General features: G+C 39.5%; 5 protein-coding genes and 1 long non-coding RNA gene across 12 annotated transcripts; 2 read left to right on the plus strand and 4 right to left on the minus strand.

Annotated features, from left to right (window-relative positions):
* The first annotated feature begins 364 nt into the window (after positions 1-364).
* Positions 365-8,227, plus strand: hdac1 (histone deacetylase 1). Its single transcript, XM_032580603.1, has 12 exons — positions 365-477; positions 2,326-2,438; positions 3,629-3,746; positions 3,835-3,909; positions 4,057-4,195; positions 5,452-5,593; positions 5,680-5,772; positions 5,854-5,962; positions 6,041-6,421; positions 6,500-6,655; positions 7,068-7,113; positions 7,444-8,227. Exons 1-12 carry the CDS (start codon positions 429-431, stop codon positions 7,469-7,471), a joined length of 1,449 nt encoding a protein of 482 aa, XP_032436494.1. The 5' UTR covers positions 365-428; the 3' UTR covers positions 7,472-8,227.
* A 664-nt stretch (positions 8,228-8,891) lies between these two features.
* eif3i (eukaryotic translation initiation factor 3, subunit I) lies at positions 8,892-11,958 on the minus strand. Its single transcript, XM_032580604.1, has 11 exons — positions 11,818-11,958; positions 11,449-11,541; positions 11,276-11,363; positions 11,098-11,163; positions 10,777-10,926; positions 10,068-10,195; positions 9,744-9,854; positions 9,577-9,666; positions 9,426-9,499; positions 9,237-9,329; positions 8,892-9,147 (listed from the first exon to the last, which is right to left on the minus strand). Exons 1-11 carry the CDS (start codon positions 11,818-11,820, stop codon positions 9,066-9,068), a joined length of 978 nt encoding a protein of 325 aa, XP_032436495.1. The 5' UTR covers positions 11,821-11,958; the 3' UTR covers positions 8,892-9,065.
* A 359-nt stretch (positions 11,959-12,317) lies between these two features.
* txlna (taxilin alpha) lies at positions 12,318-19,669 on the minus strand. 2 transcript variants are annotated; one of them, XM_032580602.1, is made up of 11 exons: positions 19,540-19,669; positions 18,912-19,124; positions 18,565-18,807; positions 18,381-18,472; positions 17,509-17,679; positions 16,393-16,587; positions 16,177-16,296; positions 16,016-16,090; positions 15,233-15,325; positions 15,056-15,151; positions 12,318-14,611 (listed from the first exon to the last, which is right to left on the minus strand). In XM_032580602.1, the coding sequence occupies exons 2-11, from the start codon at positions 19,120-19,122 to the stop codon at positions 14,318-14,320; spliced, it is 1,590 nt and encodes a 529-aa protein (XP_032436493.1). In that variant the 5' UTR covers positions 19,123-19,124; positions 19,540-19,669; the 3' UTR covers positions 12,318-14,317. The 2 variants fall into 2 exon arrangements, with proteins under 2 accessions (XP_032436493.1, XP_032436492.1); XM_032580601.1 differs by having other exon boundaries at positions 18,912-19,143; positions 19,540-19,664.
* A 1,216-nt stretch (positions 19,670-20,885) lies between these two features.
* Positions 20,886-37,847, minus strand: kpna6 (karyopherin alpha 6 (importin alpha 7)). The gene is made up of 14 exons (XM_032580374.1): positions 37,729-37,847; positions 34,809-34,942; positions 34,624-34,716; positions 34,376-34,475; positions 32,625-32,719; positions 32,391-32,522; positions 32,210-32,298; positions 31,972-32,071; positions 31,333-31,496; positions 31,153-31,231; positions 30,721-30,846; positions 27,890-28,017; positions 27,607-27,791; positions 20,886-26,062 (listed from the first exon to the last, which is right to left on the minus strand). The coding sequence occupies exons 1-14, from the start codon at positions 37,730-37,732 to the stop codon at positions 25,875-25,877; spliced, it is 1,617 nt and encodes a 538-aa protein (XP_032436265.1). The 5' UTR covers positions 37,733-37,847; the 3' UTR covers positions 20,886-25,874.
* An 11,139-nt stretch (positions 37,848-48,986) lies between these two features.
* On the plus strand, positions 48,987-53,965 carry LOC116730529 (uncharacterized). 4 transcript variants are annotated; one of them, XM_032579830.1, is made up of 14 exons: positions 49,000-49,240; positions 49,402-49,615; positions 49,712-49,787; positions 49,886-50,145; positions 50,353-50,451; positions 50,583-50,653; positions 50,892-50,986; positions 51,160-51,363; positions 51,434-51,520; positions 51,642-51,901; positions 52,013-52,141; positions 52,301-52,441; positions 52,549-52,672; positions 53,292-53,965. In XM_032579830.1, exons 1-14 carry the CDS (start codon positions 49,095-49,097, stop codon positions 53,519-53,521), a joined length of 2,136 nt encoding a protein of 711 aa, XP_032435721.1. In that variant the 5' UTR covers positions 49,000-49,094; the 3' UTR covers positions 53,522-53,965. The 4 variants fall into 4 exon arrangements, with proteins under 4 accessions (XP_032435724.1, XP_032435721.1, XP_032435722.1 ...); XM_032579831.1 differs by having other exon boundaries at positions 50,895-50,986; XM_032579832.1 differs by lacking the exons at positions 49,000-49,240; positions 49,402-49,615 and having other exon boundaries at positions 49,696-49,787.
* Positions 53,617-59,962, minus strand: LOC116730530 (uncharacterized). Of its 3 annotated transcripts, XR_004341337.1 has the most exons (4): positions 55,792-55,981; positions 55,532-55,642; positions 54,223-54,490; positions 53,617-54,141 (listed from the first exon to the last, which is right to left on the minus strand). It is a non-coding gene; the product is annotated as an uncharacterized LOC116730530 (long non-coding RNA). The 3 variants fall into 3 exon arrangements; XR_004341338.1 differs by lacking the exons at positions 55,532-55,642; positions 55,792-55,981 and adding an exon at positions 58,440-59,962; XR_004341336.1 differs by having other exon boundaries at positions 54,223-55,642.
* Positions 59,963-70,227: the final 10,265 nt, after the last annotated feature.

Here is a 70,227-nt window from a genome sequence, read left to right on the forward strand (position 1 = left end):
GATTGATTGAAGGAAATTTGTTGCAGAAACAACAATACACACCAAAGGTTTCAGATTTTTCTTCATTTTTTTTGCAAACCATTGCATTGCTCAGTGTTGGTCTGTAAAATAAAACCCTGATGAATTATATCAAAGTTTGAAAAGGCTTAATAGGCATAAATACTTTTTGAAAATGACTGAGAACTGTAAAATTATATAAGTAAAAGATGGTTTACTGAAGGCGTTTTGGAGAAATATTCAAGATCATTAAAGGTGGAGACCCATTATTTAGTCTGGAGCTGATTCCTCGGTGGTCCTCGGTTTGTATTCCGGCTCCGCCCAGTGAGGCGGGTAAGCTACTGTGATTGGCTGAGAGGAGCTCCGCGCGACCTCCCCCCTAGAACTGAGAACCCGGTAAGCGGGCGAACCAGTGGGGTAACTGGTGTAAAATGGCGCTGTCTCAAGGAACAAAGAAAAAAGTTTGCTATTATTATGACGGTAAATACTTCACTTGGTCTTATTACTCGCTCTCATTTTCAAATGTCCTTTACCGCGTGTGAAACTTCGGGGTTTTATTTTTCCTGTGTCAGGGTTTTAAGTGTTGCAGCGCGGTCCAGCTCCGAAGCCGGTGTTGGGGAGCTAACGTTAGCTTGCTAACTAGCTTGTTTTAGCCGTGCTAGCTATTAGCCCGAATTCCGGACCCAGTACATTGTTGTCTCTTGGGCTTCATTTTTGGTTACTCAATATTCAAACAACTTTTCATAAACTATTAAAGCCTCCTACGGGGGTTGTATTTGTGCATTAGAACTATAATAATAAATGGGGACATGAAGCTATGCGGTGATAATCGCACAGTGTTCCTCCAACTCGCTAACAACTTCCGAGAAGTGAGGAAGGATGCACTCTGCTGCTTTAATTCGCTTCATCTTCCGAAAGGATTTGGGGGAGGATTAAACCATATATTATATACTTTTACGGGGAATAAGTATCGTTTAAACACTGCCTGTCATTGTACTATTGCGTTTGCGCTATTTCAAACTGCAAATGAACCCCGCCAGCGTTACATTTGCGCTGACGACTGCATTTTTGTCCTGTTTATGATTGATCGTTTGAAGCCGGTTTATTTTTATTTTTTATTTAAAATAAGTGGAAAAGCCCTGTTCGTACCGAAACATCTGATCGTTACTTCCGTCTTCCCATTGTGTCGCGTGAACTCATAATTCGGGACGCTCATGAATAATTAAATGGATCTCATTTGGATGCGCATTTTAATGCTGCCGTGCACGTAAGATACCCATTTCCTGTGTTGTTCGAGATCTGCACGATAAATCGAATCAGGATTGCGATATCGGTGTGCGCAGTATCACAGTAGCCAGAATCCTAGTGGATTTGTTTCAAGAGGCGGCATGCATTCACTATGCTTAGCTGGAAAGTATTTTGGACATTACAGAACTTTCACTAATGCAGGCACCTTTGGTTTCCATACCTTTTTTTTTGTGGTTGGAAATACTTGTAAAGAGTTATCTTTTTTTCAGCGAGCTGACAGAAGAAAGGTCAGCTGGCTGCTGACTGGCTTTTGGATTACTTTTATTCACAGCCTCAAAAGAGCAAAAAACAAACAAACCCGTTCTTCTGTATATTTTGGTATGTAATAAGGATTGTAATCACCCAAAGTATGATGTAAAACCTTTTATCTGATTTGAAACCCAAAATGTTTTTTAAAACTTGGTATACGTTGATTTGGATACTTCATGATGTTCAGTATCTAAAAATGTTAATTATGTTTCTTTACAGTACAGTGAGTAAAATATAAAATAAAACACCAACTCATTAAAGGTTCTATTAGGCAGATATGAATTGATTGATGGGTTTGTCTCTAACACATTTTGCTAGACGATAAATTGTCCCAGAAATCATTGTGATAAACGATAATATTGTTGTTTTTGAGGCCATTTTCAAGTAATATAATGGTATTTACCATTATGATGCAAAGATCAATAAACTTTAAATACTAATGAACATTTAACACTGTAACTGGAAGGCATTTAAAATATCCAAAATAAATTAACACAACCTCAGAAACAACACATAAAATGACTGAGGTCTCTGTAAGCAAAATTGTCCTTAAAAACGGAGCTATTTGGGAACAAAGAACTAGACTGAAGACTTTGTCATCCAGTTTTTGGTAGAAACAGAGAGAGAAAGGAGAAAAATGATAGTTCATTTTAATTTATCATTATTAGATTTATTGCAACAGGCGTAGTTGCCAAAAAAAAATGTGTGAAGCTTCTCTCTTAGCTTCAGAACGTTGGATGCTGACCGACCTACCCGGTTTATCTCCTGCAGGTGACGTGGGGAACTATTACTACGGTCAAGGCCATCCCATGAAGCCCCACAGGATCCGCATGACGCACAACCTCCTCCTCAACTACGGACTCTACAGGAAAATGGAGATCTATGTGAGTCAAGCAGAACAGAATCACCCCCAGTTTCATCGCTCGTCTGTACTGTACAACTAAAACTTTAAAGTTTTGATCAGAAAAATCTTTCTAACATATCTCTTCAGCAGCCATATTAGATTTGAGGAATTTCTTCCAATTTCTTTTTTTTTTAATTTTAGAGTACAAATGTAACGCTCCAATAAGGCATACTTTCTTTTTCCTGCCAACTAGACATTTAACATAATTAACTTATGCAATTAATTTGGTTTCTTAAAGCTGTTTACGAAGAGAAGCGGCTGCTTGCATCGTCCCATTTTATTTTTGGATCCATTACATTTGTCTTTAATACAAAATCCTTTCTTTTACTAATTTGTTTTAGATTTGTTTTTACACTTGATTAGCTGTCAATGTCCAATAGAACGAGAGCAAAGGAATGCTTGGATGGAATATTTGGTTAAATAAAACATTAATATCTTTTTTTTATTGTATATATTTACACTATTTTTAACTGGTTTTCTGTTTTTTATTATTTTGTTTCTTTTTGGAGTCTTGCAACAAAATTGGGTCAATACATATACACTTTAAGTGTGCAGTTGAAAGACAATAGTCTATTTTCTCTATATTATGATTAAACAAAGTCAATAATTTATTTGCCTTTTCTGTTAGTTTTTAATTTCTTTTGTGCCCATTTCTGATACAGATTTAAGCTACTAAATTAAGCTAATTTATGCTAAAGCTAAAGGAGGTAGTTGAGGTCTTTGATTTGATGGAACAGTAAGGAGGATTGAAGTTAATTGGATTCTGTATCGTCAGTGTAATGTTAAATAAATACTGCAACCAGTAGTTTTTAACTGCTGATGGAAAAAGCAAGTCTGGATTCACAAAGAACAGAAAACAATATTTGTTGTCATTGTAACTATGAAATTTGGGCACAATTCTTTAGATACTTAAAAACAGACTATAAAATAATCACTTGTATTGCATTTGTCCCTTGATAAAAGTTAACCTAAAGCTGTGCTAAATTATAGACATAAAACTAAGTCACTGCTTCAGACAGCTCAAACATTTTCTGATACTGACTTGAATCACAAACCAAAACGTTCTGTGGTTTCTATCCGTCATGGTACTACTGTTTTTTAACAGATACCTTCCATACATTTTCAGGACTGTATGAATCTTTATTAAATTTGTTTTTATTTATCTTTCAGAGGCCGCACAAAGCCAGCGCTGAAGAGATGACCAAGTACCACAGCGACGACTACATCAAGTTTCTGAGGTCCATCCGTCCAGACAACATGTCTGAGTACAGCAAACAGATGCAGAGATGTGCGTCCGGTTTTCTTCTCCACCGTCTCCTGCTGCTCGCCTCACATTCACTCACAGTCAGATTCTCCATTTTCTTCTTCTCTTACAGTTAATGTCGGAGAGGACTGTCCAGTTTTTGACGGTCTGTTTGAGTTTTGCCAGCTCTCGACAGGTGGCTCAGTCGGTAAGTTATCCATCTTAGATGATCCGTCTTCTTCTCTAAAGCACAGAATAGTCTTAAGTATCATCTCTAGCTTGATTTGCAGATCGCTATGCTGAGCGGACGGAGGTTTTTACCTCAGATCTGGATCCAACTCTGTTTTTGTTTCAGCTGGAGCAGTGAAGCTGAACAAGCAGCAGACGGACATCGCCATCAACTGGGCTGGCGGACTCCACCACGCCAAGAAGTCTGAGGCGTCCGGCTTCTGCTACGTCAACGACATCGTCCTCGCCATCCTGGAGCTGCTGAAGTAAGTCCAACACCTCACCGCAGCTTCTAGCTGCTTCTGTTTGTCATATCGTGTCAAGTAGGATACCAATCCAGAAACACAGCTGAATTGACTTACATTTCTTTTTTTAAATAAATGTACTGAATTACAAATTGATTTGATTACTCTGCACCAGTACAGCACTTAAATACACCAATAGCTTCACAACTTTGGTTAAACATGTAAAAACAACTTTTAATTGGTTCAGTCAGTTCAGTTAGGAGTAGAGCAGCCAGTGTAAACAAGTGTTCAGGTTTCAGTTTGTGGTAGAAACCTGAACATTTAAACACATCATGGTAGTGGCAGCATCATGTCCATCATGATTGAAAGCAGTCAGGTTTGACAAGAAGAAGCATGGAGCTAAAAACAATCCTGGGGAAAAAACTGCTAGTTGCTGCAAAAAATAATTGAGACTTTAGGTTTGGGTCAAAGCATGTTCATGTGTTAATGGTCCAGTCAAAGTCCAGACTTAAATCCAACTGAGACTCTTTGGCAAGAGTTGAAGACTGAGGTTAAAAGTTGATCTTGAGCTGCTTTGCAAACTAAAATGACAGTTTTGTGGCACTAATGGTTTGTCAAACGCATCGAATCCCAATAAAATAAAGTTGTTAGAGTTTCTGTCAGATTTGTGTTGTAATCTGACACTGTGAAACTTTAGGTTACTTGTTTTGGTGGAAGATGGAGGCCTGCAAGGACAATTTTACCTGGTGCTTGAAATTTCTTGAATTTAATTGAGGCGTTTTCAAGGTTTGGAAAGTCCTTGATTTCTGTATAAAGTCAGAGAAAGTGCTTGATATCCAAACTGCACAGTTTTGTAATAAAGTGCAATCTAATGTTTAATTAAAAGAAGAGATTTGGAAAATGTTATTTACAGTTGAAACTCATAAAAAGACAAAAAATGTTCTCACTATCAAATCAGGCTAAACGTTTATTGCTTTAAATCAGTTAGAATCACCAAAATTATTTCTTATTGCTAAATGCCACTTTCTTTCTATATTGTGTTGAGTATAAAGATAAGTTACCTAAAAAGATTGATTTGGATTATTTAAATGTATTGAATAGTATTCATAATGGCTCAATGCCTCACTGATCATCTTAGATTAAGACTTAAAAACTGTTTACACTCACCTCAAACCTACAAGCAGCAGGAGGGGTTTGAACTTTTACAAAGCTCCAGATTAGTCACTTCTTTGTGTGAAGTTGGAGCAGCATTTACCTGAACCCTGTACTCCCTCCAGATACCACCAGAGGGTGCTCTACATAGACATCGACATCCACCATGGCGACGGCGTTGAGGAGGCCTTCTACACCACAGACAGGGTCATGACCGTTTCCTTCCACAAATACGGGGAATACTTCCCCGGCACTGGAGATCTGAGGGTGAGTTTCAGAGCGTTTCTCCTGGAAAACATTTCAACACGTTAAAGAAGTCATGAATATTAATCCAATCATTTCAACGTGTGCAGGACATCGGAGCAGGAAAAGGCAAGTACTATGCCGTAAACTACCCTCTAAGAGACGGCATCGACGATGAGTCTTATGAGGCCATCTTCAAACCTGTGAGTTGTTTTGTGTGTTTAATGCCTCTTAATTCCTCAAATCAAGTTCACATGTTTGATTAAACGTTGTTTTTGTGTTAGATTATGGCTAAAGTCATGGAGATGTACCAGCCCAGTGCTGTGGTTCTGCAGTGTGGAGCAGATTCTCTTTCTGGAGACCGACTGGGCTGCTTCAACCTCACCATCAAAGGTAAGACAACGACTCAAAATCACGCTGACTTCCTTTGACACGTTAGAAATTCAACTGTGTGCGCGTCTCCTCTTAAAGGCCATGCCAAGTGCGTGGAGTACATCAAAAGCTTCAACCTACCTCTGCTGATGCTGGGCGGAGGCGGCTACACCATCCGCAACGTCGCCCGCTGCTGGACCTTCGAGACGGCCGTGGCCCTGGACTCGTCCATCCCCAACGAGTTGCCCTACAACGATTACTTTGAATACTTCGGGCCCGACTTCAAGCTGCACATCAGCCCCTCCAACATGACCAACCAGAACACCAACGAGTATCTGGAGAAGATCAAGCAGCGGCTCTTTGAGAACCTGCGCATGCTGCCTCATGCACCCGGAGTCCAGATGCAGGCCATCCCCGAGGACGCCCCACACGCCGACAGCGGAGACGAGGACGAGGAGGACCCCGACAAACGCGTCTCCAGTAAGAGATTGAACACACACACATACACACGCGTTGGATTAGTTCGTTAGGGGGCGCTGATGAGGATCTGTGTTGCAGTCCGGGCCCACGACAAGAGGATAGCCTGTGAGGAAGAGTTCTCAGATTCTGAGGACGAGGCCGAGGGGCAAGGTGGCGGCCGCAGGAACGCAGCCAATCACAAAAAGGCAAAGAGAGTGAAGAAGGAGGAAGAGAAGGAAGGAGAGGAAAAGAAAGGTAAGAGCATTACTTTCTAGTAATGCATGATATAAACAGTAGAACCAATAGAAATTTGGCCTGGGATAAAGACCTGTAGTTTAGCGGCTAACCGCAGCAATGCTTGATGATGATGTAACCATGTGGAGAGTCAGACTGATGTGCTTTAAAGAACAGCGATGAATGTTTGGATAAAAACAAGCTAGTATGTAGGCAACTTATTGCAGTGATGAATGTATGTCAATATAGTGACTGGACAATGTTTGTCTTCACCACTTCATAGTACTTCACCGTCTTCACCACATTTCCGTTACCAATCCATCCGATTCGACCTTTTAAACTCCTTCTGAACTAAATTTGAGTTGGTGAAACCTGCAGAAACTCTCAGTGGTTTTGGTCTGGACTCTGAGATAACATTCTGTTTGTTTTCTAGAAGTGAAAGAGGAAGAGAAAGAGGAGGAGAAGATGGACACATCTGGGTAAGAACCAGAGTTAAAGCTTCTCCGTCTGAGCGGCTTTACATGTTCCTGACAGACTTCATAATCCATTTCATTTATGATTTCGGTTGTGTGTGCCTTTTGTTTCCTTCTTGTCATTTTTGGTTGAGTTTTATTTTAGATATTATCTGATCATGTGGTGACATCTTTCAGTAGGTCACATTTCTGCACTAAAAATCACGTTTTATTGCTCTCTTGACTTTCTGATTTTGTTTTGAACTAGCTGTAGGCCAAAATTATGAAACTGAACCAAAAATAAACACATAACTATATCCCAATACGTGATGTCTAATCAATATGTTTGTGTTTCAGACCAAAAGAGGAGATAAAGACAACTTGAAGTGATCCTGAGGGAGACGTGTCCGTCCTGTTGTCCTCAGCCCAGATTCCTGTTTTTCTCCTGCAACCAGAGGATTTTTGTATTCCTGTTTTCCTTCGTTCCTGCAGACAAACCTGCTTTCCATTGTTTACATGAGTTGAGCAGCAGGTGGATGGGATGGAGGTCAACCCCACCCACCTGCCAACCACTGTATGAGATGTAAAATTCCCTCCAACCCCTGTGAGCTCTTTGTGGACATCAGGTTTGCTGTGATAAGAAAACTGTTTCCATGCTGGGATTTCTGATTAAAGCCTGTCTGTGGGGCCTTCCTGTTTGGGTTTTTATTCGTAAGTATTTATGAAGCATCAAAAACCCGCCCTAGGTAAGCAGCTCCACCTTACCGTATACTCATCAGTGAATGCATGCGTCATCTCACCTTCAGCATGTACATATTTCTTAGTCTCTGCCCTCCACCAGTCCTGACTCTCTGCTCATTAAGTTATTTTCAATCATGAATCCGGTCGGCTCATCCTCCCAGGATTATCTGCTCTGTGAACCCGTTTACCTTCCTGTGCTGTTTTTATGTTTGCGAGTGAGTGGGGCCCTCTCCAGAGGATGATGTTGCTGAGCAAATGACTTTAGAGATTTTGTATCATTTTACAGAAATGTAGAGAAAGCCAGTGAAGGGCTTTCAAAGTGTGGCTGGTTGGAGTTGTATCCTTGTGAAATGTGCATTATCATATCTTTGTCATACAAAAATAAAGAAAACTGATTCAATTGTTTTGTGTATATGCTCACAATTACAAATATAGTAATAATAGTTGCATAAGAATGTAAGAGTACATTGCTATGTGGTGACATGAAAGGCAGAAAATGGTTTTTTTTAGGAGTAACTACACCTGAAACTCATGGAATGGGCGTAAATATTGAATATATGTTACAAAAATAATTTCTGTATCTATTAGTTTTGCAACAAATTCAAACATCTTTTCTGATTTTTTTCTTTTCTCTCTTCAGCCCTTCAAACATTTACGATTTTCATTTGCTACTGGTAGTGTGCTGTGATCGTTATATTGGTCCCTGTAACGGCAATTTCCTGTTTCGGCAAAAATGACAAATTTAAGAGTTGGGTCTTCAATTACAGTCAAGATAACTTGTTCCATGTTTACTGTTTTCCCCTGACATGCTTCCCTAACTACCGGTTGTTAGGTTATATTTTAATGCTGCCACAACCTAATGTTGCTCACTGTGGCTCCTAGTCCAGCTAATGGCTAAATAATCTATGTATGTTACAGGACTGGGGGGAAAAAAAAACTATTTACTAAACTGATTTACATTCTTATTTAATCTTCAGTTTTAAAGAAACCAAAATTAATGTTTATACATGTACCACTGGTGACAACAAAACACCGAACCAAAACATTAAAAATCAGCCAAACCATCCTTTCCTTGACCTTATTTTATTAAGATTTGGAGTTTACAAGTTAAATGTGATTACCGCTGGCAAATGTTAAAAAGTTTATAATTATAGTTCAGTACAAAGCACTGGAGACGAGTGATATTTTCCTTTGATGGATCTGGATTGAGTCTGATGTTAGCTGAATGGGTTGCTTGGTTACGCCTCCAGCTCAAAGTCAAAGTAGTGTGGGTCAAAGTAATGAATTCGTACGTATCCGTCTTCTCCTCCACTGCTGTAACTGTAGCAACAGGAACATCAAGCAGTTTGTTACTGGGTTGGCTCTTGTTCTTCTGTATTTTTAGAAAAAGAATTAAAATCAGTTTGTACCTCTTGCCGTCGGGATGGAACGCCACACAGTTGATGGGGCCAAAATGACCTTTGACCCTCCCAAACTCCTCCTCGTATGCAGCATGGAAAAACCTAAGTGCAGGAAATTACACATATAAAAAAATAACTCCTTCAAAATAAAAAATGTCTTCCTTCTAAACATGAAAATAACTCCAGACTTCCTCTCACCTCGCCTCAAACTTGCCGATCCTGGTGGAGGTTGTGGTGACGTCCATGGCTTCCTGCCCTCCTCCCATCACCACCTTCACAAAACGCTTAGTCAGACACATCGCCATGACAACAAGGAGATTGACCGTAGTCCATAAAAGTCATGTCTTACGTGGTCCATTATAGGAGAGATGGCAGCAGAGTTTACAGGCCTGTCTGTCCTGAATGTCTTGATGTGATCCAGAGAATTGGAGTCAAACAGCTAACAGGACAACAGAGACTTAGTGTTTAAATGTAAACACTTAAAAACGTGTTTAAACGTATTAATGTGAGTCTCACTTTAGAGGTGTTGTCCTTGGAGGCAGTGATCACCATGGTGAGATCGACGGATGACTGGATGTCATTGATCTGCCTGGTGTGCTCCTTCGCCTTCTTCAGAATTTCACCAGACTGGAAAAGATCACAGCCCAGTTAGGACAAACCACATCTACACTAGTCTTGTTTTCCCCTTCTTTTTTCTCTCTATTGTAAGTTTTATACAAAAAAAAAAAAAAACATATTGTGATATACGTCATTACTGCCACAAATCACAGTCATGATATGACTTTTATGGCGTATCTACAGTGGTGGGCAGAGCCTGATGAAGTTGTGTCAGCGTCGAACCTTCGCACTGAACTGGTTGATCTCTCCGTTCTCGTGGCCTGCGATGACGAACTCCCCCAGAGGCCCCCACACCGCGCTGGTTATCTTGCACTCACTGCAGGGAACGGACAGGTACGGATTGTTGTCCTCTGCAGACACACAAGTAGAAACGGTAGAAATTGTAAATGATTTAAAAGTTTATTAAAAACCTGGATTCTTTCTCAGCGGTAAATATGGGACAATAACCTTTTTTTTTATTTTAAGCAACATCAGTCTGGGAGCTTGGAATAAAGAAATGATGCTCCGATTGTTTTTTTTTGCTGCTGATAACGATCACATGGATATTAGTAGCATTTATCCTACTAAATGGAAAAACTGGCAAGCACAATGCAGCAAGAGGACGACTGAAAAACCTATCAGTTACAATATTAAACAAATTGAAAACAGCAAGGTGAAATTACACAGAAAATCAAATAAATCTCACAACACTGTCTGTATCAAATAATGTCAGGAAAATAAGAAACAAAGTCAAACGCAGGTAGCATTTAAATGAACAAACCCAAATTACGTAGTGAAAACTGCCTGAGAACATGGTTCACTTTAATAGTCTCCGGCTTCCTGCATTCCTTCAGAATGCAAATAATGTATAAATATCCTTAGCTCTGACATGTGTATGTCAGATTCTCCCTGAGGGTTGAGTTTGAAAACATAACCGTGTGTTTATCTGTACCCATCTGCTGTGGATCTCTCAGGTCAAAGAAGTTCAGGAAGCACTGGTAGCCCATCTGCTTGTCTGTGGAGAACATGATGATGTTGCCGCTGAAGTCGAAGCCGCACGTCCTGACGGCGGAGTTGGTGTTGAGCAGAGCCAACTGTTTACCTGCGGGGAAACAGGCAGGGTGTTACAAAAGTAAAAGTTACCATACCTTTACTTTTCTCTCATTTTTGGGGAGGGGGGTAGAGAAATAACCAGAGAAGACGTCACACTCCTCTAGGCTTTCCTTATGTTAGCTTTTAGCAACCAGGAGGAAACCTAGCCTCGCTAGCTTACCGGTCTCACAATCCCACAGGCGACAGCTGTTGTCCGCTGATCCCGTCAACACATTCTTGGTGTCCCCTGATGAGAGGTTAAGAAAGCAACACTGAACGTCACATCCTGCTTACAGCCATAACATGATCCATCAGAGCCCATAGAGGCGTAGGAGTAGGTCCTGATGATGGAAGGATACAGTCGCAGTCAACACACCACACCGCTCCAGTGTGTCCATTATAGGTGCCGAGCCGTTCTCCGTTCACAGAGTACCAAACGTTGGCTACCTGGAGTGGAACGTCACGTGAGATGAAGCAGCTGCAGCCCAAAAGTTACGGATGTTGCACGAACTCAACACAGGTCTGGACTCACCGTGTCTTTGGCTACGGAGAACAGCAGGTCTCCTTCTCTGTTGTACTTTATCTGAGTGATGGACCTCTCATGGCCCTGCAGTAGAATGGGTTTCTGGGAACACACAACTCTCGGGTTAGCATAAGAGCTAGCCTTTTACCACAGGGTGTGTATTGAAGCTAGATAAGGTTAATTTAGCTCAACAAAACCGCTAAGCTACAGCGCGATCTCCTATTGCTCAACTATAATTACTCCTACTAGCAGCTAATATCCTACGTAGCTAGCGTCAAAGCTAAGCTAATGCTAGCCGAACTAACGCTGGCAGATACAGAACGAGAAAATAAACAAGACACTAAGTGTCGGAATATGTTTCCTAGTAAATATACTCACCATTTTTGCCAGCTAAACGCTGTCAGTCTGCTCGGTTTATTCACTACGCGTCACGTCAACAGAGAAAAGATGAACACTCGTGTGAGAGGCGCCGGAGCCGCGGCGGAAAAGGAAATAGACGTCACTCTCGTGTCAAAAAGCAACGTGGCGCGCCCCCTATCGTTAACACGTGTTAGCGCAACATCAGGTGTATCACAGGGGGAGCAAGTGAACCAAACCCAGGCTTTAGTCCTCGACGTAGCTGTCGATGGTTCAATTCCCATTTGCTCCATGTCCCTCTACGGCTACGTCCTTCTTCCTGTCAAGTTGGACGAATACAGGCCACTAAAGTGGCAAAAAAAAAAATCTTTTTATATGTTGTACTGTTGTTTGCGTACATATTAATTATTGTGTGGAGATCTGGAGAATTTTTTTACAAACCTGTCTACATGCTTCAGAGGAAAGACGCAGGATTGGGAATTCCAATTCAGTCAGTTTTAAAAACAGCAACCAGGCATCGATTAACTCAAACATACACTGCTCTTTTATTGAACAAGAAAAATATACAGGGCCAGATAAAAGTACTGCAAAAAAGACAAAAGGAAACATCTTTGGTTCCTTCTTATGCCCAAATGAAGTGGATAACGATGAATGCGTCCTTGTGGGATGACGGAAGAAAGGAAGCGTAGACATTTCTGGTTTTAGTTGTCACCACTTTACCATAGCTACATATTCATAATCATTAGTCATACAGGTGAGAAACTGGCATGTTAGTGAGTGAAACATTTCAGTAAAAAAGAAAAAAAAAACATCACTCCATTTCCCCCCGTTTGGCTCAGTCAGTGGAGCTTTCAAAAGAAATTAGAAAGATGCGATGAATAACTGGAACCCAGGCGACGAGAGCTGCTCTACGTTAAGGGAGTAAATTGACCCCATCCCACAAGAAGGCCTTCTGCTATGAAGCATCTAGTCGAGTTTTAAAGTAAATACATACACAAATGAATATACATTCAAGCTAAGTGCTGATCAGTTGAGACTGCCTTAGAATAAAACCAAGATGCAAGCGTTGCATAGAGGTACTTGAACATTCCCTTGATTGAAACCTGATTACAAGCTACTGCCATCATCAGAGTGTGGAACAGACAAACAGAACATACATCCAAGACGCAGTACTGGCAAATTTAGTTAAATGGAGTCTGAAGTGATTTTCACATATTCTAAACGAACCTAAATAAAACTGACTGAGAGCAGATTAAATTAGGAGAGAAGAGGGGGAGAGGGCATTATAAGCATCAGAGGGGATCACTTGAAAAGATTAAGGAGTGGAAAATCTGATTTTTAATTTTAAGGGGGCTAGAGGGGGAGAAAAAAGAAATTATGTATAGTGTCACACACAAAAAGATAACATAAATACAAATCTATGGAGCCAGAAACAAAAGTAAAGATGTAGCAGCCAGGACAAAAGAAATAGGGGCATGAGAAAAGAGTAAACAACAACAAAAAGGGAAAATGAAATCAAAACAAAAATGAAAAGTTTCATGAAGCCAAGAAAAAAGTGAAAATTAGCAAAACCTTCAATAATGGAAAACAGGAATGTGACAAAATTGGAAAAAAGGGCACAAGAAAAAAAACAAAAGGAACAAAAAGCAAAAGTAGTATTTAGATATTAAGAAATATGAAAATTAAATGGAAAAAATATGTAGTCAAACAAAACAAAAGGAACGTGATCAGGAAATTACAATGGAGTATTAGGGCCATACTAATGACAGAATAAAGTCATAATATTCTAAATAAAGTCATAATAATATGACAATAAAGTTGAAATAATATGACAGTCATATTATGATTTTATTGTCATAATTTTATTTATTATTATTTTTACATTTTCTTAAAGTGGCCCTAATACGCCGTCGTACAAAAGAAACGGGCCAGGGTAAAAAAAGAAAAAAAAAAAAAGGCAGAAAACAAAATAAAAATAAAGGAACAAAAAGTAAATGCAGCGTCCAGAACTTTCCAGAAAGAAAAGTCAAAACAAAAAATAAAAAATGTAAGTGGCCAGAAAGAAAAAGAACCCCCAAAATTTCCCTTATTAATTCTATAGAACCTCTTAGAGATGTTGTGACGCACAAAAAAAAAGTAAGTCAATGTGGTAAATGTCTTTTAGAACGAAACCCTTTCCATCACTAAGACAAAACCCCGAACACACACACAGGCTAACAATCTCTTCTCTCCAACAGCCAGTTTGACTTGTGTCGACCCAAACAGCTCAATAAGCCCTGCTCTAGTCGACATGCTAACACCAGCTGCACACGTTCACACCCTAAAGTTTGAAGTGAATCACGAGGTTCTACTGTCAGAGGAACTGCTGAGTCTAGAGAGTCGACACGTCAGAGTGGAAAGACACAAGTCTAACTGCGCTGTTAGAAGCTAACTGTTGTCGTTCCAGCAGAGGAGCAGCGGCTTGCAGGCTGGTGGTTTGAACATGGAGGGGGGAAGGAGGAAGCGGCGGGTGGCCCCTGCTTCATTCCAGCGCAGGAAGAGGCGGGGCGTCTGTGTCCGGCCGCGGGCCGCAGTGACAGGAAGCGGAGTCTGCGACGGGACAGCTGCTGGGTTCCGGCAGAGAGTCTGTGGGTGGGGGGGAGGGGGAGTCGGTCCCGGGGTCGGAGGCGGGGGCCCCTCTGGCGCCGCAGTCCCCATTCAGGTTCTGGACCTTCTTCCTCAGCTCGTTTCGTTCCACTTTGAGCGCCCGCCGCAGCTTGTCGAGCCGCTGGACTTTACCTTGAAGCGCCTCAAAGTCCCAGTCCCGCACGGCTTTCTGGAGACATTGACAGAAAAATATCCGTCAACCAGCCAACATCTAATGCTGTACTTTCAACTTCTGGGTCTTCATTTTCACACAGATATTTTTGGAATCTGTCAAAATCCGGATTTTCATGCATGAATTTTCTTGATGTAATTAATGTCTCTGCAGCGCTGACCGTGTATTTTGGGCCACTATTGTGCTGAAAAATGATAATCAATTCAAGTCTAAGTGTCATGATGTCATACTCTGTCACAAAAAAATTCAATAAAATACAATAAAGTTTGTGTTTTTAACATGAGAGGATACATTTTATGTAGATAATTTAAACTAAAAACTGAGAAATTTCTGACAGGCAGCTTCCAGGGCATCCAGTAGAATGTCAAAACCTTCCACAAACATTATCTGAACTATTTACTGCTTTCTTTTCAATAGAATTGCAGTCATAAAGAGTTGTACCTCCTCAGCCATCTCCAGCAGAGCCTTGTTGCTGCTCTCCCACCTGGAGCGGTACATCGCCGTCTCCTTCTCCAGCTTTTTGATCTTTTTAGTCATCTGTGTGTGAGACGAAAACAAAGAGTGATGTTAGAGAGTAGTGGAGATAACTCCAGTCACATCCCTGCTGAGGTTCCACACCTTTTCCATCTCTTGCTTAAAGGTGGTGAAGACTTCGTTGCTCTTAGACAAGGTGGTCTGGAACTCCTCGAACTTCTCCGTGTACAGCGACAGCTAAGAAGACACGGCAGCCATAGTTATAGAGCTGAAATCAGGGTTTGTACAGTTTTTCCACAGCAAAATTTAAGCCATTTTCAAAGTAAGTTCTAAAATACGACAAAATACTTTATACACCTGACTGTTTAACGAAACACTAATTTTACACAAAAAAACCTCCCAATTTTAATACCATCACCACAACATCTCTCCTCTATTAACCCTTTAACAACGTTTTTATCAGAGTTTCACTGAGAAGTAGCTGGTATGATGAGCTCAGCTGATCCACCAGGCGTTTGCTAATTACTGCTGGCTAGTCTGAAGGAGCTGAGAAGGGGGATCACAGAAGCTCAGAGTATTGGAAATGGCCGCTCTGAGGAGGAGCTGCGTCTCGAAGGCGGAGCTAGGTTCACTCATACATTATGCACATATGAATGGTTGCCATGAGAGAGTAAAGGATTTCTCAACCATGCATGAAATAATCAAATCAACACTACATGTATGTTTTTGACGAGGGAATAACATTACAATATGTGAAGCTCAAAGTTGGTTTTACATGATAGTGCCTCTCGAAGAAAAACAACAAAAAAAGTATTGGTATCCGTACGGGTATCAGCAACACAGGCCCTGTATTTACTTGGTATCTGATTGATATCTTTACTGTTTACAGCAACCAGACAAGTTGGAGGTAGAAAGTTGAGGCCAAACCTGCTGTTTGAGGTGAACCTCTTGCTGCTTCATCAACTCGCATATCCTCTGAGACTCCACGGCTTCCTTCAGCAGCTGCACGTGTAAAACAAATCGTAAACGCCGAGTTCTTTCAACACCATGAACAGACGCATATTTAGTTTCTCCAAAGCGGCGCTCACAAAGTCTTTCTCCCGGTCGTGGTGTTCCTCCGACTCCTTCAGCATCTCCTGCGCCTGGTGCAGCTTGGCGTCCACCAGCTGCTGCTGCAGGTCTTTGTGCTTCACCACTTTGTCTATGTGCTGTTTGTCGGGTCACACACATACACACACAGTTCTCCGTGAATAAAGGGCGGTTTAAAAAAGCGGAACGCAGACGTGAAGAGGCGAGGTCCTCACCTCTTCCCGCAGCTTGTACTGCTCGTAGAGCTTCTTGAGTTTCTCGGCCAGCTCGGCGTTCTCCTGCCGCAGGCTGGCGTTCCTCTCGTTGTGCTGCTCCATCTGAGTCTGGATGTCGTTCAGCGTCGCCTGGAAGTGGGACGTCACCTCCTTCCTCTTCTCCTCCTCCAGTCGGGTCCTCTGGATCCCTTCCTCCTGCGGCGGCGGGGGGGGGGGGGGGGGGGGGGGGGGGGGGGGGGGGGGAAGAGAGTCGAAATTCGTCAAATAATGAATTAAAATGAGCTTGATAAGTTCTGTCCTCGTGATTCTTTTCTTCATAATCCATTTTTGGTTTTGGTTTTGTGTGGGGTTTTTGTATTTCTGTTTTATCTATCATTTTGTTTTATTTTTGGATATTTAAAATCTCTTCCAGGTCCAGTGTTAAATGTTTTTCACAAAATTAGAGTATTGATTTTATTAGTCTATAAAAAGGCAAACTTACCAAAACCTCCAGCTGTCTGCGCCTACAAGGCGGAGCTAGGTCCACTCGGGCCTAGCTCCGCCTGAGTTAATGGCAACCATTAATCAGCTGAATGGTTGCCATGGAGATTAAAGGATTTCTCAAACATGCATGAAGGAATCAAAGCAGCACTCCACATATGTTTTTGATGAGGGAATAACATTAGAACATGATGTAAAGCTCAAAACAGTCGATTTTACATAACAATGCCTTTAATGTTATGTTTAAAATATCATTTTTAGGACAGATGTAGTTTTGTAAACATTTTAAAAGACACCATCACCTTAACATAGGCCTCTTAAAATTAGTTTTTCTACATTTTTATTTTTAACTGTATTTCTTATTTACAAAATTGTGTTTATTATTTTATTATTATTATCTTGTTTTGTGGGACTACAGATGAAAATGAGCATTTTGCTGACATTGGAGTATTCATGACACTGTTGTGCGTTCATTAATAAGCACGCTACCATTTAAATACAATACTGCCATTACCAATATATTACTTGAAAATGGTCTCAAAACACCAATACCATCATTTATCGCAATCATTTCAGGGACAAGTTATTGTCACAGGTCTGGAATTATTCCTGCTGAGCTGATTTAAAGTTTGGCACCTTGAGCGTGCGGTTGTGTCTCTGCAGTTCCCTGCAGAGGCTCTCCAGCTTGCTGCGGGCCAGGATGGCCTTGCTGTGCTCGTTCCTCAGGTTGTCCTTCTCCTGCACCAGCTGGCTCTGCTTCTTCTGCAGCGCCCTCATCTGTTTCTGGGTGGTACGATGCTCTTCCACCTGAAAAGAGGGATTAAAAAATTTATATATTTATATATATATATATATTGGGTTAATTCATGTGGCAAATGTTTAAAAATATAGATAGTATTTAATCAATTCCTCCAGGATTTTACGATTGTTTTCTTTATTTTATTTTACTTATAGTCAAAATGACTGATTTTGTGGAGCTACTTTAGAAATACTTGCTTGTCCAAGGAGGCCAGTGCCTACAAACAAGAGCGTTACTTGCCGTATGCAAACTGGTGTGATGCGATAAAGTGTTTCACTAACATCGAAACCTCATCCTAGTGGAAAAAAAAGTTTTATTGAAACACGTGAGGTTTTTCGAAATTGAGCGAGTTTGTTTTTGTAATTCCAATCTGCGTAACATCACGCTCAATGGGAACGCAGCTAGTACTGCCAAAGTACTGAGCAAAGGCTGTCAATGCTCTGTATACATGTAATTTCTAATACAAATATTTTTGTTCGTTTTAAATATATTTGCAACAACCAAAAATAAACATTGTTGAGGAAGTTTGTATATATTTTCAGGGAAAAGTTGATTTAACGTATTGTAGAACAAGGCAGACAGTGAAGTCCTGTCAGTTCTCTCTGGATAATACACTATTAACTGCAGATTACATGTCTGCAAACAGAACCTGTTTATGTATATTTTTAATGTCAGGAGAGCACAGTTAAACAGTAGAGTAGTCACTCACCAGGTCGGCATACTTTTTGCAGAGGCCTGCCAGTTTTTCCTCGGGCGTGCTCAGAGTGTTCAGAGTCTGCATGAGGAGTGTGATCTCTTTGCCTGCATCACACAAACATCAGTTCAATTGAAACAAAAAATATTGACAAATCAGATCAGCTGTAAGAACTTTGTTTAAGCAGTCTGTTTCCTACCGAGACCCTTCACTTTCTTCTTCTCCTGGGTCTTCTTCTGCTCCTTCTCTGCTCCGTTGACCTTGCCCTCCACTGATTTGTCGTCTTCCTTCTCTCCAGTCAACCCGTTGAGCACCGGGCTGTGTGACTGGCCGTTGAGCAAGGCACCAGCGTCGTCCCGAAGGCTCTCCCGGCAGTAGGTGCTGAGGATGTCCTCCAGCTGCCGGCTCAGCTCATCTGCCATGTCGCACTGAGACTCGGCAACTGGACACAGCAAGGGGGGATAAAAAAAAAAGAAGAAGCAGCGTTTTTTTAGTCAACCGGTAACTATGGCAACCTTTAACAATTTCTACATTGAAATTACTGACCTTCATTCCCACCCTCGTTGGTTTGTGGAGGGGTTTTTGCGCGTGGGCTCTGTGATTCGGCCCGGTTGGGGCTGTTGCTGTCCGAGCCGTCTGTAGTCGGGTGAGCCGCAGGTGGAGCAGGAGGTGGAGGTGCCTCGGAGACTTCAGCTGTAGGTGGAGAATCCTCACTACCAGGAATGCTGGGAGACTCTTCCGTGTCTTGTTTTTTCATGTCTAAACCAAGAAAACGAAGCTGTAACCAAAAAAACAAAACCCCGCAAACTTTTGAACTACAGTCAGACTTATCGGTTAGAACATTTTGCCTCAAAGCTCAACTGCTTCGAAGCGAATAAATACAGTAAACCGTTAAACATCTAACATTTAACTTTGTATAAACTGTTAAGCATACATATATTTTTTTTAACCAAGCTAAGAAAAATGCCCAACTAGGATTATTCCTGAGTAATTCCAAGCAAGAGCTTTCAGTTTCCATTTCAGCACAGGCTAACCGTGGTTAGCAGCTACATGAAGCTCAAACTGCAACCAGAGCAGCGTTAGCTTGAGACAGGAGCCAGAAACGTTTAAAAAACGACCACCATAAACACGGAGGGCTTTATATACGTCAACACTGTCATACACCGTTGCTTACTTGAAGACTCCAGAGGAAAAACTGCTAATGTTATCTGTGTAGAACCAGGCTTCGTTAATAGCGTGAGTTTTGTTGAAAAATCGAACTTCCGGTCATAACTTTGGATTTCTGTTCTTCGTCGTACAGTAACAACGCCGTTCAAGGTTCAACGGGCTGCTTGGCGCCCTCTGCAGGGTTCATTGAGTTATGCTCTAAATAATTAATGCCGTTAAAGAGAGTAAAAAAAAATCCTCACTTACTCACTTGTTTATTTGAAAACAAGTTTCAGTAGTTTATGAAAATTAAATTGATAAAATCACCCCTCAATGAACGAAAACGTGTATTTAATGAAAGCAAAACTCTATAGTGAAGTACAGTGGTGTTAGTATCAAGCTGAGAGGATAGTTGTCATTAACAACGGCTAGGACAAGGTTCTTCTTTTCACAGTACCTGTTCACAACTTTGGTTGGAAACGTTAAAGACCTGAAAACTGTTTTTAAATATAAAAGGTGAAGTTGTTACATGTTTTCAATGTTATATTTGCAGAAATAGCATACCATAAAATTTGCCCCTTTTATTGAAGAAAATGGCTTCTTGTTCTAAAGCCTTAAAATTACATATAATTAAATTGAAGTTACCTTATCAAGACCAAATGGAAGCAAAATGTTTTTGTAACTCAGTGTAATATCCAAGGTTCTTCAAAATGCCTGTGGGCAGGAAAGATCTCCTGTAGCGGTCTGTACTTCAGCAAAAGATCTACTTGATGAATGAAAACAATACTAACATCTGTGCCATAGTGTATCCTGTGAAGAAATCCGGTAAATCTTTAACATGTGCAATGATGGGATTCCGATTACATTGCAAGACTATTCATCAACGCACAATGGTCAATGTGCATCGACCATTGTGCGTCGTTTTGTGGATTTTGACATATCCACAAAACTTCAGTGTATTTTTTCATGACTTGATCATAAAAGCAGGGTTTATTATTTTTACAAATATATATATATTTTCTTTTTTTTTTAAAGTGAATGCTTCCAATTTTTTAGTCATTTTTGCAGTCATCACAGCTTTAGGTATTTGGGTCAACTGACCTTCCACACGTAGAAACTGAAATTTTGCAAAGTAGCTCAACAGTGAGACTAGATGGAGAGCATCTGTCGACAGGCATTTTTAGGTCTCATAACTATCAATTTGAATCAGATCTGGACTTTCACTGGGCCATTCTGATACATACATGTACTTAAATCTAACATCCTTTCACAACCACAAAGGTTCTACTTGCCCAAAATGTAGTAGTATGTCTCTCCATGGATCCAGGTTCCCTTTCTGTCACAACTCGCACGCAAGAACACATTACATCCATGAAAGGGTTGAAACATAACTTTATTTGTTTTGTACAGTATTTCCTCTGAACAATGTTAAATTCATTACAGTTTCTTTACATTTCTAATATTGTTGCAGATTCCTGTATGCGCTGTTTTTTTTTTATTTATTATTTATTTTTTCTCTTCCATGTTTATGTTTGTGTATCATGTTCAGCTGAAGTGTGGTTAGGTTCTCGTCACTCATTCATACCGTCGGTAAAGTCCAGTCGAGTCACAGTATACAACATGGTTAATTTGGAGCAAAAAAAGAAAAGTACTGACCGGGGAAAAAAAAAAAAGAGGAAAATAAATAGAGACAGAAATGAGAAGACCAGAGCAGAGGATGCATCAGGACTGTTTAGTGATGGCATACAAATAGGATTTTAGAAACGAGGAGTATTGTAAACATTTGTAGCATAGACGTCGAGCCGAGGCGTTAGATTTTTATAAAGACACCAAAAGCGTCCAGGACGGAAGACAAGTTAAGATGTGAATCTTTTTTTTTTTTTGAAGAGTTTTTTTTTTTTTATTATTATTATTATTTTAAACTCACTCCCATATTAAGTAACAAGTTTTCTGATCGTGCAGCCCGACTGAAACAATCAAATATTCCAAAAATGATACAAATCACAGAAAAGAAGAGAAGCAGGAAGGCTTTTGGATACTCACCTCCTCTTCTTCGTCTTCTTTTTTTTTTTTTTTACTACGCTTACTTCATCCTGTTACAAGTTCTACTGAGGCTTTTTTTCTCCACTTCTCAGAAGTGATCAGAATTGTATTTGAATCCCTGTCAATGTATCAGAACATACATAGTTTAAATTATAACACTTTAATGTAAATTGCTGCACTTTATTTTTTTTCCTTAATCTCCACATTTTAATACTCAAGGAAAAAAAAACCCTAAACATCAAGAGTTTCCCTCTGACCTCAAGTCACATGAGATCAGGTTTGTATCTCGTCTCTGAGATTTAAATGCAGTCTTCGGAATTGGATTCAACTGAGCTTAAATTTGGGGAGAAAAAAAGAAGAAGAGAGCCTTTTCTCTCAGGGAGGGACTGAAAATGCTGCGATGAGGATGACAAAACTTTGGTAAACTAACTGGCAGTGAGATTGGTGCCTGCATCAGTCTGCTATGATGGTCAGTTCTCGGTATGTATTTGCATCTAGTGCAGCTATTTTCTACTTTTCGTACAAGGACCGGGGGCCTCGGCTTGAGCTAAATGCTAAAGGCTAAACACCGGTCTCAACAGAAACTGGTGGTACAATTCCAAACAGCCGTGCAGCAGCTGAGCTACGCGCAGCGAAAACCACAACAAGAGTCGTAGAGAACATCCCGTCAATGAAAAACATCCGTTTTATAGAGTCAAGTCAGTCCCCCACCCAACCACCCGCTCCCAAAACCCAACCCAGATAATTAGACATCATTGTTAAAGAATGCCACCTTAAGAAACAATGGCAAATAATGTAACTTGAAAGATAAGGAAAATAGAGCAGCAATGGTTTGCACAAAAAACATGTGCACATTCAAGTAAATAAAGATATAAAGAAATAATCTACAAGTCAAAGACAGAAACGCAGGATCCTCCAGTCTTTGTTGGTCGGATTGGCACTTTAGTGAGCAGGAGTGCATTTTGATTTTTAAGAAATATAAACTTTTTTTTCCTCTCTCTCTTTCTCTCCTTGATGCAATGATTTTTTTCTTTAATATATATATATTTATTTATATATATTGCAATTCTGGCATTATATTTGTAGGCCAAGCACAGAATTGGCCAGGAAACCAAAGACTCCAGGGTCTAAATGCTGCTCTACACTTCTGTCGGGTAGAGGTAAGATGTTGTTGATTAATTCATGATTCGACTTCTCGCGTCGACCGGGAGCACTCGTATTCTGCGGATAAAACTCGGCACAGAGTCATCTGTCAGATCATGTTTAACACATCTTGCAGAATGGTGCTTAACGTGGTAAGAGGCAGCTGAGAAACGTCAGTCAGAGGTTTACTTTTAATAATTATGCGCACAAACGTCACAGTAATTTTGGGGTTTTAATGCCTTTGAAGGATTGCTTGTCCAGGCTGGGATGATAATACAAGCAACTTGGATTCATTTTAAGTTGGAATTTATTGTGGATTTTCTGTCCAGGCAGGTTCATAATTATACATACCCCCTCCCACCGGTATACTTCTTTGAAAAGATCTCTGAACAAGATGAAAGTCAGATGACTCGTCTGGGCAGAGATAGTCATTTTCAATGACAGATGCGAATGTTTACACTGGCTAACCAAGAAAGATGCCAGTTTTTCTTAGCTAACCAAGAATGTTCCATCTAGCTTGGATTTCCTCTTCAATCTAGATGGAATTAGTTCACCTGGATGAGCAAATTCACTGCCAGGAAAACAGAAAAATTGGATAAAAAAGTGACCTTCAAATTTTCTGTCAGTTATGCCAGAAGGTTGTTAATGGCGACAAAAGGCATGTAGTTTTTCTGCAGCTTGCTAAAGCTAAGTTAGCCAAGTCTAAAGGGAAGCAAAGGCAGGGAGGTGTATGTATACATGTGAGCTTCCAGGTAGAATTCAGACTGCCTTGATTACACAAGTCATTTCACAACTCAAAAGCATTAAAAAGCCCCAAATTAATACAACACATCCACAGTGAATGGATGAGAACCTCCAATTGCAACTACAGATGATACAAAAATTGTTTACCACTTTGGGGTTCCAAGAAAAGTCAGAATAATCCTCAGAAGATTGTTTTATTTGGTTACTTTAAAGAAACCTGATTGTGTTCATCTTCCATACATTTGAGTGCTTCAGCAATCCGCAGAACAGCAGCAGTTTCCCTTCCCCCCTCCCGACTCTGATTAGGACATATTCTTGATAGAGTCAATAGACCTACTCCCTCACACAGCGCCTGTCAGTCAAAACTCACACGAGCACACTTCTACTTCATCTACAGCGCCTCAACACTGACCAGAGACTGGCCTGAACAGAAACACAGCCAATCCCTGGTCAGCGTCAACTCAGCTAATCTCAACCATCAGAAGTCCTGTGGCTAGAAACAACGACAAGTTTCCATAGCAATAAGCAACTCTGCATTTGACCAATTCATTCAACAAAATATTTACTACAGTAGAAATGGGAGCTAAAGAAAGTTTGTGCTCAAACATGAACATTTTACTACTCCTTTTTTTCCCCCCTTTCTTTGTAATGGAAGCTAGTTTTTGTTTCTAGTCACTCATCTGTGTTTCAGCTGGTGTTGTATGCAAGTGTGCATGAAGTGTACGCAGAGATATATTAATGCAAATACATCAAAATCCAAATATACTTCTATTTAGATACTTGAACTTTTGTTGCAGTTAGGCTTGTCACTTATCTTCAGAGCTATCTTCCAACCCTCCAGCTGTTATTAGACCCACACTGAAGCAGCAGAATTGTCCTGGCTGGGCAGAGGAAGAGGCTATTTACATGAACAAAACACCCACACATAAGCACAACTGTCCCATGCAAAAAGTCGTTAGCGGTTGTCATCTCCATTCCTCAAAGATATAGTGATATCGAACGCCAGAGGCTATTAATCAACTCTACCACTAAAGAAAACACCACCGTGGTCACTAAACTATCACTATTCACACCACCTAAAGTTATCGTGTTAGAGTCCAGCTTCTTCTTTGAGCCCTGCGTGTTGTTTTACAAGGTACGTTTCGCCTCTCCGTACCAACAGGTTGCACTTGGCGAGGAATCCTCCGTGGCTGCAGGCAGGGTGGTAGAATACCATGCAGAGACCCCCCACCATAGGGCCCGACTGCCAAGCAGGAACCCATTTACACTGCAGGGGGCCGGGAGGTGGGGTTCAGTTGAACCACTGAACTATGAAATTGTCTCTACTGCAGAAGGTTTTTTCCACCTTCTTTTTAAATACAGCCAGACAGAAAAAGAAGTTCAGTTTGCTGCCAGCGCAGCAGGCTCTGCTCCACCTTGACCCCCCCCTGAACTATGCCTTGTTTAATAGATCACTTCATAATTCAAATGTTATTAACACAGCAAACAATGAATATAAGGATATTTAAATATCCCGCCCTCGAAAACAAAAGAAAAAAAAGTGGATTTTTTTTTCATGGTTAAAATAAAAAACTCTTAACCTTCACCAAAATCCCAATCACAGTCCTTCCTAGTTTCAATTTATTCTGTTACATCTCACCTATTCCCTCCCCACTACAACGTAAAAGTCGTCCCGTCGCTTGGGCGGCAGGTTTAGGCCAGCCCTAAGCCTAACAATTAGGGTATTTCTTTATAGAAAAGAAAACAAAAAAAGACTTTCCATTTACAGAAAAAGAAAAACACCTTTAAAGGAGAAGATAAATAAGGGTTAGAGGTAAATAATAAAAGCTAAAAAGGGAGGAGGAACAAAAAAAAAAAGAAGGTACGCCTATGTTGCATTGCACAAAATCAAACTGATGTCACAAACTGGACGCCCCCTGTTTGTGGACTGCGAGGGGATGCCTGGGTAATCCAGAAAACAGGAATGTCCCACTGGTGAAGAAATTTCGATAAAGATCCTAACTGGTTGCTGCTGGCGACCGGAGCTAAGAGCTACCAAACGGCAGGAAGAAGTCCATGTGCACGTTTCGAACCGCTTCGGGTTTTCAGGTGATCAGTTCCCCCCAACTTGGTTATTAGTTTATAAGAAATGCTCCCAATGGCCGGGAAAAGAAAAGAAAACAACAACAACAAAAAAAAACAACAAGTCTGCCCTGTGAGCCATTTGTCCAACTGGTGGAAAAGCATGGTTGGAGAGGGCAGTTTTAGGGCTTAAGAGGGCGACAGTTTAAGCTTTCCTCCAAAGGGCGGGTTTGTGTGTGTGTATGTGTGCTTGGAGAGATCAGGCGAGAGAGCACAGTGGCATGACTCAGGCATCATGGGGCCTTCCACAAAATGGGGGTGGAGGGTGAGTATACAGATGGGACAGTGGGTGAGTGGTGTACTTAAGAAATCTTAGAGCTGGAAGCCCTCCATTGGAGCTTCTTGCTGAGGGAATAGGAACTGCTGGTTGGCCTGGTCCACCTGAGGAGCTAGACTGCTGTCTTCATCCTCCACGCCGAAGTAGCGCTCGATCAGGTCAAACGCCTTCTGGTAGATCTCCTGGTTGTCGTGGCTCTGGAGGAACTCAATCTTGTCTAGTCCTGTAAATAAATAAAATAAATACAAGGTGATTTTATTTAGTACATTTTCAGCAACTAGGCAATTCAAAGTGCCTAGTTGCTGACAAAAAGTCTCAGCAACTAGTGTAGTCCTCCGGATCTTTTTGTTCTAACTAATAGGTTTGATTCCTGTTCTGGGTTGACTGTCTAAAGTAATAAGTAAATGTAAATATAGACAAATAATAATAGTGAAAAGCAGAAACTTTGCATATAGTAAGAATTTAGGTAATTCTTAATTGGCTGAGATTTTAACTTAAAAATACATTTTAAAAAAATCATGAAATCTTACAGATAAATTGAGAAATTGTCTGCTTTTAAATATTGGGCAATTTTACAAAAGATCAACTCTGAGCAGGCAGAAAGATCTGACCATTCACAGATCTGATCTGTGAATGGATCATTCAGGACTTCTAACAACATTTTTAAGAGTTCACACGGCAACATTTTTATGTCGATTTCTGTCCTAATTTTCCCCTTCCGACAATCTAAACTGCATTTCCTCAGGTCAATTTGATGTGTTTCTGGAGGAAATCACATCCTAATTTCCAGATCACAAGACACCAGCTAGTGCTCTATAAACAAGACTCTGAAATCCTCTCAAAATAGTATAGAGATTAGAAAAATCACCTTATTTTCCGCACTATAAGGCGCACCACATTATAAGGCGCACCTTCAATGAATGGCTTATTTTAAAACTTTTTTTCATACATAAGGAGCACCGCATTATTGGCGCATAGAATAGACGCTACAGTAGAGGCTGGGGTTACGTTATGCATCCATTAGATGGAGCTGCGCTAAAGGGAAAGTCAACAAACTAGTCAGGTCAGTCAAACGCAGGTCATCTTGTTGCTTCCTCCACTTCCGCACCATTGATTCGTTCATGTTAAATTCTCTCGCTGCTGCTCTATTCCCGTGTTCTACTGCGTGACTGATCGCCTTGAGCTTAAACTCTGCGTCGTAAGCGTGTCTCTTAATAGGAGCCATTTTGGGGTCTTTACACAAAAACACAAATGGAAATGAAACGGCACGCTTCGCGCAGTCATATATCCCAGCGTGCACCGCGCGCTTCTTCTTCTACGGGGGAAAATGAAGTAGGCGGCTGCTTACCGTAGTTGCGAGACCTGTTGTGGCTCAATATTGGTCCATATATAAGGCGCACCGGATTATAAGGCGCACTGTCGGCTTTTGAGAAAATTGAAGGTTTTTAGGTGCGCCTTATAGTGCTGAAAATACGGTATTTAAATCTGAAGCATTTACTCAGACAACAGCAGGATCTATAAATTCAGTCTACGGTTGCTTCTACAGGTTACTGTCTTATTGGTAATTGTCTATAAAATGTAAGTGGAATATCTCTTAACTTTAGTCTGAAATCACTGTCTTACTGAAGCCAGTTGCTCTTTCATAACATGCCGGCAGACATTATGATATTCAGAGTTTAAAAAAAAGGCAGCCATTAGCGAATGTCAGAATGCATAATAAACCTCCATTGTAAAGATTCTGTGTGTTCGTATGAGTGAGCGGCGTACCGTAGGCTTCTTCGATGAGGCTGCAGTAGGGATTGACGCCAGTGCCGTTGTTCTCCTGCTTGGCCTCCTGCTCGCCCAGCCTCAGGATGTTTTCCAGCCCGTTAAGCGCCACCTGAACAATCTTGGAGTCCATTACGGTGAGGAGGTCACACAGGGGCTTGATGCAGCCCAGGTTCACCAGATACCTGAATACAAACACAAATGGTTCATATGTTAACATAGAGCAAGAATCCGATTACAGGGGAAACGGATGCAGGCGCCTCTACGTCAAACTAAAACGCACCTGATCTGCTCTGGTGTTCCTCCAGATGTAGCGTTGGTGATGGCCCATGCTGCTTCTTTTCTGGTTCTGAACTCCGCTTTTTGCAAAATTTCAATTAGGACTGGAAAGATGTTGGCATCAATCACCGTCTGGAGAGAAACAGAAAATGAGAGCATTGTTATGAGAGATGGAGCAGGAGAGTCTCGGGCCAAGCACACTTTTTACAGCGATTGTTTTTTTCTTGAAGTGATTTGTCCACAATATGATTGAGTAATATGAGAATATTTGAGATTAATATATTAAATATTCATGGAGGCGTCGTATTACTGCTGTAACAGTAACAGTGATTTCCTTCACAGTGAATAAAACAGACCTCTCAATCACTGTGAGCTGGAGCATAATGTGCTTGGAATGAAACGCTGCATTACAATTTATCTGGATAATAAACCCTTTTACATCATAATAATAATGATAGTGATAATCCGGAAGGGTTTGCATGATTCAAAGAAGGAAAAATGGGGGAAAACACCAAGCAGCAAACTTCAGAAAAGTTTTTACACCTGTTAAACTTTTTACCATTTGCTCATGTCCCAATCACATATTTCTATATATTTAGGGGGATTTTATGTGATTATTAACTCAAAATTGGGTATAATTATGAAGTAAAAAAACCAAAAACATGGTGTTTTCAGAATTATTTTCTAACCTTCCTCAGAGGGAAAGCTCAGCATTGTGCTGCCAACACATGCTTGCACAGTGAGGGTTGTTTTGTTGAGTATGAATTATAAATGTTACCACCACACAACTCTTTTTGCATGTAGAAAAATGTCTATTTCTATATTCTCCTATGTTTACAATTAGAAGACTGATTAGAGAGCCAAATACCAAAGCTTCACACATTTTCCAGATTTTCTTTTGTAAGAATAAAATAAAATTTAAAAAACTAAGTAGTTTCCTTCCACTTCACATATTTGCACTACTCTGCATTGTGTCTAAATAAAGCACATTTAAATCCATTATGATTTTAATTCCAAGTATGTGCAAAAGTAAAAGGACAAAAACACAAAATCTTATTTTAAACTAAACCAAGTATTTTTGGTTCAGTTTCTGCTACAAATATCTTTATACACTTGACAAAAGACAAAAGTAACTCACAGGTAACTTAAGCAACATACAAGAGCTTGATTTAAATTTCTTAACACTGATTAAAAAAAGGAAGCATTAGATCCACTGGCAGATTGTTTCACCTATAGCAAGACAGTTTTATCATAAGAGTAATAATCTCCCACTGGGTCTGGTACTTTTTCCATCATTATTAAGAAATTATTTACTTAAAACAAGCCTCTACGCATTTCTGAAAAATTACTTGTAAATTAGTTTTGTCTTATTTCAAGAGTAAAAAGATACTTTCAGTAGAAACTACACAAACATACCTAGTAGGATTTTGTGTTTTTGCAGTGAAGGCACTTGATGTGCCTTCACTGCACATCACTCCTACCTGTAATTCTGAAAAACAGCTTTTCAAACAGTAATGTTGGTTACATACACACAACTTTTTCAATCTAATTTTTATTAACAGTTTTAAAAATGTTGGGGGGAAACCTTCCATCAAGACCGCAGCATCAAATTAACTCAATCTAAGAGACAACAGGTGTTTTCTCTCAGCACGTTTCTGCGTCAGTAATGTGTAGGGCTGTTGTAAACAAATATTTTAGCAATCTATCGATTATTCTTACAATTAATCGAGTAATCGGATAATAAAAAAAAGATCAAATAAAATATTGGTAAATCTGGCATAACACCGGTGTTACTATCGGATATCAATATCAGTCCAATTTTTCATTTTTGAGCATCTCCAACAGTAACTTTTCTATAGTTTAGAAAACCAACCTGTAACAATAATAGCTCACTTTCTAAGTTAACCTGAAGGAAAGTTATACAAAGACCTAAAATTATATTCAATTCAATAATAAAGAGGCAGGCTCACAAATACGCTTATAAAAATGTCTATACTCCAGCTTTTGGTTTATGTATTCATCTTCAGTCAGTTTAATAGATGAACTCTCACCTTGCCCCTTACCTGTCACGCTTTGGGTTTGAGAATACAGGAAATGTCTCTGGAGTGGGGAGGGCTTGGTGTGCTGGGGGCAAGCGAACTTAAGATGGGAGTGGAGGGGAGGAAATAGACCAGACCAGGGGACAGACAAACGACCGGTAGACCAGGGGACGAAGGTAAGAACGGGGGGAGCAATACTGGATATTTACAGCATCTTTGTTCATCACACTCAGAAACTCATCTACAGCCATGTACCACCACGATGATTTCTGCCATCCGTTTGTTCAGACCGGGTGACAAAACATTTATTGTGCGGTCCGTCCGTAAAGCTACACTTACACTGTAAGCATCAACTACTCAGCCGCCCGCCGTGTTCAGTCTATCTGCTCACCTATATAATTACTCCTGCAGCACTCTTCCCGCCATTCGCTCTGAACCAGCAGCTCCCGGAGGAGAAAGGCTGCCGTACTCCAGGCATCACGCCAGTCATTTTAAGGATGTCTATTGGTCCCCCAAAGACCCGGGCATTATTATTAATCAATAAAATCCCCACGGGCCGAACTTGTAAATTGGAAGTTATGCCGCCAACACTTAGCTTTCGTCAACAACTCAGAGGCGGAAGTCAGAGCTCTGCGCAACGCAAGTAATGTCCCAGCTGGAACATGGTACGCTAAATAATAAAGACATAAATTAATGAAGCTTCGAGGCAGGTACATTTTCCTAGAGGAATTTTAATAAACAAGGTATTCGAATCATTCAAGGAATCGTTTCAGCCCTAGTAATGTGTAAAGGTCACCTGTATTTGTGCTCGGTTTCCAGCTGTGATGTTGGAGATGGTCCAACAGGCTTCCTTACGAATCGACTCTTTAGGACTGCTGAGGAGGTGCAGCAGGCAAGGTAAAGCTGAGCAGTTCAACACCACCTAAACACAACAAATAACCAGACGAGTACATGTGGGTTATTGACCTCGTTAAGACCTCCTGGCTCTGATTGGTTGGTTTTGTATTTCTTCAGACAGCAACATTAGCTCAAGGAGGAGATGGAGATCGATCTTTCCACAAATAATCTCTCATATTACAGTCACAAAACAGTGACTTTTAAAAAGTATGTAAAAAAATTAATTTTTTAAAATAAGTTACATATTAGAGCCTTAAAATAAATGAATCATTAACACTACGAGTAAAACTCCATATTAATGTATTTCTCTGAGCTGATTTCTGAAACAAACCTGTGTCTGAATGTCGTCTCCAGTGACGATGTTTCCGACGGCTCTCAGAGCAGGAGAGGCCACCTTGTAGTCTGTGTGCCTGCAGAGAGGAGCGATAAGTAACAGCGATCATCAGGACCATGTTTTCACAGCTGCGACTTAAGCGTGACGGAACGGGTACGGCGAGAACCCCAAACGTACATGAGCAGCTCCACCAGCCTCCTGCAGACGCCTGAGTCGATGACAGCCTGGATCTTGTCGTTGGGGCCGTCGGAGAGGTAGGAAAGAGCCCAGCAGGCGTCTGCCAGCAAGTCTGGGTCGCTGCTGAATAAGAGCCTGGACAGCACGGGCAGACAGGGAGACACCTGGACAGGACAAGTTTACGGTTGAGATTATCATTAGGGGCAAATCTAACGGGAGACTGAACTTTTTACTGACACAGCAAAAGATTATTTTAAATCTCTTCTAAAGTTTCTGGACACTGAGATCAAGCCTGATGGAACGGCAAACAGACCGGCTTAAAGCGACACAACTGGAGGACGACATGTGGCTACTTTTGAGAACAAGTAACTGTTTGCCAACAAATTTTCAATGTCAAATAAAAAAACTACTTCAACCACAAATTTTAGGATTACTCTGGAAGATTTTAAAGCACTTTGGACATTTGAGGAACTTTTACAGAATTGGGTTTGATAATCTATATGTACCACAAATAATCAAACAGCACAATGTTATATTCGGCTCCCAATTCTGGGTCATTTCATTGCTTCTTTGGCCAAAGGACTGAGATCAACTCCATTTCAGAATTCAGCAACAAGTGTGTTTATGTGGAAGTGTCACCTTTTCAAAAGCAGGTGGAGGATTTTTGCCTCTGCAGAGGTTAGACAGAGCCCATACTGCATTCCTAGTCATCGTCAGTCTAGTAGATTTGGTCAAAAGCCTGAGGGAAAAAAAACAAAACACAAACTCAGACGATAACATCATGACAGAAGTATGTCTCAGGCAGAGACTTGTTTGGGCTTGGTCATGATGTAATAACACTGTAAAAAAACAACAACAAAAAAACGTAAGAACTTACAACAGCAGCGGTGTTAGGATGTTGCAGTTCAGCACATAATCCCTGCATACCGCGCTGTCCCCGGCGATATTACCCAACGCCCACACAGCCTGGAGAACACACACAAACACGAGGGCCGCTTTATCTCACCGGGCAGCAAAACAACATCATGCCTTAGAGCTGAAGCTGAAAAATGTGTTACTTGTTCTTGGACGTCCTCAAAGTCTGAGTTGAGGAGTTCGATGAAGATGGGCACGGCTCCGGCCTCGATGACCGTCTTCGTCTGCTGGGATGTTCCCGACGCGATGTTGGTCAGGGCCCAGGCAGCTTCGAACTGCAGCGGCACAAAAAAACCAAACAAAAAAAAAAAAACTATTGTGGTACAGATCAAGCTCTTCATTTAAAATCTTAACATTTAGAGTTTTAATGAGCAGACCTGTAGTGTGCAGTTGGTGCTCTTCTGCAGAAACTCCACAAACCGCTCCACAACGCCGGCTGTGTTTATGACCTCATCGATCGGTGGGTTGGGCTCTGAAAATAAATATTAAAGTCAAAAATAATTATTAGAACTAAAGCAACAATTATTAGTTCCTTTTTCATATTTTTTTTTCATAGTTTCATGGTACATAAACATGCAAGATGTTGTAACTGCAGTTCAAAAGCCATGACGCTACGCAGCATCAGCTGGTGATCTCTATTTAGAAACAGAACAAGGGTTTACATTTAGTCATCGGTTATTTGGAGATCTATGAGTAAAAATGCCTTAAAACATACTTTAATGTATGTACAGAAAAGAAATACTGTATTAAATCACAACGACTAGTAAAAAGAAATGGCAGAACACATCAGATCAGAGCATTGTGACAGTGACCGGCTGCATTTTTAATCACAGAAAATATGGAGCACAATCTTTCAATATGTCAGTCAACAAGGATTTTATACCTTTCTATACTATATTTTATGCAACTTACATGTTTTTTTTTTCCTTCATGACACATTTTTTTAACTTGTGCAACTTGTACTCTGGAAAATATGGTGCTTACATTTGCCCGTTTTGACATTCACAATATTTGTAATGTAAACTTAATTTGGTCAAAAACAGCTCAACTTGAACTTTAAATTTTAGCCTTTTGTGTAACTCAAAGGTAGCATGACTTAATGAGCTGACCATAATATTTATTCCACTGTAAGCAGATAGATTAGGATTTCTGAAGTATTATAACTGCAGTTCAGATTAGTTGGTTCCAGTCCCAAGGCTGCGGCTGGTTTGGGAAACGCCACACGTATTTTAAAACGACTGCAATTAAAAATACAGGAACAGTTTATGTGAACATCAATTTATGAACTTTTCAACCGTTTTCACATTGGCATTGTGCTGCTGTCATATGGTTCCAAGTCAAAAATATTTCAAAGTGACAACAGTTCTCCAGTTCACCAGAGGAGTTTTTAAAGGGGCAGTATCATGTCAAATCAACTTTTTGAGCTTCACGTCATGTTATTAGTATTCCCCTCATCATTGGATTGTTGCTTTGATTCTTTCATGCATGTTCGAGAAATCCCTTAATCTCCCGTGGCAATCATTCAGCTGTGCAACACACCTGGATGGACCTAGTGTCCAGCTCCAGACTGGTCAACATCGACTAGCAAACGCCTGGTGGAACTGAACTTCTGCTGAGCTCATTACAGGAGCTACTGCTCAGTGAATGCTGGTAAAAATGTTAAAGGGTTAACAGAGGAGCCATCTTATGACTTCCTGAAGGCAGAGTTGGAGATTTTAAAGAGACAAAGGCCCAATTTCAAGGCATTAAATTACATTGTCAAATTTATTTTAAGTCATATTTAATAATATTTTTATAACAACTGAAGATAACAGTTACTTGACTGTCGTATAAAATGGCGCTGTGTGTCTGAAAGACACCTAATACTGCCCCTTTAAGAGGGTAGAGGCCTGCTTTGGTCTTGGTTCCACTAGAACGTGCCACATGCTGGAGGTGAGGACCAACTAATCTGGATTTTTATACTTAATGAGGCCAAGAAAGTTACATACATCAGGTAAGAGACAATGTTTACAACTTTTTACCAGAATCTCACTTCAATAGTCCTGAACTGTCTGCTTTATTCATGGTTCCATGCCAAGACGCAATATATTTCTGCTTGTACCACAAACACACAATGTTCTGCACAAACCTTTGGAAAGTAGTTTTCTGAACTTTTGTGTCGTGGCAAGCTGAAGCTCTGGGTCTTCTGAAAAAAGCATGTCCACCATGTCTCTGGTGATGACTCCCTCCTAGACGTGAACGAGCACAAACACTCTGAGTGGCTGAGGCCCTCAGCACCGAAATCACTTCTAACATCAAAAACCAAATTGAACATTTTATGAAAAGCCTCAAATTGTTTCCGCTGCTCAAGAATCATTAGGAAAATGAGCCACTCACTGTTGCTGGAGAGTTGAGGTACGAGTCCACCAGCGGACTCTCGAACATGACCTCCTCCTCGTTGAGAACGTCCACATTTCTCCTCTTGAAAAGCTGCAAACAACCACAGAGTCACAGAATCATCCTGCTGAAGAAAGGTTTAAACCAAGAAACAAAAACAATCAAATCTGACGAGGGAGACACACCTGCTGTTCTCGTTTTTGTTTCCTGAGTTGGATGCCCTCCTCTTCCCTCCTGCGCCTCATCTCCTCTGGATTCAGTGCTTTGTTCTTGTAGCGGTTCATCCTGTAGTTGTCCTTGGCCGGACTGGCTGATGGTTCTGACGGCCCGGAGAAACACAGACACGAGGTCAAGAAGCCAGCAGGGAACTAGTATTGAATCGTTCATCATTTAATGTGATAAGTTTATCGTGACAAGAATTTCGGTTTATCCGTGTCACAATAAACTCCAATTAACGATGTTAAAAAAAAAAACCTGTCTTTGTTATCTGGTTTGATAGTTTTACTATTTTCTCCAGTATTTGCTCAAAAGCGTCAATAAATATAAATACATTTGGTTAGTTTAGTGATACAAATCACACCTCTTTATGTCACTGTTGTCCTAGAGAAGAGCATTACATATGGGCAGCATTTGTGTTTTTAAACACACAGTTACAGTCACATAGTTACCTAAAATAAATGTAAGAAATGGTTCTTATAATACTAATGCTCACTTTTATTGCCATCACAATAGTACCTCAAAATATTGTAATAAAATCCACTGCCAAACTACTAAGGAAAATAGATATTTTTTTTCCACAACATTTTTTTTTCTTTTGGTCTTGTCTTTTTTATTTGACTAGTATTTGGAACATACCCAGACTCTACAGATATGTATCCCCTGTTTGTTTACTTGTTTACTGAGCCCAATCTCAAAATCTTTGGTTTACTTTTCTTCCTATTATTCCTGCTGTCTGTAAATTGCCTATAATACTTGAAGGCAATGCAGTTTAAAAGAAAAGAAAAAAAACGTGTAAGGAAGTATGAGTAAACATGAGAGATTAAGTATGACTTCGTCTCTCCCGCTCAGGTTTCTAATATTAGAAAGAGACTGGTCGGAAAGTCTTGCATAAATTAGCTTAGAAAGAAAAAAAAAAACTAGTTAAAAATACATACATGAACATAAGCTGCTCCTAGCAGAGAGCAATTAATTTTTTTATTTAATAAATTTTTGACAAACTTGCCAAAAAAGTCTCAAAAAGACCCGTCTCCCCGGCTACCAGCAGGGTGTCCTAAGGTTAAATATTCCAACAAGCTCTGGAAATTGAGGTCACGTTTTGTCCAAGCAGCCTTGTAAAAGGTGTGTAATGTGGGAAGCAGATGGTGGAGCCGCTGGGATTGACAAACACCAGTAACAGCTGGTTGCTCTCTTTTTTTGTGTGTGTCTTTTTTCTACGAAAAAGGTAGCTGGATTATATTCTTTGTGACAACTGCTTGGCCCGTTTGGCCGTTTGGGCAAGGTGGAACAAAAATAGCCCGGCTGGGAGTTGCTTGTCTGCACTGGAAATTCCCCGAGACCCCCACTGGCAAACAGGGACCCCTCTGGGCAGAAAAGGGGAGGGGAACTGTTGCGCTGGGCTTGCTTATAGCATCATCTAGCTAAACCGAGAAGGAAATGACGACCAAGAAGCTAGCAAAATCTCTGAAATAAATCAGAAGACGTACACATTGCAACAGAAAAGTTGACTCTTACGCAGAGTGTTGTAACTTTCTGGACTCAAATTTCCACAGTTTCAGCTCTATAAATTATTTTTTATGCAAGTATACATATAAATTTTAAATGAATATGAATGTCTCCTGTGAATTCATAGCTAACCTGGAAGGCTTTAAATAGAGAATAAAAAAAAACATGAAGGGGATGGAAGGGAAATTCGACAACTGGATAAATGGAAGGATGACAAAGTGAAGGACAAAGAAAAATAAAAATGTCTGAAAGTCTGAAAATACAAATATTACTTATTCTAATACTTTTCAGATTGTGCGGGAATCCTCTCAGGAATTTTATAATTTGGCATTTTAGTGATGATATCATCAAATATCTATGTTAGATTACAATTGAAACACATCACGATAGTGTCTTCAGATTACATTTAAACACCGACAAACTGAACCAGGCAGTTTTATCACCCTTATTAAGCATTTACCAGAAATTGTGCAATGAGGTAAAAACACAAGCCGACGTTAGCTCTACCCTCCGACTTCTAGCCTTACAAAATACAACACAAAATTATGCCAGCAGCGTATTTTTGTGGGTTTAAATGAGATTATCAGTCTGAATACCACTGAAAACCTTCCAGAAAGCACACGGTCTTATTATAACCCGACCCCCAATGTTGTGTAACTGTGCGGGGTCTCTGGAAAGAGGCTGAATGACAGAACTAAGGCACAGAAGCTAGCACACATGCTAACACAAATTTATACCTTATTGTCCGAACTGTTGTACTTCGCCAACTTACTTAAGAACGACGAGGCATTTGGTGACTCCTGCTTAGTTAGCGCGGTGCATTCACGGGTTAAATAGCGTGTTTAAGTTGTAGATAACAGACTAAACAAATACATCTAAATAACTTGATAACGTGGTTCTCGAAGCTTGCTTGTACATAAAAATGGGAAAGTAGGACTCAGAAAACGTAGCTACAAAATTGGCGATAAGAAGTAAATATCTTCACGAAAATGGTAAGACCTTTGGTTAAAAACTACGTGGGTCATTGTAATGGTAAAGCGCGGTGCTAAAGTTGTTAGCACCTAGCCAAGTTTTCTCAAGTTAGCTTCTCAAGTTAGCACTCCCTTTTCGTCGTTGTTTAATTAAACGTTTACAACTTGACTAATACCTCTGAACAAGTTTAAAAGTGTCACGGAGCCGATAAATGGTCGTTCATTTAACCCCAGGTTAAAACGCCATAAACAATTTCCAACTGCGTGCATACGCTACATTATTAGCTACAACAGCTAACGTGTTAGCTAAGTAGCTACACTAAAGTCACAGACTTATTTTCTAATTATTACCTTCGACTACACAGAAAACACTTCAGTCACCTGAACACTTTTAGATATAAAGACGACTTACCCATTATGGTGTTTATGATTTAAGTATAGTAAGCCGTGAAGATGTATACCAAGTTCAAATCCTTTTCCCCACTGCTAGCTTTCCAGAATTTGCTCCAGTAAGCAATATGTCCGCCGGAGACGGAAACATTAAAATATAGAGCGACTTCCTGCCACCAGAGGTCGCCCCAGTACCACAAACATTTGTTTGTCTCCAAAGTATGGTAACTGTAAATGTAACCATCAAGTGACAAGTTTAAATTATAATTTCTTTAATGAAATAGGCGATTTGGTTGTCAGAAACACAATACACTAACATTACATTGTGGTTATAAAATAAATAAATAATGTTAATTAGATCTCAATCATTTTATGTGTTACAAATACATTTGCGGTACAGCTCATTTAACAATGCACTAAAATAAATGACCAAAAACAAGGTAATTAAAATCAAAAAATAAACAACATTTCTGAAGCAGATGATTTTTGTTAGGAAGTAGATACATTAATGGACAGAGAGACAGATACTTTCACAATAAGAACTGGAATATAGTCAGGAAATAGAAACACTTCCTCAAACAATAATTTCGTTTTCATACCTATCTAGATCTGTATACGTAAATAAAATTAATAGACTTTTCCAAACTTTTCTGAACTGCACAGGAACCCTGATGTTCCACACGTTTTTTGTCATCTCCGGTCATCTCTTTTGTCAACATATGGAGTTGTCAGAACCAGGAAACAGCTCTTTGAGGTACAGTTGTTCAGCAAAAACATACTTACCATTAAAAAAAACATGCATTGGAAAAAGTAAGGGTTACCATTAGGTGTAGCTGTTGAAATCAACCACCATGCAGACATTTCATTTAGTAGGATGAACTGTCATAACAACGGTATTCTTTAAGGCGTTTCATAGCATTCTGGTGACATCAAAACAATTTGGAGTCTCTAATTACTCTGAAATAGCTTTAGACAAGCAGAAATTGACAAGCTGTTTGCTAAATGTGTCCAACGTCTTGATGCAATATACAAATAACCATATTGGATATGTGGGGCCATACACTCCCCAATGTTTCTATCTTGATGCAAACCCTGACATTTCTTAAAATTATTCATTGTTTTCTTGACTTTGTCTTTTGCCACTTCAAAGCACTTAAGTGTTAGAGAATAAGCGGTAGCTGAGGGGTTCCATTGTGGTCAAGGATCCTATTATATCAGTGTTGGGAAAATGACATCCAGACCAAAATGGGCTCAGTCAGTGATGCTTACAGGCTTTTTGGCAGCACTTGCACAATCCGCAGACAGACTAAAGACATATAATGTCCAACTACGGTAGCAGTGCCAACATCCTGCTATAGGTCACCTTTCGCATTTTGGTTTGACAAACTAACAGATTTAGCTGTCAGTTCCTCTGGGCTTCGTTTTTCCAAGGCTGACAATAAGAAATGTTGCCTACTTAAGTGACATCTTGTCTTTTCGTGAAAACCGGCTTAGTGTTCAATAATGCTGACCGAGACTAGAAAGCGGGCCTACATCACATCTATTTAAAGTCTACGCACCGGGTGTTGGTGAGCTGCTGTTGAGGAAGAAAGCAGGTTCTGTGTAAGCAATTCAAGAACAAAAGAGAAAGATGTTGAGGAATGCTGGAGTGCTGGAAAAGCTGTTATAACAATGTCCCCATTCTCAGTAACATGATATCTGTATCGATATGGGCTGAAAGGGCACTCAGAGAGGAATAAGCTAATACACAAAAAGAAACATGCAAAGCCAAATTACAGTTTGTAAATGCTTTCAGGAACAAACACATTGATTTTTATTTGATCTTATGCAAGTACAGTTGAAGTGTTTGACCATTACATGTGGAGGGAGAAGGGGGGAGCTTGAATGAAAAGTACAAGGGTGGCAACAGACTGTTGTGGGGTGTTATGAAGCTGGAGGAACTAGTGCACTTAACAAAAAAGATGGCATAGAAAAGAACAATGGAAAAGCCCTGATTTCAGTCAAATGGTACGGCTGAAAAAGTGTCTGCAAGCCTGGCATTGTACAAACCTGATTCTGTAGGTTTAGAAACCTAGTCATCATTTTCTTTCCGTCTCATAATTATGCACTGCTTTGTGTTGGTCTGTGACATAAAATTCTATTGAAATGCATTGACGTTGGTGGTTGTAATGTGGAAAAAAAAAGTACAAAGAGTGTGAATATTTTTGCATCACATTTCATCAACAAAGTAAACCAAAACCATGACACTGCAATATGCATTTCTCTTTTTAATGCACAAGTTCCCAGAGGTGTTATCATAATCAATCAGTCAAACAATAACTGCTATAAATGTTGCAACATTCTTAGAAAAGTCAAGGTTCCTCACACCTTCTGCCTGCCGTCCTGCTTCAAATGCCTCCGTTTCTGCTGTATCTCTATATTTCCTTTTGATTTCAAGATGCACTGTGAACAGCCACGGGTCCCTAGTGTTTGTGTGTTTTTTTTCTTCTCAAATTGAAAGTGACAGAGTAATACAGGTGAGGTGCATCTATGGTCGATTTGCTGGGAGCAGGAGCTGGCAAATTACCGCACTACATTGTGATGCAGCAATGTCCTGTGACAAGGGTCCCCAAGGAAGCCGGATGTGCGCCCGTAGAAAACTTTAGGGGGCAATGTTGCACAAACGAAAGAGAGAACGACTCGTGTCGGGCCGGATCTCTCCGCCGCTCCAAAGGGTGTGTGAGGTCAGATCAACTGTAGCATAAACTGAGATAGTTTCTTTGCAGCCATGTGCAAACACTGTAAAGGATCCGTGCTCCCCGACTGTAGCCGGGATTGTGCTTTGCTCAGCAGAGCACCAAGGCTGGAGCGTTCCCTCACCCTCCACCCCCCTACGTCTTCAAACAGGTGCGGTGGTGCAGAGATGAATCAAAAGCCGGGTAGCAGCTTTTACTGTCAGTATCAAATAACTGATACACACCAGACCAATTTGTCCTCCGGAGTGAGCATTCAAATGCTTCTCAGATCCAGACCGCGGAGCCGCAGCCGGGGCTTATCACCTCTGATTTCACCGGCTCTTTTAGGAGGCCCTTTACCTTTTTTAAAAATGTTATTTTATTTCTAGGCCTGCTGAAGCACATCACACAACAGCCGACACTCTGCACGGAGATGCAAGGGCTCCCCCATTAGTCAATGCCACAGAGGAAAGGGTGCCTTTGTAATGAGATCACTGTAAAAAAGCAGTGTGTATAACTGAAGGGTTTTAAACTGAAGCTCAGAGGGAAATGGTTTCTCTGGCTGCCGGTTCCTGCTCATCATCATTCCTTAAAGTACAGTAGACTTAATGAACAATACAATCAATACCTTCTGTTTCCTAGCAAATTTAAAATACAGTAAATTAAACAATAATGATAATTAAAAAAAAAAAAAACCTTCAGCAAGACCTCTCCTGCCAAACTCATTAGTAGACATTAGCTGTTCAAGCTGAGCCCGCTATATTGATAAACTGCATTTTCATTCACTGCAAGCTGGTGCATATCGCTGCAACAGCACAAAGAGTTTAACAATGAAGTGTCAGTCAACGAAGGTTTAGTTACATACAAATGTGTATGTGTCTGGGAAGAAAATCTCAAGATGAGACAATTGAGTTCAGTCCACAGTGGGGGGCTTAAACCTCGTGTTCAGTGAGACTTTGGGATATGTGGGGGGGAATAATGTGTGGCGGTGGTCTCCAAATAGATCAACACTCTCACGTTCTTTTATCCACCCAACCAGAAATAGGTTGCAAATCGGGTCGCAGGGATGGTAGGTGCAGGAATTAAGCCCACATAGCTCAGCTAGAGACACTATGCAGATCATTTTAAGGGGTTTCCAAACTGTTCTTGGGTCAGAAATGATTCATTCAGTCTCTCCAGCAAACTCTGGATTTGCCCCTGGGAAAGCTCTGACGGGAGGAGCCATGATGACTTCCAGATCACAAGTCAGAACTTCGTCAACTGACTACTTCCTAAATAGAAAAGTGGAGGTTCTACTTCCTGCTCCGCCCAAATGACCAATAGCCACCTGAGAGACAAAACTTATTTCAGTTCATTAAATTCAGAATCTTGCTCTTTTGGACATATGTCATATTACCTTATACCTTCAATCTTTGCTTAGATGTTGAAACACCGAGTTCCTTTAAATCAGGGTTAATAATCCACATATTTAGGGCTTCCTTTGATTCCTAGTAACCAGATCATTGATCAACATATCTGATGTGTATTTGCTTGATGATTTTGATGATGGCATTTAACAAAATGCCATAATTGTTTATTGCTTGTTTCATAGTTGGCAATAGAATGTTTTTATGGTTTAAAGCATTTTGATCTGCCTTGTTGCTGAAATGTGTTATACAAATAAACTTCACTTGACTTACATACCCAAAGCAAGAGCTGTGTCTGCACTGTACGACTGGGACAAAGTTAAGATTGTTTCCAGGGGCGTGCTGTGGTGGCGCAGGGGGTTAGCACGCCCCACGTTTGGAGGCCTTAGTCCTCGACGCGGATGTCGCAGGTTCGACTCCCAGTCCCGACGACCTTTGCCGCATGTCTTCCCCCCTCTCCTCACCCTCCTTCCTGTCTGCCTACTGTGGAAAAAATACAAGCCACTAGCACCGCAAAAACTCTTCGGAAAAAAAAAAAAAAATATATATATATATAAAGATTGTTTCCAGTCCCATCTGGACTCTGCCACATATCCCGTTTGTGGTGTTCATGGCCAGAATGCAAAGACGTAGTCATAGAAATAGGTTGTCTGGTTTAAAAACCATTGCTTTTTGCTAATTATTGGGTTCCGTTGGCATCTTCAAGCAATGGTCTTCAGCATTTCAATCGGAACAAAGTGGACTTCTCTCTCCACTCAGTCTTCGCCTCAAGTGAAGCTTGGTTTCATCATTTGTTATTATATTTTTATGGTGTAAAGCACCTTGAACTGGCTTATTGTTGAAATGTGCTATACAAACAAACTTGACTCCAAAGCAAGAGCTGTGTCTGCATTGTACGACTGGTACAAAGTGAAGATTGTTTCCAGCCTCAGCTGAACTCTGCCACGGTTGACTCTTGCCACATATCCTCTTTGTGGTGCTCATGGCCAGAAGGCTGAGACGTAGTCATGAAAATAGATTGTCTGCTATTAGCTTTTTGCAAATTATTGGATTCCGTTGGCCTTTCCAAAGAAATTGGACTGCTCTTTCCAGTCACTCTTTGCCCCAAGTGAGGATTAGCTGTCTTGATTTCCTGTTCGTGAGTCATGGTAGGATGAATAGATGAGTTAGGGTCTTATCTACAGCAATGTAGTACACGCCTGTCCATCATTTTGAAGAAAGACAATTTTGAAACTATGGTTTTGCCATCTTCGCTTGAACCGTCATGTGAGTTCACAAGATATGGAGACTCAACAGTAGAGACAATTTAGAGTAACCAATTTACCCATAATGCATGTCTTTTGATAACTGAGGAAAAAACAAACAAAACCCAAGCATCCACAGGACGGACAGGTCTGGACAGGTCAGTCACACAAGAAAAGATAACCTTGCACTCAGACACATACGTATATACGTAAGGGCAATTTCATCTGACACGCACATGTTTGCATACTTGTTGAGGCAGCAGCTCCACCAATGAGCAGCTCACATTTTAATCCCTACAGACAAATAAAAAAATGACTTCACAGTCACAGACTACGAATATTTGGCACACAAAAAAGAAGCTAATCACATCGAGGACTCCAAATTCAATTACGAGGCATCAAAAGCAGTTTACTTTTGATTGTGCTTATCTTGTAGCGCAAACATAGCCGATGTGACTGCTGCTTAATTCAATTACACCAAATATGATAATAAGGCCAGTCTGCTGAAATGTGAGAGAGTGGCTTTGGCCACCTCTGGGAGAGAGACAGCGAGAGAGAGAGAGAGAACATCTGCAAGGCTCTGTGCCGAACGCTGTGTGCGAGCGCAATAAAGAGTGAGAGAGATAACGCCGTGGGGAGGATAACGTGTGGAGACAGCAGTGTGTCAGTGCATGTGGGGTGTGAATGGAAAAGAGGAGATATGTCTTCAAAATATAGTGTTGAAAATCAATTCAGCCTCGTCCATCCTATACTTTTTTTTTTTTTTTTTAATCTGGCGACTGGGGGAAGGGTGAGCGGGAGTCTTCTACCTTTCCCGTCTTTCGCTCACTTTCTGACATCTAGCAGGTGGCGGGGCTGATAAAACGAGATGCTGAGTAGGGGACTTTTGGACTATTCCTCCGGATCATTCTTTTTGTGCAAAGGGGGAGATTTGTGGAGAACTACTTGAATTCTAATGCATTATTTCCACCCAGCAGGATAAAAGACTCAAAAAGATAAATGTGTGTCTAACATAAGACAGGCGGATTCTGTAGGATATCTTTGCACATCTAAGCCTAACCCACTGTCTCCTGGTACAATAATCTATTTCTCTTAAGCTTCAATCCACTTTCATCATTGCATGTGCTTTTTTTTTTTTTTTAAAAAAAAAGCTCCCTGGAATTTTTTAGCAACGTTTCACACTGTGAAATACGATAGGAGACATACTATGCTTAGAATAAGTTAGAAAGACCTTAATGCTATGGTCCTCAAAGGTAAATCTGAAGCAATTTAACTATCATGTAGAGCTTCATGCCTTTCTATTTGGTCCCTAGCTTGTGATTTGATAGGAAGTCATCCTCACAACCAGTATGCTGCTATGTGGAGTTGAAAGTCAGATGCTGTTCATTAAGTTTTCTAAATTTTAAAGCCCATGGCTCTGGTCTTTGCTTGATTTAGATCAAAAAGTCAGGACTGCAGATTGTTTTCGATTTTCCCTTCACCCTTGTCTAAATACGTTTAGAACCTCCAACTAATATGGCTCTCATGTTTTAGTGTCACAAGCTATGCTTCTGTCTTGTTGTCATACGAATTTTGAATTGTTGCAAAAAAGAAAAACAAAAGAAAGAAAATTAGTCATGGTTATATGTACAGGTATCGAGTGATGCGTCGTTGAAACAAGCAGGAGGATGGAGGTTGCAGGCTAGCACGGAGAGACGTTTTTGGGCAAGTTGTGACTGTTCTGTCATGTCAATTAGCATTAGCGATGTCACATAGAGATGTGTGCTAAATATTCGCTAAGTCAGAACTTATTCGGCAAATGTATGTCATTCTCCCTTTTCAAAGGGACAGTATCAAGTTCAATCAATGTTTTTGAGCTTTATATCATGTTATAATGTCATTCCCTCATCAAAGACATACGTGGAGTGTTGCTTTGATTCCTTCATGCATGTTTGAGAAATCCTTTATTCTCCCGTGGCAACCATTCAGCTGCGCAAAACATCTTGGTGGACCTAGCTCCGCCTTTGAGGACGTAGCTCCTCCTCAGAGCTGCTGTTTCCAAGCTTCCGCAAAATGTGCATAGAAAACTACTGATGGAAACACGGCTAGGTCACAGTTTCAACCCTTCGTCTTCATCACGGATTGGAATGAAGAAGAAGTGTGAGACTCAAAAGATGCACGCCAGGCACTTTGGGGCGGAGCCTGTGGCTCCACCTGCTGCTCATTAGCAAGAGTGAAGATGATACAAGGTTTAAAAGTCGTCATTTATCTTCTTTTGCTTTTATTCTTCTTATTTCAGATTCACGCAAATGATATTAATATGGCAAGGACAATTTCACTATGCTACAGATAAATTGTAACTTATGTAAGAGCTGGCCCTTGTCACCTGTCTGTTTGACTCTTTCTCAGCCTGAAATTCATACAAATGTTTGTCTATGTGTACTAATCTTGCCCCTTCAACGCAGACAGCAGAGCCTTGCATCAGGTGAAACTAACAGTGCTGTTAAATTAAAGAGATCAATACGCTACAATTATTGCACGTGCAGTGTAACTGATGAGCATGTGGGCTGGGAGGACTTTCTCCCATCCTGACAAGCCAATTCCAAGCCGATCGAAGTGGCTCAATATGGCCTATTAACTCAAACTGCCTTTATTTACCTGTGGTGCAGCTCGACGTTGCTTTTGGAGGATATCTCTTTATTTCTAGGTGATCTAACACACCCACACACCGCACCAGCAGCAGCAGCAGCCGAGAACTTTCAAAGGCCATGACAATCATCATGTCTGCTTATTTTTTACTTTTTCACTTAATACAGCACTTTCAGTGGATTCCGTACGAAACCGGAAGATGTGAATGAGATTATTCAGAAATTTTCTAGAAAAAATAAGGAAACTTCTGAGCTCCAAAAGTTGAAAATTTGTGGGGGGGAAAAAAAACAAAAAAAACTCAGAAATGTTCAAAAAACATAACAAAACAAACAAAACATGGAAATTACTCAGTTCCAAAAGTAGAAAATTAAAAAATTTTTCTAAATGTTCTGAGTTTCCAAACGGGAATATTTTTTTTTTAACTTTTGATACTCAGTTTTCCTACTAAATTTCTGGGATTAATCTAAACATTTCTGAATTTCTTGGCTGAAATTTACTCCCCTTTTTTTTCCATCTACATTGACCCTAATACCGTTCAGTCGGGCCTCTTCTAGAACACACATCAAACAAGTTTAATTAGGGACTCAGAAATTTCCACGTTTTTCTAGAAAATTTCTGACATTGATCTCAAAATTTCTGAGTCTCATGGCAGAAACTTACTCCGCCCTATTTTCATGTCAAAGGCCCTAATACGGTCGGATGTGTGAGCGTGTGAGGAAAGTAGTGACCATAAAGGAGATGTGTATAGATGTGGGTGTGCTGGAGCGCCAAACTACCACACAAAAGGGCTTTTACAGCCTCCACCCCTATGGCAGCAATAAATCCAGCCAGTGATTGGAGGGTGCCGAGGTAACGAGGGCCCGCCTGCGAACTCTGTGACCACACACCATCACGATGTCCCAGCACTCGCCCGCACGTCTCCTTAAATAACACCGGCGCGCGACCCTGACAGCCGTCTGATCATACCTGCGTGCCACCGTCACCTTCTCACGGTAAATCTATCCAATTAACTCCGCCTGCCGCAACCGACGAGCCTCTCCCCGACTCCGGTCACTCGTATCCGCGGCCGTACTAATGGCTTCTGGCAGGACGCAGATTTTAGAAGGTAAAATTAAAAGTCTCGTCGGTATTTTTCGTGGTTATCAAAAAAAACAAACAAAAACGTTTTGGACGTGCCGTATTGACGGCGGCGGAACGCAATTTTGGCTAAAGACGAACAAATGACTTTTGAGTTAGCTTCAAAAATAAGGGAATGCTCTTGTGACAGCCCGTCACTTAACTGGATGCATTCCTGCGCGCCGCCATCATGCCTCACTGCCTCCGCTTGGTTTTTTCGAGCCGTCTATTATTGATGTTACAGGCAGATTGAGTGGAAAATGGGAAAAACACAGAGGACTGATGATAAGTGGATTAGAAAATTGCCTCCGTGCCCTTTAGCGAGCCTTAAAAGAACCTTTCTGATTCTTTACTTTTGACTCCGACCACAACCAGCCGACCCCCCCCCCCCCCCCCCCCCCCCCACCCTTCCCCAGCTGACCTTTCGCGTGTAGCGTCTGAGTAATTGAATGAGAACCTGGATAAAGTTAATTGGCTGTTTTCTTATACTCTGAGAGCCGCTGATAATTAATCAGAGAGAACAAAAGCCACTACATCACCACCTAATTATGGGCAAGCTCTTGGCAGGCTCAACACCCAGCATCCTCACTGCCGTCATTTTCTCTTTTATCTCCGAGCGAGTCAGTGTGCGCGTGCGGCTTCTTGCTCGTGCATATCATGCAAGCGTTTATTACCTGCTGTTCTGCCTCATTACATTCTTAACAATGTGGTATGATTGCAGGAAGCCAAACTCTCCTCTAGCACAGTCCACATATTTGGAAGCATTTCTCAAAAACATAATTTACCTAATAGTATTAATAGAGCATCGAGGAAACGAGCGGCGCAGCCTTTACTTGAATTGAAAGCTTAATGGCTAGAATTTTCTGATTAGAGCGACAAGAGAGTTAAAGGGCAAGACTTATCTCTCCTACAAATGCAGGATTTAGAACAACTATGTGAAGAATTTAAGCCGTAGTCCAATGGGTGCCTCATTAGGTTGAAGAGTATGGAGTGAAAATAGTGTCAAAAAGATTTGTGTGTGCGTAAAATGATTTGTGCGTTTGTAAAAAGATTTGTGCGTGCGTAACAGGATTTGTGTGTGCGTAAAAAGATTTGTGCGTGCGTAACAGGATTTGTGCGTGTGTAAAAAGATTTGTGCGTGTGTAAAAAGATTTGTGCGTGCGTAACAGGATTTGTGCGTGTGTAAAAAGATTTGTGCGTGCGTAACAAGATTTGTAAACCTTAAAAATAAAATACATGTTGATAAAGTACACACAAATCACCTGGTACGCACACACAAAACTGCAGTTACACACAAATCCGGTTACGAGTGCACAACTATTTTTGAGACTCATTTCACGCCTCGGTGGAAGCTCCAAGATTTGTGTGTAGATGGTGCGTTTACATGCTAGTAAAAGCTGGGACATCTGAGTTTTCTTCGGAACTGTTTCTTTTTTCCATAGTTCAATACGTATTTCTCTCTTTACTTGTCTCGTGGCTTAGACATATTTTTGTGAGAGAAAAATACATATGTCATTACACCCACGACTACTTTTTAATACTATAAGATTGTTTATATATGAATCCGCATTTGGGACCTATACAACTGTAATTACTTGGGTAAAAAATTCGACCACTAGGTGGTGGAAGTTTATTCCGCTCTGACTGGGAAAAGCCTTCATTCAAACTGAGAGAAGAAACAAGAGAATGGCGGGTCAGCCGAGTGATCGTGTTCGTATTCGTGGTCTACCGTCCGAAGTAAGTGGATGTTAAAATTTGCACGTTTTACTGACCGTTGTAATGCGTATTTTTTAGATTATTTCAGATTATGTTTTACGTTTCAAGTAGTTCGACCCAAAGTTCTCGCCCTTCTATGTTAGCAATAGCTCATGTCTACGTTAGCTAAGCTACTATTAGTCCTCATTAGTATCGGTACAGTTTAAAACAGTATCTTCCTGGCCCATTACAGCTATGTCTACGTTTATCCCCATGCTCAGCTATTTTTATGATGCCGACAATAATGTAGGTTTAGGTGACGTCTTTTATTATAATTTATATTTTATTAATTATCTGCCAGATAATTAATAAAATATTCCATATTTAATTTGTATATGTCCTTTTTCAACTATGCAATTTATAAAGTGAAAAATTTAACACTGACTGAAATGTGGAAAACACATACATTTTTCGATTTACAAGATATTTTTATATTTATGATTCCAAAACTTTTAGCAACTCAGGTGTTGATTGGTCTATATAATTGAGATTTATTTGTTGTCTCAAAAGCAGATAGTTGGAAACATGGCTCATGCCTTGGCTACAGCACTCACAAGGGAACTTGTGGGAAATACAAGCTCTCCCTCAACAAGTTCATGCCCTAATATCGGCAACAATTCTGGCCCTTTGGCTTCAAATTCTTCAACACGGGTCAACCAGGCATTAAAACGGTAAGATTTGAATTTCTTTTTAAAAATTGGAAACGAAGTAGATAGCAGTTATGTATTTATTTCATATATGTTTTTTCATTGTTGTTTTTTTTTTATTTTATGGACTCTGCCTTGACTGGATGTTTTGTCTCAAAATATTATTATTATCTTTATTCTCAAAGGCAATTTCCAAATCTGTTTCAAAAGTCAGACCTGAAAAAAGGCAAACAGAGGATTATCGCCTCAACTCGTTCTACAAAAATCTCCAACATTGGAATATACGTATTGCCAGGCCCCACCAATCTAACCCCCAAAAGTTCTGATGAGCTTCCCTTAGCACATGCAGGGTTAGGGAGAAGGGTGCTTTCTTTTTTTGACGACAGCAGGCATGAGGAGGTAATAAATGACAATAATTATCATTTACTCATAATATTTCATGTATAATTTATTTTGTATTGGTGTTCTTATAGTAGTATGCATTATATATAACAGATTGTCAGTCAGTTGGAGGACGAGTTTATCAAACTTAAACAACTGAAGGGAAGATGGATGTTCCATAAAGCATCAGGTTAAAATGATTCCTCTTTAATAAGATTGTTCATATTTATTTTGATTTGTAAAATGTTCAGGTTACACCAATAAATGCATATCTTTATTTTATCTCAGGTGGAGGTGGTCAAAGAAAATTGTCAATAATCCCAATGGATGCTGAAGGGTACAACGGCAAGCTGCTCCGTTCTGCTTCAAATAATGGGAAAATAGTCCTCTTCCTGGTACCCCTCCAGGAAGAACTGGAGACAAGTCCACTTCCATTTGATGCGGAGGAGTTTGCCAAAATGCCTCAGGTGCCCTGTGTCACTTGTGGTATAACAGTGCCTCTTCAGATGCTGGCGTTACATGCTGGGTCTTGCAGAAAAAATAAAAAAGTAAGTTGTCCTCATTTCCTCCATAACTTAATCAATCAACATTACTATGTTGAACTCTTTGGTTTTAATCTCTCTCTCTCTCTCTCTCTCTCTCTATATATATATATATATATATATATATATATATATATATATATATATATATATACACACACAGACACACATGCCTGTGGCAATACTGGCATTAATGTTTCCCAATTTAAACAGAACCGGACTGATCAGACTGAACCTATAGAGGTTGATGAGGATGACTGTGACACATTGGAGGAGCCAGAAGACACAATTGAAGATTTGGAAGAAAGAGAGGTAGTATCCTGTTAAAAAAGTTGCACACGAAGTAATTTATTTTTACAAAATAAAGCAAATAACTTCTAATATTCTTGCAAAAAATATATTTTTTAATTTTTATTATTTTGAAAAAATATTTTTCTGTGCAGTACTGCCCTATCTGCCAGAAGGATTTCTTGAAGTCTGTGCTTCCTTATCATGCCAGTGAATGCTGTGACAGGTATTAGTGTATAATTTTTTTTTCTTTAGGAAGGTAGACGGATATGTTTTTATGTGAATAGGGCATGTAATGTAAAAATGGTATGAGTATTCAGACAACATGTAAAAAAGAGCTTTACAACTACAGTTAATTTAAAAATTTAGCCCTTATAAAATATTTGAAAACATTTTCTATCACTGATTCTGTAATATAGCTGGATGTCATTTCCTATCACATAAATAACATTTTTTTCCTTCAGCAGGGAGGGAGTATTGGAAATACACCCAGATATGCCAGGACCATCATCAACAACTTCAGGAACTTCTTATTCTGCAGAACCTAGAAGTACTGAAGGTATCATACTATAGTAAATAAGTCCGAAAAAAATATTACGTGATCCTGGATGTTGTTGGGTAGGTTTGCTGTATATCTGTTGTATTTTAAAGAAACAAAAAAACATTGCTGTATGTTGTAGGACAAAATTAATGTGTACAGATGCAACATTTTGTTAATTATGAATTTGCCAGAATGGAAAACAGTTGGAGATCCACAGAAGGCTGTTGAGCTGTTTGTCAGACAACTGAAGCAAGTAGGAGTTAACCAGAGGACACTTGTTCTCACTCTGGATGCGATGGACACTGATGAGGAGCGAGATATGTCTCTCATTTCATTTTACAAGCACAAGCGTGAGATAATCCAGTGGGCAGCTCCTTTTCATTGTCGCATTCAAGGTATTACTTCATATCAGCTTAACAGTACTGGAAAACAGCTCTTTCATCTTACCAGGCTCTTTTATTGTAGGTGATGCTGCAGTTGGTAGAGGCGTGACAAGACACATCATCTCGTCTGCCATTTCCAAGCTGAAACAAGGATTTAAAATGAACTTCGGTATGTGCAAAATCCCTAACCTAACCCTACTTCAGAATTAATTAATAAAGCTATACATTTGGGGTCTCATCTCAGTTGGTACATTTAACAGTAGACTTATTTCTTTTTTTTCTTTTTTTAGGAAATGCTGCAGTGACTGCAATGTTTGAAGGGGAAACTGATCACCTTGTACCAACTACTTCAGCAGTGCTTGCTGAGAGCGAGCTGTTTGTCATGGCTGGTCGGCTGATTGGCCACTCTTTAATTAATGGAGGTCCAACTTTGTCGGGCATCAGCTTGGCAGTAGTGCATGCCTTGACAAGTGGTTCAAAGGAGTTGGCGACAACATACCTTTCCCTAGAGGACTGCCCAGATATTGACCACAGAGAGATCATTGGTTTCGTAAGTAAACAAAATTGACTTATCTAAATTTTTAACATGCATCACAAATATGAAATCCAGCTAAATTTGGATGTTTTAATAAATACTAAGTTAATAATGCTTTTTTACCAGCTGCTGAAAGAAGAGATGACTGAGGAAGAGACTTCAAGATTGTCCAATCTGTGTATGGAGTGGTATTTTCCTGTGCCAACCAAGGAGACAAACAAACTTCTCCTCTTACAGCAGCTCCTCACCCATGCTGTAATAAAAATATTAACTTTTGATTTTTTTTAATTATTTGTCTTGATCTAAAGAGTTAAATGTGTTATTTAGGTTTGTTAAACAATGTCCAAGTGTACTTGAGAAATAATTATATTTATTCTGAACATTGATGCCACTAATAAAGTGTAATATTTACAGGCCATCACTCGACTTAGTGTGCAAATGAAGCACCTGAAAAGGGGACTTAAAGAAACGGGTATCTGGCCACTAATTACATCCAGACCTGATGTTGTGCCCCTCCTCTTCCCGAGGGAAAGTGAAGTGGAAATCACACCCCAGGTCAATGTATAATCTGTTTTAACATTATAGAGATGTATCTGAATATATGCTTTTACTCTGAAACCTGGTCTGAATATTACTATTTTAAACTATTTCTGCAATTATAGATGGTCCTGCAGTCAATCGTTTGGCCGCACCTAAAAAAAAGGTATGACAGTGACGACAGCGACGATGACTTGGAGGCGGAAACTGCACTGGTGGCTGGGTTATTCCGTCAGTTTGTCGAAGAAGGTAAAATGTCTGCATGAGCATTTTGACAGTATTTATATGTTATTTTGAAAATGACAAAAGACATGTGCATTACATACCAGCATATTTCTGCTAATCATGTCTTACAACACAGCACAGATAAATTAGGTACATTAGCAGTATTCATATACAGTAATTATTTGCATTTGGTGGAAAAAGGATGCAAAGCCCTTGTTAGGTTTCCAAACAGTTTTGTATACCAGTTACAAAAAGACTATGTGGCTATAGAACAGACTTAAAGTAAAATGAGAAGTTGTCTGGTGTTTACGCTGCACCAAAAATACGATTCAGTTGTATTTGAGAAGGAATGCAATTCACAAAACACATCTTTGAGGACCTTCAATGAATAAATTACATTATTATATAGATGCCACAGGAAACATGGTGTTTCTCTTAGTCTATGCTTTGACAGGTCAATCAGTTAACAAGGTAAAAGGTATTCAAATGATTTTGATTTTTTAATGATATCACATTTATATGGATCTGTTGCTTATATTTAAAATACTTTTGCCTAAATATCTCAAACACGACTTTATGAATGATTCAATTATACAGAAAATTCCACATGTATCTAAAACAAATTAATTTATACTTTTCATAGCGTCTTCAGACAAACTGCGTGAGCTCCTGAGGTTTTGGGTTGGCTGGGAGGTCCCTTGCCAAGAGCTGAAGCTTGAAGTTGTCCTGTCAACTGGACCTAACCATATGCCGACGTCTTCAACCTGTAGTGAGCGATTACGGCTACCAAGTCACTACACCACCTACCAGGCCCTGTCAGCCGACATGAATGTGTGTCTGAAATCAGTAGAGACAGGCTTTGGTCTTATTTGATAAATATGTATTGATGTTTCATTTGTTGAAAAATTGCAGTTCGACATGGCAAGTCAGTTAAAATAGAAAGTAATTTTATTATTAGCCTTGCATTATTTTTTTTTTTACAAATAATGTCCATCAACACAGTCTTGACATGAAGTTGTGTTCCTGAGGTGACTACTAAATGTTTGTCAGGCATCCCTGTTCATCATGTGGGTTTTTGCTGAAATATTCCACAAATGTTTGGCATTCAAACATAAAATAATTTTCATATTTCTGGTGTACATTAAACTTTATAAAGTTAATATTTTTGCCAGCTGGTTCTTTCTCTAGCTTGTACTTGCTTGTATATTTGTACATGTTTGATGGATTTTTTAAATAAATGGTATTGAAAATGCTGTTCATTACAAACATTTAAATTTAAGTGACATCTAATTTGTCACAAGTAAAGTTTCCAAATATTGCAGAGTATCCATGTAAATGTCCATGCCACTAGACTCTGAAGGTTGTAGGGGGTCAATGTTTTCACGGAGAAGCTCCATCTGATCTTCTGTAAGTGGGCTGTCCAACTCTGGTACTCGCAATTCAGCATGTGGATCAGGAACAAGCCCACTTTCCTCCCAGTTTATATGGGGAATCTGCAAAACATACATAGCATTATAGCTGGTGGAAAACATTTGTTGTTTCATTTGAAATAACAAAAAAAGACATTCAAGTACCTCTGGGTCAACCACTGAATGTCCGATCTGTCCCAGTTCCCACAACTGATTTGGAGTGAGGTTTTGTTCAGTTCTCATTGGGTGATTGTCCCATCCTTGTTTAAATATGTCAAGATGCACTTGCAAGCGAGGCAAGAAAACATAATGACAGCAAAACAAGTGCAGAGGATTGCTAAGATCCAAGAGGTTTTCTTCCTCCAGTTGGTGTAGAACATTGTAGAAAACACATGTGACTCCCATCCACAGATCACGCCACAACCTCTCTATCCTGTGTGAAAGCATATAAAATGTTACTTATACACACATAGTTGTGGAAAAAGTGTTTCACCCATTCTTATTTTGTAGTTTTACATAAGGTTCTTACACTCCAGTGTTAAATAATATCAAAGTAATTTAAAGATTAAAAAGCAAAAACACCCCAAAAAAATCAGTTCTTAACTGAAGTTGTTGGTTAAAGATGCAAGACAAAAATCCCATTTTATATGTAAAAAAATTGCATGATGTGGGTGCACTCTCCCCTGCACCCACATCATGCAGAGATCAGCGCCCCCAGTCACAACTGAGACGAGGTTGTTCACCTAGGAACACAGCCTCACACATAGGCTAGGATTGCATCTGTGTGACTGTCCCATTTCATCCGATGTCATAGTAACACTGAATTTCATAAGAAGAACCAACAAAGCAGATCATAGCAACAGTAAAAAATGGTGGTGTTAGAGTATTTGTGTAGTTTGATTTGATGAAAGGAACATTTATTTCTGCTGTCCACCAAGACACACTGAAAGGCAACATCTGGCCATCTGTTGGTGACATAAAGCTTAAATCAACTTTGGTTCTCCAGCAATGATCGAAAAGCATCATCAAGTCCACCTATGAATGGCAGAAAAAAAACATCAAAACTTTGTGATAGCCTAGTGAAACTCCGGACTTGAATCCTATAGATATGCTATTGCATCAACTTAAAAAGGAAGTTTACACTGGGATCCTTCCAGTGTGTTTCAATAACAATACTGAAAAAATGGGTATTCAAAATTCCTTCGCAGCTGGAAAACAAAAAGTGAAAGCAAGTTATCAAAGGTACATTGTAGTTGTTGCATCTAATGGTGACCCACACGGTTACTGGTATTAGGGGGCAAGTACTTTTTCACACAGAGCCATGAAAGTACCGATTTCTTTATTAATCTAAATTGTTGTTTAAAAAGGGCATTTGGTGTTTACTTGTATTGACTTTGACAAATACTTCTCTTAAAGATGTCAAGTTCTTGTTGTGGGTTAACCTTTGTGAGAAATCTCTGAACAGTTCACCAACCTTTGGTTGTGCACACTTTTGCCAGCAATAAAGCTTCCATTGTCTGGACCCCGCACAGTTAACATCAGACGTGCAACTGCAACATTCTCTCCACCATGATCTGCTCGCACCCTAAAATTAGTCATATTAGTTACTGCTTGCAAGACTTATAAAACTACAAGGTCAAATATAAGGAATATCTCAAGTAGAGAGATATTCTTCTTCCTCAGTTGTTTGTTCAATTTCTAAAAAATTAATACAAATTGCAAAAAGCTTTTTACCGAAGTGGATACCCAAATTCTTCCACAGCATTACAGAAGAAAGCCAATGTTGTGTCAGAACGATTATTGTTTGCAGCTCCCAGGTACATAATCTTTGGAAAAAGAAGTTTTATTTACAGTTGTAAAAACAAGAATAACAAATGTAAAAATTGGTGAGTATAATGACACACTAAACTATTCAATGATGTTAACAAAAAAACTTATGTGTGGGAGGAAAAAAAGAAACACAATAAACCACAACTAAAGTCTTCTGGACAGTGAAATTGAAAGTGCTGTTAAAGTCAAAATAAGTTGTGAACCTTTTGAAAACCAAGTTTCACAAGTTTGTGTGGTTTTCTGTCCGGAGCACTCCAGAGGACATGTGAATTTTTTATTTTTTTGCATTCGCTCGCAATACGCTAACTGCAACCTTTGCTGGTCTATTTCATATAGTCACAAATATCAATTTAAAATTTCAAATATATACACATTTAAAGAGCATCAGTGATTATTATTTACTCTTTGATTGAAAATCGATTTATTCACTGCATGTTTGTGTATGTTTAAGGTTGAAATGGAACTGCACATGAACACAACTATCAACACAAAAGAGATCGACAATAAAAAATGTCAGATGACTGGTTACCCCGTGATAATAACTCAGAAATACTCCTAATAGTTTGGATGTATTTTTTCCTACCTACTTACAACAAGTTTTTGTTTATATCATAGATTTGTGATGCGTTTCTATCCTAAAGAAAAATATATTACTTATATTTCACAGAAAGTTATTTATTTATTTTTTTACTAAATTCAATAGTTGTATTATTCCATGTGTGCAATATTAACACACATGGAGTAACCTCACAAAAACATTATATTAAAGGTTACTTTCTGCCCATTGTACAGAAAGTACGATGGGCAACAAGTGTATGTTTGCACATGAGAACTTCTTTTTGGGATAAAAAACTTAATGGGTTGTTCTGAATTTTTAGATGTTTTTTTTTCCTGTTGGAACTCACCCTCATCTGAATATGAATATGGCAAGCTAGGAAAAAGAAAATGGATTTTATAATTTTGGAATGAATTTATTCTGAGTCAATTATATTGTCTCTCATTGTGTTGCTGTAATTGTCAAATGTTTTATGCAAATCACTTAATATACATACAACAAAAACAAAAGCATTACCTCCTGTTTTTCATTCACACCTTAAGCTCATTTTAAAGGACAATCTTATGATGCAGCTTTTGTAGCCGCAGTTAGCTGCCTAGCTCTAAATGTTACACAAGGTAACGCAAAACACAAATTTGGCCACATGTCCCCTAGAGGGTTCCGTATCTGTGCATAGAGTCTGGGTCTGTTATTTTTATATTAAAAATTTATGTAATTACTGGAAATTTTGGGAGTACCTTCTTACCTTGCGAGAATAACCATCAATCCCGCCAAATAATACAATGTTGTACCTATAGGAAAAAAACGGAGAGAAACTATTCCATTTCTATGTCCTTTACAATAGTAAATTGTAATGCTCTTATTGTTATTACAATAAGTCATTTCACAGTGTGGTTATTCTATATTAACCTAAAACATTGTCATTAATTAGCATAAAACAAAAACCTCACCTGATGAGCTTGTGATTTGTATCTATGTGCACTAGGTACTTTGGACTGGGCACTGAATATGTTCTCCGGACAACACATCCCAGCTGAGTCATTCGAGACAATATTCCAAAGCTGTCTACTCTGTGCATAGAGGCTTTAACTCTGTCCCATCCAACATTATGCCCTTGTGCTTTCAAGGTCCCTTTTACTAATCTATATCCGGCATGTGGCATTCTGTTTTTGATCTCTGCAACAAGGACATCCAGTTCTGCATCAGTACACTTGCAGTAAAAAGTACTGATTGACAAATTGTTCTCTGTCATCCTTCTAAATAAAGTTGAACGTGACACTCCCCATAACTTTGCAATTGTGTTCACAGACAGTCCAATTTCAAGTAGATGAACCAATTGTTCAGTGCAGATTATTATTCTTGGACGTCCCCTTGTTGTTAGTCTTTCAAATCTAACAACTTCTTGAGGTTCTTGTCTGCTTTTGTGTTGTTGGATGGCATTATGAAGATCTGTCAGCCTATCGACAACATCCTCAGACAGTTGAATATGTTGGGATAGGCTGTCCATAAAAACCATTTCTTGATTACAAACAAATTCCAAATAGTCTATATCCAGAGGAATATGTTGAAGTGCTTGTGTGACACGTTGATGCAGTCTCTGCAAGATATGCTGTTTCAGCAAGTCCTATGGAAAGAAATATTTGTTAAATTAAAATTTAAAATATTTACAAAATAGCACCAGACACTTAACATATTTTTATTTCACTGAAAATAAGACAAACACACACACATATATATATATAAACATACATAGATAAGTAGATATACATATATAGATATATCTATGTGTGCGTATGTGTGTAAATGAGCCAGAGAACCCATGGTTTTCATCACTTAAAGTTTTAAAACATTATAAGTTTCCTAAATACTAAAGACTATTTTTATCACAATATTGGCTTAATTATTGCGACTTGAAAAATAAGACCATGGCACTATCAAGCGAAAAATATTTATTTTCAAATTGTTCATATTGTTTAATTACTGTTTAGCAACATACCCACTGATCTTGTTGATCTCTCTCCATTTTCTTAAATGAGCGTCAGCAAGTCCTTCAAAACAGATAAAAATGAATTAAAGAACAGTTTGTTAAAGTTGACCATTACACTGTCAATACAGTAATTTATCATAAGTTTGACATTATTAGCACTTTTTGGGGACAATAGAAATATAATTTCACTAGATGGCTACAATTACAATTTAGTTAATGTGAAGCACAACTTAACATATTATCTGTCCAAAAATGTAAGTCATCACATGGAAGTAATGAGAAATGTGGTTTGCTCATAATGAAGTAACAGAAATATTAATATTTTAAAGATTCAGCCGAGTTACTACACTTATATTCAGCTGCTTACAAGTGCTTCAGTGTTGGATGAGGTTATATTTTCAAAATTTGAAATATTGATGATCTGCATGAAACTAATATAAAAAAACGGTGCAGATGTATATGTATGGCATAGAATACATTTGTACATTTGTTAAGAGATGTTCTACGTATTTATTTCTGGTATGAAAGCAATGACCATCATATTCCAGGAAGAAATGTAGAGAAGAGTAAATCTTAAGTGATTACAGTAAGATATAAAATATATAGGTGATAGACGAAACATAAGTCTGTAGCAGAACTAAAAAAAAATTAAATCAAAAACTACAATTAGTGAGGAGAACTGGGATGAATCCTTCAAATAATAAAAGACGTCACCTAAGCCTACATTATTGTCGGCATCATAAAAATAGCTGAGCATGGGGATAAACGTAGACATAGCTGTAATGGGCCAGGAAGATACTGTTTTAAACTGTACCGATACTAATGAGGACTAATAGTAGCTTAGCTAACGTAGACATGAGCTATTGCTAACATAGAAGGGCGAGAACTTTGGGTCGAACTACTTGAAACGTAAAACATAATCTGAAATAATCTAAAAAATACGCATTACAACGGTCAGTAAAACGTGCAAATTTTAACATCCACTTACTTCGGACGGTAGACCACGAATACGAACACGATCACTCGGCTGACCCGCCATTCTCTTGTTTCTTCTCTCAGTTTGAATGAAGGCTTTTCCCAGTCAGAGCGGAATAAACTTCCACCACCTAGTGGTCGAATTTTTTACCCAAGTAATTACAGTTGTATAGGTCCCAAATGCGGATTCATATATAAACAATCTTATAGTATTAAAAAGTAGTCGTGGGTGTAATGACATATGTATTTTTCTCTCACAAAAATATGTCTAAGCCACGAGACAAGTAAAGAGAGAAATACGTATTGAACTATGGAAAAAAGAAACAGTTCCGAAGAAAACTCAGATGTCCCAGCTTTTACTAGCATGTAAACGCACCATCTACACACAAATCTTGGAGCTTCCACCGAGGCGTGAAATGAGTCTCAAAAATAGTTGTGCACTCGTAACCGGATTTGTGTGTAACTGCAGTTTTGTGTGTGCGTACCAGGTGATTTGTGTGTACTTTATCAACATGTATTTTATTTTTAAGGTTTACAAATCTTGTTACGCACGCACAAATCTTTTTACACACGCACAAATCCTGTTACGCACGCACAAATCTTTTTACACACGCACAAATCTTTTTACACACGCACAAATCTTTTTACACACGCACAAATCCTGTTACGCACGCACAAATCTTTTTACGCACACACAAATCCTGTTACGCACGCACAAATCTTTTTACAAACGCACAAATCATTTTACGCACACACAAATCTTTTTGACACTATTTTCACTCCATACCTCCAAATGCTATCACACTCCGTGAGCTTTTTCCACATTTTCTTTCTTCGCGTGAGTCGAAAACGGTAGTGCATTTTACTGGTATTTCAATAAAAACATCAGACTAATGCATAATTTTGAAGTGAAATGAGGGGATATTTTTGTAGCGGTAATTTCTGATGAAAGTTAGTAAACAAACTTCTCAATATAGCTGTTCTGTGGAGACCTAAGAGGTCTGAGAACGTTAAAGGACAACCGAGGAACTCAGAAGAGAAGATAGAGATGCATTTTTTTGAGAGAGCCCAGGTGAAAGAATCAGCCTATTGAACAGTCATTGGGTTTGGAATCCACAGCAAGAAGAAAAGCTAGAAGAAGTACCATTCGCAGTTTGTCACGATGTAGAAAACAACATAGCAAGCATGAAGAAGAAGGTGATCTGGTCATATGAGACCAAAATGTACGTCTTTGACCAATGGGTAAAATTCTGAGTGGCAAACAATTAACACGGCACATCATGCTGTACATAACAGACCCAAAACACAGAGTTCTATCAAGAGCAGACGAAATGAGATTTTATTTACAGACAAACAAATGTGTAAGGTGAACAGCAACTTTGCTGAAGTAGTGGCTTTCCCTGAAAGTCCTCTTTGAAGACTCGCACCTCAACAGATTTGAATCCTCTGGATTCCGTTGGTAAAGAGAAAACTGAAAGCCTTGTTTGCGACAAAGACAGATTGTTTCCTCGGGTGATGGGTTCTCTTGGTCTTCTTGATTCATACCTGTTCAGTTTGTTGTTCTGTCACAAAAAGGGGAAAACAAAAGGAAATTTCTAAGTTTCAAGTAGGAACCTTCTTCACTAAACCCAGTTTGAACTTTAAATATGAATTGCTACTTGACTTGCTAAATCCAGGAGTGGCATTTATTGTCCTTGGCACTAATTGGCTGTAACCCCAAAGAAGACAGTTGATGTTAGCTTCTGCAGTACCGCTAAGATGGCTTCCACTGTGCGTATTAATTCATAATTGAGATGTATTTGGTGAATGAACCATTAAAATAAGCAGTTCTAAGCATCTTTGGAGGGAAATTCGAGTATTTTGAAGATTTCAGCAACTTCCCATACACCGAGGGTCCACTCACTGTTCACCATAAACTCAGTTAGTCAGTCACAGTCACTGATAGGAGGAATCAAATTTAACACCAAAGTTTACAATGCAATCTTTTTAATTAGGAACGCTTCAACCACAATCAGTTATTTAATCCCTCTCACCATCCGAGAGTTAATTTGAAGGTCAGATGCTGTCAAAAGATTGTTTTTGACTGTTAAATTAATTCTAATAGATCTTCTCTATTATGTAGCTGATAGCAAAGTCATTTTAATAGCGGAAGAAATTTTCAGAGCGTAGCTGTTCCCCTCTCCTGTTTCCTTTTTTTTCATTCTCTGCCCAGACCTTGTCTGCCCGTGGCATCAGCCTTTTATTAAGGGATGCAATATCTACCACACCACAGGGCCAATATTCCTCAGAGTCTTCCTCTCCTCCGTTCTCCGTTCCCCCTCTCCAGACTCACCCCTCTATCCCCCCACACCCTCCCACAATCAAGTTGACATACCAACACACACATAGCATAGCGGGGAGCTCCATCTTTGAGAAAATGAGGGAAGCAGGGGAGCAATTAAATTCAGCTGGAGACATTTAATGTAAATGCCTTTTGAATGCAATGCTGCTACTCTCTGGAGAAATCTTAAAGTCAAATATAGGATCTTTGATCATTTACTGCCATATGGTGAGGTGCGCATTTTGGATCAACATGGTTTGTGTGTGTATAACTGCAAGGTCAAATGATGCAAAATTTATTTGAGACAACACTTATTCCAGGATACACAGAGAAAAATCATAAATCATTTCTAACTGTGAGGCAGACTGCTAAAATATTTGCAAAATAAACCACAATGGAGGTGAGGTACATAATTATGGTGAAAAAATTATTTTGACCTGATGACCGTACAGCATGACGGTCTAGGGTTCAAATCCCTGTCTGAACTGTTCTACTAAGTAGTAACAGTAGTAGTTAGCATGTTCCCCCTGTGCATGCGTGGGTTCTCTTTGGGTACGTCGGCTTCCTCCCACAGTCCAAAAACATGAATGTTTGGTTAATTAGCTCCTCTAAAATTACGTTTAGGTATGGTTGTGCATGTTTTTTTGTTATGTGTGTTTCTGGGGTTGCCTGTGATGGACTTGCGACCTGAACAGGGCTCTCAACCTGGAGATTGGCTCCAGCCCCATTGCAACCCTGCAAGAATAAACATGTATGACCAACGGATTGATAGATGGAGGTCAGCAAGGTTTGATTACACAGGATGTGTTTAAAAAGTAGAACAAAGCAAATATAATGGTTAGCCGTTTGGCTAGCAGTTGGAGGAGCTCAGCAGTAGCAGAGTAACATGTGATTGGGATTCTCTCTGATCCTGGAACAGGTATCTTCTTGGGTGGGACATGCGACCAGCATGGGTGGAGCTGTAGGACTTCTCCCTGGAAAGAATGACAACAGAGTTGGTTTAGCAATGGCAATAGACAGAAATAATTCAAATATTCTTTCTGCATAATTATGAGTAAGACAGGCTGAAGGCTTATTCCATCAGCCAGAATACAGAGACTGATTTCAATAACAGTAGACTTAAGTTCATTTGGATCCATGGCTTGTGGGAGGACTAAGAAATCACGTATGGTCTTTCACCAAAGACAAAAGAGAAATTCTACAACCACTCAAATCTGACACCACTCTAGTTTTGGTTATATTTTGTGAAATAGGAAGTTGCGCTCATGTCTTCCTCAGATGTTTTTGTGTTGCTTTCTTTAGTGATTTTTAGTCCAGCGCCATCACAGGCGAGGGGAGGAACAGGTTTTTCAAAGGGTTTGGGTCGTTTGACACAGTGCAGTTTGAAAGCAAACCACACCAACTGAAAGTGTAACAAATGTTGTAATTTTGGTCCCAAATTGAACTAAGTGTACCAGACTGTCAGGTGTGAAAACCTAATAGTCCTAAGAGAGGGTTAATGCAGTGAATTATGGGATTAACAGTTTTTATGCCAGGCTCCTTGTTTTATGTAGTTCAGTCCTTCATGCCATTAGGCCCAACATGAGTTACTGAGTTGAATGAACTTGTCAATAATATTCTAATATGACTGCATATGCAATGGGTCAAAATCTTAGCTTCTAAATGTGCTGCAATTGTGCCTCCAACAATGTCCCACCCCAAATGCGACACCGTTACATTACAGCAGGCTCACAGCTTTATTTTGCATTGCACTCCCGTTTAATAACCACAAGAGCAGTTGAGTAAAATAAATGAACTTTGCCTTTAAATGTTAATTACACTTAGAATGTTCAGTGTTGCATACCTTTTTAATTGACCTGAAACAAGAGAGTGGTAGTTCATGAATTAAATTTCACCTCTCTTGACTTTATTTTAAATATGTGAGGAAACCAATTATTTTTTTCACCTCTTTGACCCCAGCCGACCCACTGTTGCCAATGGCGACTTCAGACTTCTCATCTGAGAGGGATGGTTGTGAGATGCTTTAGTGGCCTTTTTTTAATTAACACGGAGCTTATTTTCTCTACATATACAGTATATATAACTTTCTCGATCACTGCTTCCTTTAACTTCTGTGTACATTTTTCTAACAAACCCTGCAGGGTTTTGACGTGGTAATGGGTTATGTGACACTTGACAGGCCAGTTAGCAAAGTAATTTCTGGGCGCTACCAGTGTTTGAACCTCACTTCCTAATTGTTCCACTACACACAAAAAGGAAAAGCTCATTCAAATAGCCTCTCTCTGCACGGAAGCTGTTTGTCCAAATTAAAAGTAAGGCATTATGTATAAATTCTAACCCTATTAATTTATGCTTATGACAAACTGAGGAGTAGACGAAAGACGATTCAGCTCCATTCTGACAATTAAATTATATATGTCCAGATCATAACAATAAGGATTAGTGGAACTTCATTTTTCTTTGGAAAACATCTTAAAACTTTGTCCGTCAAAGCCACCCATTTAATTTTTCCGAAGGAGGATTATGAAGTAAATGAAAATAATAAAATAAAATAATCTTTTGTTTGAAGAAGATTCAATTTATCTGGTAGCCATTTCTATCTTTTTACCCAGAGTGAAGATAACGGTTAATTACATTTTAATTTAATTTGTTTTTTTTACTTTTTTTAAAAAATATGTTACTTTAACCTTACCCAATTTCTTTGCACGTTCATGGTTAAGTTGACTTAATTTGGTAATAGTCAGTTGAGAGTGACTGTGATGCACACAGTTTGTTTCCTTTTAAAAACTGTTATATTAAAAAAGTGTAAAATAATTTGTGACATATAGTACATGTACATTGTGCTATTCATTTGATCATTTGTATTAAAATCTACTACATTTGTGAACGTCTATCCTCTTAGTATGCAACTACACTTTCTAAGTACTCCAAACTTTTGTTCTCAAAGACAAGGTTGCAAGTTTGAATTTCAGCAAAGATGTTATTTTATTTTTAGGTGAATGTTAATGCTGTCTTTGTTTGTGGACTGGGCATCTCTGAGGTGACCAAACTCTAGTGTGAACTAAAGCTATTAACATAACCCACAATTAATATACAGGAACATTTTATTGTCTCGCCAATTCTTATTTCATCTTGTGCTCCTTCACTGACCCAACAAACCGGGTCACCGTTTTTGACCCAATGCGAGGTCGAAACCATCCAACCTCTGTCCTAACAGTGCAAACCCGGTGTCTGGATCTAAAGAAACAAAAAGTGTGTTTTGGATTATGCAGTACGTTGACATCGGGTGCAGCATTTATTCACTATCTTACGAATAAATTGAACTTGATAAAAGAGTCATATACTCCCAAGAAAGCCTTTGCCTTTTTGCTCCTGTATAAATTTTACCTGAGGTCTCGGCTGATCCCTTAACGGGGCAGCTTTGTTATTTCAGGCGAGCGCCGTAAAGGACTGGTGCTTTAAGAAAACTGCTGACTTGGTAGAACTTAAAGCACTGAAGAAAACAAGAAAGATCTTTGAAAAATACTCCACTCTACAGACTCTTAAATTAAATTTACTAACTCCAGATACACTGCTCCCTCAGGGAGAGAGGAGGACGGGAAAAGGAAGAGTGGGAAGAGAGACAAAGACATTGTAATCCTTCATAAAGGATAGCTCTATATTACTATGGTTGTCAGCTGGGGTGTGTAGACTGAGTCTGTATAGCTCAGTGTAAAGACGAATCCATAAGATCATGTTTAAACCTCAGTCAAGTAGTGTGTATGTTACATCCCTGATACTGACCAAATAAATCTGATGTTGCGGAAAATTACTGTTAATGTTAATTTTCTGGTATTTAGCCAATAGAAATAATTTTGATATTTCTAACTGACCTAAAACAAGAGAAATTTGGTCTGATTTGACTTCAGACAGTAAGGAAAAATGTGTATGTCTTTTTTTTTTTAGTTGTTAGTAAATATCTGGTTTCAACTACATACATAAAATGATGAAATAAAAGTGAATCAGACTACAAAGGGAGTCCTTTTGAAAATTAATTCAATATTTTATGTTCCAAAGCTGTTAAAGTTTACTTCTGTAAAAAAAAAAAACAGGTTTTACTTTCTAAAAAAAAGAACATGAAACACCTGAAAATAACATTTTTTTTTTTTTTTTACCATCAACTCCACTGTTTATTGAGGCTGAACCTTGAACTAGTTCCCTTTTCCTCCTCTCTACGTTGGGTCAATGACAAACTAGTTTGCGGGGTAACATGAAATAAATCATGTGAGTAATGAGTAATTAGCTGCAGAGTGATTATTAATTCATTTTTTAATTAGTCAGGTGTGACTGGTAATTACATTGAAAGTAAATCATATTTGCACGCTCACTCACACACACAGAAGCCGTGTATCTCTGAGCTGCAGGGCAAACTATGCCACTGGGAGACACGCGATGAACTTAAAGCACGGCAGCCTCTAGAAACAGTCGCTGCTGGAAAGCACTGAGACAAAAGCAAAAAAATAAATAAATAAAAAACCCTGAGCCATTTCCCTGGAAACTCCACTGTTATTATCCCCACGTCTTCTCCGAAATAGACGGCCATTTCTGCAGGGAAGGACCTCATGGAGAGGATGGAGGAGCCTCCACCCCCCCAACCACCACCTCACCCACCCAGTCGAAGGCTGAAAGGCCCACTCTGGTAAATCAAAGCACTGCAGAGGCCACACACATCAACACACACTGAAATAGTCTGCCGGTGAATGGCTTCATGCATGAGCTCCTCTCTCCCCTCTTACAGTAAAATATTGCTGAATGCTTCCCAGGAGGAAATAATCTGCTTTCTGGGTTTTATCGCCCAAATGGAGCTCGCCCCACTTTTTTTTAGGCTTCCTAAGATTCTACCAACACCCTCATCGTGAGACAACCAGGGAGTTTTAGGAGATTGGAAGCCTCAAAAAACTGGAGGGAAGATGAGGGGGAAAAAAATGGCAAAAATTCAATCTAAAACTTGATTAAGTAAATTTCGTAAAATCTGATCTGTTTTTAAGAAAATACGAATTCAACATTTTTTTTAGACGTTATTTGCCATGTCCACTCATCATTCATTCTTTCAGATTAGCTGGGAGTCAAATTGATCAAGCTAGCATAGCATGGCTAACAAAAGTAAGAAGAAATGAGGTCACAATTATGTAAAGGAATCTAATAATTACTAAGGAATAAAAGCTAGAAGAAACATTCTCAAAGTTTGCTTTACATATTTTGTAGCATTGTGTGAGGGTTTGCTAATGGGGTTTCCACCCAAAAGCTAATTCTGTTCGGCGGGGCCTCGCATGGAAAACACCTAGCTTAGGGCACAAGCTAATTTTTCTAGCCACATGATTAGCCTGTTTAACTTAGCCTAGCTTAACCGTATAAACTTTACTTTTAGTACGGTTTTGCTAACTGTATTCAAATTATCAACTTAAAAGTCAAATTGAAACCGTTATATCAATAATCGTTAACCGTTATTGAAGTGTTAAAGGCTACAAATTGAAAATGACTGCTTGCTTAACCTCTTTTGTCCTTTATGAAGTAGTAGTAGTTATTCAGTAGTCTAAAGCTACTTTTTCTTCTTCTTTTTTCATCACATACATCATCCTACCACTGGGACTAGAAATGGTAGTTAGCCACTTGGCTATAACCTCATGTATTTACATTAAGTGTTAATCTGTAATGTCCCATTTAAAAAAAAATAAACTTGAAATAATCAACAACAAAAAAATATTGATGGGTTGTGGGGCCATGCTAAATTAATCAAAAATAATAAAGTTGTACGAGCAAAAAGTTAATATGAGAAGGAAGTCTTAGCACTACAAGAATAAAGTCGAACAAGAATAAAGTCGAAATAATATGAGGATAAAGTCACAGTTTTACGAGAATAAAGTCGGAATATTATCAGGATAAAATCATAGTATTACAAGAATAACGTTGTAAGAGAATAAAGTTTAAATGCAAGAATAGTCAGTTTTATGAGAATAAAGTCATGATATTCTCATAACACTGACTTTATTCTCGTAACATGGCTTTATTCTTGTCATGTTATTTAATTTTTTTCTTAGTTTGACACCTATTACTCTGTTGCAACCTGTTGACATGGAGTGTAGAAAAAAACTCTAATCTAAGTACAATATGACATGAACAAACGGACCAACAGCTCTTGTGGGTGTTGACCAGACAGGGTGGCCCCTGATGAATACAGATTAGAGTTTCAACCTTTTCTCATATCATTATATCAATCCCTCCCGTTAAACCGCCTGACCCCATCAACATCCCTGCCTTCTCACATCTTAATCCCGCTTCCAGTTTTTCTCCACCTTAAATTTTCTTCCATTCGCCTCCCAGGGTCCTCTTTGGCATTGCCCAATCTGACCGCTCCAAATCTCGTCCGTCCGTGTGTGTGTGTGATCCAGGTGGCATTTCAACAGTCACGCCTGACACCTTTCTGGCCACGTGGAGTTAGGATTGCCCTCAAGTGAAGATAAGTCCCAATAACACGTTTGTGCATTAATGAGAACCCTCCCTCCATTTGTATGAGCGTTAAAAGCCCGACTCTTTTTCTTGTATTTGGACAGCATAGAGCAAGTGTGCGTTTCATTGAATATGCAGGAGCAGACGAGACGGAGAGAAAACGAGAATGAAAGAGCATCTAATTACATGACAGACTTGGCCTCTGGATCCCGGTGATTGAATAATATGTCCTTTGCCGATATTACTTTCAGAAAATGTTTTTTTTTTTAAATCCTCATATTCTGCTTGTGAAGCATGTGTGTGTGTATGTGTGTGTCCTTTGGGCCACTTTGGCCCCATCAGGACTGCCAACTCTGGGACACGCTTCTCGCTCTAGTCCCCGGCGTTCATCGGGCGCCTTGTCTGGGTTCAATTACTCCCAGATATATTGAACCGGCGAACGGTTTGTGCGAGTCCTCCGGGGAGATAACTAGGACGTTACACGCCCGCTGCTGGTGGATCTTGCTCCTTTTTTTTTTTTCCTTTTTGGCCACTGGATAACAAGGTTGACTTCTCTTGCCGTAGGAAGTGCGAGCTTTCTGCTTCGTCTGGCTAAACAGACAGCGGCTGCCTGGGCCGCGGCAGACTCTGTGGGCGTTCGGCTCCACTCCGCTGCTTCTCTCTAGAGAAATCCTTCAACGTGTCAGTGGATGGCCTGGTGGGTGTGAGCAACAAAAGAAGAAGAAGAAGAAAAAAAAGGGCGTTTGCATACATATATGCATGCGAGACTTCTTGGCCTCTAAGACGGTTATTACAGTTATAGCTTCAGGGATTTTATATGGAGACAACTTTTGCCTGTGTAAAGTCATTACGTACTTTTATTGCTGACTTTCTCAAGTGATTCACTGGTGAAAAGGTATTTGCCACCTTATTTAGGCTAGGTTTTAGAAAGGGCTTGAAAGGGATTTCGCTGCAAAAATACAAAATCTTACCAAGTACTTTTGGTCAAATTCTAATGGAAATATCTTAGCACACTTGAAATAAGACAAAACTAACTTAAAAGTAGCTTTAGGAAAATATAGGAGCTTGTTTTAAGTCATTAATGTCAGAATGTTGACGAGACAGTGCTAGTTCCATTGGCAGATTATTTCACCTATAATAAAACATTTTTTTTCCATAAGGGATATAACCTGCCAGTGGAACTGGTACTTTCTCTACAGGCGACAACGCGGTTCACGCTGAAAGACCAGCTATTCTGTGTTGCCCGAAGTTGAACCGAAGTTGACGGTGTGGAAACCGGACTTAATTTAATTTCATTTATGTGACTAGGGCAATGCACATTCATCAACGTTTCCACAATTAACACAATTGCTAAATTTAATCTTTTGTCCTGGGACAAAGTAAGCACAAAAAACAAAACCCCTCACAATAGTGCAACGGCTTACAAGGCTAAGATGTCTAAATAGCATCACAATTAACACCTGTCGATGCCACATGAGCTGGTTAGTGCCCTTTTTTCCCTTGAATTTATAAATACCTTTTAGATTCATTTCTTTAGCACTGTTCGTCCTCTCCAGGGGTTAATACAGCTCGCTCTAAAAGCTGTTTACTTGTATTAGAGCACATGTTTCCAGGGATACTGGGATGGATAATATTGTTTATGTGGTTACATTTTCTTCAGTACAGGGGGATGATGAAAAATAAAATGAGCCGAATTAGATGTTTATTTTATGTGGCTTTTACAAAACCGGATCAGAATTGATTTTAACACCAGCCCTGGTTAAGAACTGAAACCTCTTCGGTGGAAAAACCCTAATTATCCACAAAATTAATCTTCAAAGAACTCTAAACCCAGTAAAATCGATATTTGGGCAACTTCGCTTTCTGATGCCCAAACAGGCCATTGGAAGCCAAATTTAGCAAATTTTTTTAGGTGAAACTGGGAGGCTGGTTTCTTAAATTCTGACATATTTGCTGGGTTGGTTCACTCTCACGTATGCGTATCATCAGAGTTCTATATAAACCAGCTGCTGAATT

The sequence above is a fragment of the Xiphophorus hellerii genome, chromosome 13 (genome assembly GCF_003331165.1).
Source record: "Xiphophorus hellerii strain 12219 chromosome 13, Xiphophorus_hellerii-4.1, whole genome shotgun sequence".
NCBI classification, from domain to species: domain Eukaryota; kingdom Metazoa; phylum Chordata; class Actinopteri; order Cyprinodontiformes; family Poeciliidae; genus Xiphophorus; species Xiphophorus hellerii.

Bases quoted from the DNA above. Each gene is read 5' to 3' on its own strand.
- hdac1 (XM_032580603.1), top strand. From the start codon at position 429: ATGGCGCTGTCTCAAGGAACAAAGAAAAAAGTTTGCTATTATTATGAC. The intron at 3,910-4,056 runs GTAAGTTATCCA...TTTTTGTTTCAG, and splicing joins CTCGACAGGTGGCTCAGTCG to CTGGAGCAGTGAAGCTGAAC. The intron at 5,594-5,679 runs GTGAGTTTCAGA...CAACGTGTGCAG, and splicing joins CCGGCACTGGAGATCTGAGG to GACATCGGAGCAGGAAAAGG.
- eif3i (XM_032580604.1), bottom strand. The intron at 11,364-11,448 runs GTGAGTCCAGAC...GTTCCACTCCAG, and splicing joins TCTCCGTAGCCAAAGACACG to GTAGCCAACGTTTGGTACTC. The intron at 9,667-9,743 runs GTGAGACTCACA...TTGTCCTGTTAG, and splicing joins CCAAGGACAACACCTCTAAA to CTGTTTGACTCCAATTCTCT.
- txlna (XM_032580602.1), bottom strand. From the start codon at position 19,122: ATGAAAAAACAAGACACGGAAGAGTCTCCCAGCATTCCTGGTAGTGAG. The intron at 18,808-18,911 runs GTCAGTAATTTC...TGCTGTGTCCAG, and splicing joins CAACGAGGGTGGGAATGAAG to TTGCCGAGTCTCAGTGCGAC. The intron at 16,091-16,176 runs GTGAGCGCCGCT...TTACACGTGCAG, and splicing joins ACGACCGGGAGAAAGACTTT to CTGCTGAAGGAAGCCGTGGA.
- kpna6 (XM_032580374.1), bottom strand. The intron at 32,072-32,209 runs GTAAGTTCTTAC...TTTTTCCCTCAG, and splicing joins ATCCTAACACCGCTGCTGTT to GCTTTTGACCAAATCTACTA. The intron at 31,497-31,971 runs GTGACACTTCCA...TGTCCTGTCCAG, and splicing joins CTCCACCTGCTTTTGAAAAG to GTGTCTCCCTGTCTGCCCGT.
- LOC116730529 (XM_032579830.1), top strand. From the start codon at position 49,095: ATGGCTCATGCCTTGGCTACAGCACTCACAAGGGAACTTGTGGGAAAT. The intron at 49,616-49,711 runs GTAATAAATGAC...TATATATAACAG, and splicing joins ACGACAGCAGGCATGAGGAG to ATTGTCAGTCAGTTGGAGGA. The intron at 51,902-52,012 runs GTAAGTAAACAA...CTTTTTTACCAG, and splicing joins ACAGAGAGATCATTGGTTTC to CTGCTGAAAGAAGAGATGAC.